Source organism: Budorcas taxicolor, chromosome 3 (assembly GCF_023091745.1).
Source record: "Budorcas taxicolor isolate Tak-1 chromosome 3, Takin1.1, whole genome shotgun sequence".
Lineage (NCBI taxonomy): Eukaryota > Metazoa > Chordata > Mammalia > Artiodactyla > Bovidae > Budorcas > Budorcas taxicolor.
This window is the reverse complement of record NC_068912.1, coordinates 117,062,125-117,134,213: the sequence shown is the minus strand read 5'-3', so window position 1 is coordinate 117,134,213 and position 72,089 is coordinate 117,062,125. Positions and strand designations below refer to the sequence as shown.

The 72,089-nt window shown below is 46.9% G+C and overlaps 1 protein-coding gene across 1 annotated transcript; it reads right to left on the bottom strand.

Annotated features, from left to right (window-relative positions):
* Window positions 1–35,776: 35,776 nt before the first annotated feature.
* COPS8 (COP9 signalosome subunit 8) lies at window positions 35,777–48,871 on the bottom strand. The gene is made up of 8 exons (XM_052636690.1): window positions 48,713–48,871; window positions 46,951–47,021; window positions 45,825–45,873; window positions 44,547–44,679; window positions 40,985–41,092; window positions 38,603–38,665; window positions 37,604–37,651; window positions 35,777–36,922 (listed from the first exon to the last, which is right to left on the bottom strand). The coding sequence occupies exons 1-8, from the start codon at window positions 48,788–48,790 to the stop codon at window positions 36,843–36,845; spliced, it is 630 nt and encodes a 209-aa protein (XP_052492650.1). The 5' UTR covers window positions 48,791–48,871; the 3' UTR covers window positions 35,777–36,842.
* Window positions 48,872–72,089: the final 23,218 nt, after the last annotated feature.

Below are 72,089 nucleotides of genomic sequence, written 5' to 3'. Positions count from 1 at the left end.
GACAGGGAGGCTGGCATGCTAGGGTTGCAAAGAGTCAGACACAACTGGGCAAGCAACAACAACAACAGCTTCCATAACCAGAGCCCCATGTGCCAATTCCCTGTTACGTACATTAATCTCATCCAGAAAAATCCTCACGGACATACCCAGAAATAATATTTAACTAGACATCTGGGCAACCTGTTGCTCAAACTGACGCATAAGATTAACCAACACATTATATTCCCCACCTTTGTTCCCCTGTAGTTACTATCTTGTCTTTCTGCTCTGTTTACAAGTAAACTTGCCCAAATCGTCGTCACTCACCATCCTGATTTTCTCATAACTGTACATCTATACATCAATATATCCTACTCGTTTTGTTTCTGAGAGAACCCAGCATAGAACAAGTGTGCGTAAAGGATTGTTTGTACTGGCGGTGGTTTTCTTTGGTAGTGATGGTGATCTTGGGGGTGCTTTTAAAGATGAGAGTGGCGTGAAATGATTAAAAGAAGACAATGAAAAGACATGCTAACGATACAGCAAAGGATGAAAATCAATATGAAGTGATGCTGAGAATGGAGAGGTTGGATGGGCCCCAAAGAGGCTGCCCACAGTCAGAACAGGGGCCTCCCCCAGCGTACCGGGAAAGGAGGAGGGCGGGGTAAAAGAAGGCAAGTGGGAATGACAACACAGGTGAGAGCGCTCCGTGTGTTCACTTCTACTTTCTCCAGAAAGGAGGCAAAGTGGTGTGTCGAGAGTTAGGGATTGTCTGGGGCCAGAAACGTGAGACGAGTTAAAACCATAAATCAGAGAGAGGGAGATTCCGTCCACACGTTCCTGGAGCCTGGGTTTCCACCTCCCTCAAAGCCGTAGATCACAGGCAAATATGCTATTAATCCCCATGGCCAGGTTTTTATTAAGTGCAAGGAATTTGCACTGTGATATAAATTTTATAAATTCTTGAATTGTTCTTTGCTGTATCTGCTTGTCACGCTGCCTCAGGAGCCCAGCCAAGGTTTTGTTCTTGTGAACATTTCCAGACAGTCTTTATCAAGCTAGGAGTTTGGCAAGGCAGGTCCACCTCTGTTCACACATGGGGCAGACAAGATTGGTTTCTGACTGCCAGCAGTTTTTGACAAAAGAGGGATGTGAGCTGCGCTCTCGATTTCTAATATGAAGAGCAGTAACGCGCCAGTCTATGTGTCCCAAAGTCACGTCAATATTCTTGCATATTTGTTTCATTGCACACACCCTTTCTCAGTGTGGTTGGGGCCCTTCCACAGAGAGGTGGGCTCTAGTTTCTCCCCTCAGATCTGGGCAGGGACTTGTGACCATCCTGAGTGGTGCCGTCTGACAGATTCTGACGATACATGACTTCCTATGCTGAGTCATAGGAAATATGAAGTCATAGGCTTCCCAAGTGGCTCAGTGGCAAAGAATCTGTCTGCCAGTGCAGGAGACACAAGAGACATGGATTCCAGCCATGGGTGGGGAAGATCCCCTGCAGTAGGAAATGGCAACCCACTCCAGCATTCTCGCCTCGGAAACCCCATGGACAGAGGAGCCTGGTGGGCTACAGTCCATGCATCACAAAGAGTGGGACATGGCTGAGCAACTGAGCACGCACCGTAACTCATAAGAAAAGAGACAGATACCACATCGTCCTGTCTCCCCACCCTTCTACTTCTCCTCCTCCTTCCCACCCCACTCTTTCTCCCCTCCTTTTCTCTCTCTCTCTCTCAGTGTCAGGATGTTCGTCTCTGAACTCCAGACACCATTATATGAGGAAGCCCAAGCCACACAGAGACCAACACGGAGAAAGGTGAGCCCTCTCTCAACAGCCAGCACCAAATTGCTAACCGCACAAAGGAGCCGCCTTGGAAGTGAGTCCTCCAGCCCCAGTCCAGCCTTCAGTGACTGTAATCCTAGCTGACACCTGCCTTTGCAACCTCACAGGAGAGCAAAGCTGCTCCTGGATTCCTGATCCACAGGAAACCACGTGAGAACATAGTTTATCCTTGTTTTCAGACACTGAGTGTTGGGGGCTTTATTTTGCAGCGTCAGATGATTATAGCAAACAACTTGAATAAAGTCAACAAGTCTTGCTTGACCATATACCTCTGTCAGAGTTCTTAGCACCCAGAATGCAGTCCAGGGGAAAGAGTTTAGGGTACATGCTTTATAAATACAGCCACACAGCATGCAAGTGTGCTAAGTCACTTCAGTCATCTCCAACTCTTTGAGCCTATGGACTGTAGCCCACCAGACCCCTCTGTCCCTGGGATTCCCCAGGTGAGAATACTGGAATGGGCTGCCATGCCCTCCTCCAGGGGATCTTCCCAACCCAGGGATGGAACCTGTGCCTCTTAAGTCTCCTGGATTAGCAGGCAGGTTCTTCACCACTAGCGCCATCTGAGAAGCCCACTGCCACACAGAGTCCTCACCAAATCCCAATGTGTCAAGTGCTGAGATCAGACCTGTTTTACAGATGAGGAAACTGAGGCCCCAAAGTCACAAAGCTGGCAACCGGGAGGCCCAGGATAAGAACCTCTGCCTCTGGGATGACCGTCACAGTCTCCAAAGACATTCCTTCCCTTTGCCTCAGCCTCCTTAGGTCCACCGGGCCCATCTCTGCTCACAGGTAAAGGATGGCAGTGCCACCAACTAAGGGGAGACCAGCCCGTGATTCAGGCCAAGTGGCCCCCAGCTAATACCTCCAGCTCCCGGTCCACTAACTGCCCTGCTGCTGGTCCTCCTGCCGAGATTGTTACTCTGACTTCAGGGCCTTTGTGTCTAAATACAGACCCAGTGGACGGTGGGAGGAAGAGGTCGGGCTCTGCTGGAGGCCGTGGTGCAGAGAAACATGATGTTACTCCTTGGTGTCGTCTGCTTCCGGCAGTGGAAGCTGCTCCCACCCGCTTCTCCCAGCTTCCTGCCGCCTTGCACCCTCCAGGCCCGGGGCGCTGCGCTTGAGGCTCTCTGGCGGCCTCTGCAGGGAGGCCCTCACTTTCTTCCCATGGAAGGTTTTCCAATATACGTGCAGTCACACCGATCCGTCCATTTTTCCATCCAGTCATCAACTTCATTCCTTAAAGACACGTCCTGAAGTTTCTCACCTGTGAATATCAACCGTCCTGGTTTCCCAGTGTTGATCCACCTCTCTGCACTCTTCTTACGCTTGTTCCAGTAGTTTCCATGGGAATTTTGGAGAGAGAAATCTGACTGAGGGGCCTGCCATCTTGAACCAGATATTGAAGATTTTCAGTAGTAAGGACACCGCTGCAGAGTGACTTAATCCAGGATGCAGAGCCGGATGTGGGCAGCCCTGAGCCAGAGGAGGAGAGAGGCTGGAGGGGGATACGCAGGCCCTTTGGACGTCACACCTTTTGCCCCTCGGTGGCTCTCTTAGGAGGACATGAAGACTTAGCTGCAGAAAGCCCAGCGTGTGCCTGAGGTTAGAAACGCTAGGTCTCCCAGTGACTTTTGCCTTTCCGCTCCCATTAGAAAGAGTGCACAGAAATGAGGACTAAGCATTCTCTATCCTGAAGGTGCACTTTTCCCACTGCCAGCTGAGGGCCCTGGCCATCAGCAGTTCCCTTAAACAAGGAGAAGGTGGCCCATGGGGACCTGAGTCAGGGGCTGTGGCCTTGGGGAGGGCTGTGGACCTGATGTTCCAGTTGGGAACGTTCAGCTCAGTCTCCCATCCACCTGAGTCCACTGGAACCTACGTGTCAGGAAAGCCACGGGTGGAACAGCATCTATGGAACAGCAAGGAGGCCTCCTGGGAACTGGCATGAAGTCGTGCGGCCACGGTCTGTCAAGTCCTAGTGCACGGAGGGCCAGAGCCCTGCCCTGGGAGACCCGATCTACCCGGATCCAGGACCAGAGGCTGCATCCCTGACCTGTTGGTCAGGCCCTCCTGTTCTAGACGTCTGCTGCTCGTCCCAGCCCTGGTCTCCTCAACCATACAAGGAGACCCCAGCACCACCCGGTCTGGCTCAAAGGGCCGTGGTGGGTCTGGCCTTGGTAGTTTTCTGGACAATGTGTGTTATGCTCCCCACAGGTCTTGCTAGGACCATTTTGGACAAATGGCTGGTTTGGAGGGCTTGAGGCTGAGTCCATGCTCCCTGGCCCTCCTCTCAGAGCTTGAATCTCATACCCAGGGAAGGACCTTCTGTTGGGAGCCCCCCTACATGGATCACAGCCTTGCCATGGTGAAGGGGCTTGTGTAACTCGGTGAAGCTACGAGCCATGCCGGGCACGGCCACTCAAGATGGATGAGTCACAGTGAAGGGTTCTGACAAAAGTCTGGTCCAGCGGAGGAGGGCATGGCAAACCACTTCACTATTCTTGCCGCAAGAATCCCACGAACAGTACGAAAAGGCAAAATGATGTGACACCGGAAGATGGGCCTCCCAGGTCCGAAGGTCTCTCATATGCTTCTGGGGAAGAGCAGAGGGCAGCTACTAGTAAATATCTCCAGAAACAACGAAGCAGCTGGGCCAGAGCAGAAATGCTGCTCAGCTGTGGATGCGCCTGGGGCGGAAGTGAGGAGGAACTGAAGAGCCTCTTGATGAGGGTGAAAGGGGAGAGCGAAAAAGCTGGCTTAAAACTCAACATTCAGAAACTAAGATCATGGCATCTGATCTCATCACCTCATGGCAAACAGAATGGGAAAAAGTGGAAACAGTGACAGATTTTATTTTCTTGGGCTCCAAAATCACTGTAGATGGTGACTGCAGACATGAAATTAAAAGATGTTTGATCGTTGGAAGGAAAGCTATGACAAGCCTAGACATCATATTGAAAAGCAGAGACATTAGTTTGTCAACAAAGGTCCATCAAGTCAAACTATGGTTTTCCCAGTAGTCATGTAAGGATGTGAGAGTTGGACTATAAAGAAAGCTGAGCACCGAAGAATTGATGCTTTTGAACTATGGTGTTGGAGAAGACCCTTGAGAGTCCCTTGGACTGCAAGGAGATTAAACCAGTCAATCCTAAAGGAAATCAGTCTTGAATACTCATTGGAAGGACTGATTCTGAAGCTCCAATACTTTGGCTACCTGATGCGAAGAGCCAACTCATTGGAAAAGACCCTGATTCTGGGAAAGATGGAAGGCAAAAGGAGAATCGGGTGGCAGAGGATGAGATGGTTAGATAGCATCACTAACTCAATGGACATGAATTGGAGAAAACTCCAAGAGACAGTGGAAGACAGAGGAGCCTGGAGTGCTGCAGTCCATGGGGTCATAAAGATTGGATACAACTTAGCTACTGAACAACAACAGCTCACCATACTCCAGGGATCACTCTTACAGTGTCTGACATGAATGTTTCTTTTCATTCTGATACAATATTATGAGGCAGGAACTAGCATCATTCTCCAATTTTATTCAGATAAACAGAGACAGTAATCTCAGGAAGGTTAAGGGTCACGCCCAAGGTCACTCATCCAGAGAGGATGAGCCGGCAGAGCTCATGTCCTAGCCTCCACACATACCTGCATAAGGAGGGAGGGGCTCTGGAGGGGTTTCTTTTTAAGGTCTGTGATGTGTTTCCCAAACACACAAATAAAGCAAACTGTCCTTTCTAGAGTCATAGGATTCTATGTCACTTTTTCTCTTCTTTAGTTTCCAAATATCCCATTAAATGTTTAAAATTTAATAGAGTTAATAGTAAAGACCTGGAGGCTTCCCTGGGGGCTCACTGATGGGGAATCTGCCTGCCAATGCAGGGTTCAATCCCTGGTCCAGAAAGATGCCACAAGCCATGGAACAACGAAGCCTGTGCCTCACAACTCTTGAGCCTGTGCTCCGGAGCCCGGGCGCTGCAGCTACTGAAGTCCCCGCACCCTAGAGCCCGTGCTCCGCAACAGGAGAAGTCACCGCAGTGCGAAGCCCGCATACCACAAAGACAGAGTAGCCCCTGCTACCCACAACCGGAAAAAAGCTCGCGCAGCACTCAAGAGCCGGCACGGCCAAAAGTGAATAAATAAAATTTAAAAAATCAGCAAAGGCCTCTGTGAGCCCCAGTTCATCTGTGCGTCCCCGGAGACTGCAGAGCAGATTTCTGCACACTTTGGTGATAGGTGTACCTTTGTGCTGGAGAATGAGAACTATGGTTCCTGGTCCCAGTGACTGTGCCTGTGCCTGTGTGAGTGTGTGAGTGTGTGTGCGTGAGTGCTTGAGTGTGTGTGCCTGCATGTGTACTGGGTGAGCGTAGGAGCTGGATTTGGGGTTATTTTGGAAAGACTTTCCAGATGATTCTGCTAGTCACATCCATTTTGCTTGAGAATGATTCGTTTAACTTTATTTTTAACATTAGAATTAACCTTCAATGTCACTATAACTAATTCTACTAGCTGAACCCATCCACTTGTTTTTACCACAAATGAAAAACCTTATGTTTCATTTTCCCCACCCTGTTATCAAAGTCAGTTGTGCTCATTCAGGAATATTTAAAAGATACAAAGGAAGCAGAAAGAAAAAAAAATACAAGAAGTACCATCACCACTATTTATACTTTGGTATAAATGTCCTCTTGGTCTTTAAAACACACATTAATAATAACATGTCTGTGTTCAGTAAACAAATAATTAACCCAGTATCTTTCTTTTCAAACTTACTATGTCATAATCCTTTCCATTTTACTAATGTATTGGGAAATCTGCTTAAAGCCTTTTTAGTAGTCTATCAAGAGCATTTGCAATAATTTTTTCACCTATCCTATGACTGGATATTTCAGGGATTTTCCTCCCTCAAGTTTATTATTATAAAAATGCTGAAATGAATCTATGCCTATTTTTTTAATTGGTTTGGTTTCAAGAGAATAAATTATTGACTAAAAGAATATGAATATTTTTCAATCTTAAAGTGTGTTGCAAAATTTATTTCAAAAAATTTCGAAATGATTTATTTTCTCTCCTACTGGGGAAAATAGTGCATTAAAGTGCCTGTTTACACACCCACTCTCTGGCTTTGGGTGATCTGAGGCACAGAGGAAAAATCCAACAACTTGCTCTTTTAAAAACAACTTCACATACAAGATGCCCACTGTGGATCAAAATGCCCATTCACATGTTTCAACAGGGAATCTCCCTCCCAAGCCACAGGTTTATACTATTTGAATCAGGTGAACTGAAGCAAATCTGAGAATAAGAAAAAAAAAAAAAAAAGCTAGGTTGAGCTGCTATTTAAATGATCCTAAATTTTACTGATGAAAATAGTTTTCTCTCTGCATGACTCCTCCATTGCTTCACTCCCTAAAAGGTGTGGTTGAGAGACAGAACTGAACTTCAAGCACAAGTTCAGACGGACTACAGGGCTTTCAGACTCTGAACCTGAGGTCACCTGGGGACATCAGCCAGCCTGCCTGCCAGCCAGGCTGTAGGACAGAAGCTCCCATCCAGACAGAAGGGACCCCATCCAGATCCCTTAGGAACTGTCAGCTTTGTCAAATATTCTTCCCTCTTTACATGTGATGCACAAAGCAGGGTGGAAACGAGATAGAAGTAGTTAGAAGTATTGAGTGCCTCCTCCAACAGGAGGAGGTAAAACATAGCTTCAGTAAAGGGAATCAACACCATCTCAGTTCAGTTCAGTCACTCAGTCATGTCTGACTATTTGTGACCCCATGGACTGCAGCACACCAGGCTTCCCTTCCCATCGCAAACTCCCAGAGCTTGCTCAAACTCATGTCCACTGAGTCAGTGATGACATCCAACCATCTCAGCCTCTGTTGTCCTCTTCTCCTGCCTTCAGGTTTTTCTATAGGAAAAAACTCTTTGCAATAGGTGTCCAAAGGACTGGAGCTTCAGCCTCAGCATCAGTCCTTCCAGTGAATATTCAGGACTGATTTCCTTTAAGATTGACTTGTTGGATCTCATTGCAGTCCAAAGGACTCTCAAGAATCTTCTCCAACACCACAGTTTAAAAGCAGCAATTCTTTAGCACTCAGCTTTCCCTATGGTCCAACTCTCACATCCACACGTGACTACTGGAAAAACCATAGCTTTGACTAGATGGACCTTCGTCGGCAAAGTAATTTCTCTGTTTTTTAATATGCTGTCTAGGTTTGTCATAGTTTTTCTTCTGAGGAGCAAGTGTCTTTTAATTTTGTGGCTGCAGTCACCATCTGTGGTAATTTTGGAGCCCAAGAGAATGAAGTCTCACACTATTTCCATTGTTTCCCCATCTATCTGGCATGAAGTTATGGGACCAGATGCCATGATCTTAGTTTTCTGAATGTTGAGTTTTAAGCCACCTTTTCCACTCTCCTCTTTCACTTTAATTTTTTCAAGTGAGACATCATCTCCCCTAAAAAAAAAAAATCTGTGGCTGTGCTGGACCTTAGTTGTGACACCCTGGACCTTGAGTTGCCACACTCAGTGTCTTTTATTAACAGTTGCAGTATGCAGGATCTAGTTCCCTGACCGGCATTGAATCTGGGCCGCCTGCACTGAGTGTGTGGAGTTTTAACCACTGGACCACCAAGGAAGCCCTGAGACCATTTCCCTTTTTTTCAATAAACAGAATGTGAGAAGGGATCCAAAATGGAATACAGTGACAAACTCAAACGACAAATGAGAAAGCCGAGAAGAAAAGACATTGCAGCAGCAATGAACACGCCCTGTGCCCAGACTTTGGGTTTTAATCGTCCAGTTAAAGGAGCAGTGATTCTTGGAGAAACAGATGACACCTGAGCTGGCTCTGGGAAGGTACAAGATTAGTCAGGAACATTCTGTGGTGCCAGAAAGTAAGACAGTGATCCAAATACAACGGTTCAGCTCAGTTCAGTCGGTCAGCTGTGTCTGACTCTTTGTAGCCCCATGGACTGCAGCACGCCAGGCTTCCCTGTCCATCACCAACTCCCGAAGCTTGCTCAAACTCATGTCCATAGAGTCGGTGATGCCATCCAACCATCTCATTCTTTGTTGCCCCCTTCTCCTCCTGCCTTCAATCTTTTCCAGCATCAGGGTCTTTTCCAACAAGCCAGGTCTTCCCATCAGGTGGCCAAAGTATTGTAGTTTCTGCTTCAGCATCAGTCCTTCCAATGAATACTCAGGACTGACTTCCTTTAGGATGGACTGGTGGAGTTATTGCCAAGGCAGGCGTGAACTTGAAGGATCACCAGTGACTAAATCTGGGATAAACTGGACAATAAAAATTACATGATAGTCATGGATTAAAATCCTTAAATAAATTAAATACCCAAGAGTCCATACTATTACAAAGAACAGAACAAATGAAGTACAGTTCTTACGATGAAATTCCAATTAACACATGTAGAAAGAATGATGAAAATAGAAGGCCCTTATTCGAGTAACACATACTATTAATTGTTGTAGTCAAAAAGCATTCAAATGGAAAGCAAATTTGGTGAGTGTGAAGTGTGATGAGAAATGGGTGCTTACATAGTCACAGGGTAACTCCCCACCAGATACTTAATTCAAAGGGAGATATGCTAACAACAGTAAGCAATCTGGTAAAGACCACTTTAACCAAGTCAAAGTGACCATTAGTAGTAATGAGACATACGGCCCTCATGTACCACTGTTATAATGCACGGAGAAAGGCATAGCATTTCCTATGGGGCATCCTTGAGAAAAAAATACATAACATCAGTCTCATCATGAGAAAACATCAGGCTAATTCAAATAGAGATACAGTCTAAAAAATAATGGATGCCTAAAGTTCTTCACTCGCATTGAGGTCATAAAAGTCAGACTGAGCAAGTGTTGTTAGTGGCCAAGTGGTGTCTGACTCTCGAGACTCCATGGACTGTAGCCCACCAGGCTCCTCTGCCCATGGAATTTCCCAGGCAAGAACACTGGAGTGGGGTTGACATTTCCCTCTCCAGGGACTCTTCCTGACCCAGGGATCAAGCCCATATCTGCTGCATTGGCAGATGGATTCTTTACTGCTGAGCCACCTGAGAAGCTCAGTTAATAGGGCTATGTCAACATTAATTTCCTGGGGTTGGCACCTGTACTATAGCTTATGTCAGAATATTTGAAGAAACTGGAAGGACAGAGTATACTAGAATTTCTGTATTATTTTTGCAATTGTAAGTCTGAAATTCTTTCAAAAAAAGTAAAAAAAAAAAAGGCTAGCTTTTATAGGGTTTCAAAATTTTCATTGGGAATTTCATTTATAAATCACTTATTGAAATTTTAACAATACTTAAACCTTCATTTGCAGAAGGCAATGGCAACCCACTCCAGTACTCTTGCCTGGAAAATCCCATGGATGGAGGAGCCTGGTAGGCTGCAGTCCATGGGGTCGCGAAGAGTCGGACACGACTGAGCGACTTCGCTTTCACTTTCATGCATTGGAGAAGGAAATGGCAACCCACTCCAGTGTTCTTGCCTGGAGAATCCCAGGGATGGCGGAGCCTGGTGGGCTGCTGTCTATGGGGTCGCACAGAGTTGGACACGACTGACGCGACTTAGCAGCAGCAGCAGTGAACCTTCATTAGGTCATGTAACTTTATCTGTTTAAACAAACTAACAACATAGAGCTTATGGAAATAAAATGAGCTAGGGAAGGAACTATTTTATTTTTTAGATTTACAATATTGTGTTAATTCCAAGTGTGCAGCAAAGTGAGTCAGTTATAGGCATACTCACTTTCAGATTCAGGAACTGTATCTTAGTGTTCAGCAATAGAGCCAATAGCTAATAGGCATCAAAAAAAAAAGAAAAGAAAAACTCAACATGTTGACTATCAAGAGGTTAAGTTGAACTGATTATAGAAATCCTTGATATGCTGTGTTGTGCTAAGCCATTTCAGTCGTGTCCAACTCTTTGGGACCCTATGGACTGTAGCCTACAAGGCTCCTCTGTCCATGGGGTTCTCCTGGCAGGAATACTGGAGTGGGTTGCCATGGCCTCCTCGAGTGGATCTTCCTGACCCAGGGACTGAACCTGGATCTCTCAATTCTCCTGCACTGCAGGCAGACTCTTTACTACTAGTGCCACCTGGGAAGCCCCCTTGTCATGCTGCTGCTGCTGCTAAGTCACTTCAGTCACGTTCAACTCTGTGTGACCCCATAGATGGCAGCCCACCCGGCTCCCCCGTCCCTGGGATTCTCCAGGCAAGAACGCTGGAGTGGGTGGGCATTTCCTTCTCCAATGCATGAAAGTGAAAAGTGAAAGGGAAGTCACTCAGTCGTGTCTGACTCTTCGCGACCCCATGGACTGCAGCCTACCAGGCTCCTCCATCCATGGGATTTTCCAAGCAAGAGTACTGGAGTGGGGTGCCATCGCCTTCTCCGCTTGACATGCTACCTTGATTTAAAAAGAACTCCAACTAGCATTGATAGGAATACATTAGCAGAGACTAATTGAGAATCTCCCCAAAGCATATATTTAGTCAAGGCATTTTCAGAGACATACCTTGGATTTCCTGCAGCTGAATTAAGAAGCAGGTCAATTAGCTATTCCAATGGAAGGCCAGCTTCAGTTTCATGGGTAATTAAGCCAGAGCGAGCAGATCACTCAAGTAAGATGTAAATTGTTGATCATTTCAGAATGAGCTAATTAAGGGAACCCTCCAGTTGACTATGGGTTTTATCAGAAACTGAAGGAATACTCAAGTCAGGATTTTAATCACATTTAATCCCTAGCTCTCTGAATTTAAATCCTGCCTGCATTTAAAACTACAGATGATTTCCATCACAAAGCTTCCACTAAATCTTCTCATTCAGGGTGGACATTCTAACCTTCTGTAATTTTTATATCTTTTACCAAATCCCCACAAAGATGATCTAACAGAATAACAGGGAAAATTCTCCCTGATTACTGGGAACTAGGAAAAGGTAACCATCCAAATCCCTAAATTCAATCCATGGGATTACAAAGAGTCGGACACAACTTAGCAACTGAACAAAAACAACCAGAAAAAAATAACGTAAGGGAAAAGGTGAACCATCCCACCATTTACGTGTTCCAGAGGGGGCTGGGGATTATGGTGGTTGGGTGATAGGGACTGAATTTCAGCCCTGCTGAAGCCTGATCTGGGGCAACCTCAGCCTATAATACCTGCCTAGAGAGAGGTGGCGGAGAAGGCAATGACAACCTACTCCAGTACTCTTGCCTGGAAAATCCCATGGACAGAGGAGCCTGGAAGGCTGCAGTCCATGGAGGCGCTGAGGGTTGGACACAGCTGAGTGACTTCCCTTTCACGTTTCACTTTCATGCATTGGAGAAGGAAATGGCAACCCACTCCAGTGTTCTTGCCTGGAGAATCCCAGGGACAGTGAAGCCTGGTGAGCTGCCGTCTATGGGGTCGCACAGAGTCAGACTCGACTGAAGTGACTTAGCAGCAAGGAGGTGGGGGGTGGGGGCAGCTCCCTGCACAGAGCAGAAAATTCTGCTGCATCCACTCCTGCTGACCTTTGTCAGCTGGCAGTGGGAGTTAAAGACTCAGTCCTCCAGCCAGCGGATGGCCCCCTGGGAGGGAGAGTGTCCCCACCAGAAGACTTGCCAGGTTTGCGCCACCTCCCATTACCTGCACTTTCTACCTTTCATATTAAACTACATTACATCTACTGAAAAGAGAGACCAAGAATTCTGAAATTTTCCATTTTTTTTTAAACCTGGAATAGGTTTCTATCTGTCAGGATAAAATAAATAAATAAAAAGGCATTGAAAACTCACTAGTTTCTGCAGATGAAAAGATGAAACCAGTTGGCCTATTCAGGGAAACTGAGTCTCCATGAAAGAGAGGCGTTTTAAGAAATGAGAAAGATTAAAAAAAAAAAAAAAGCCAAAGCTAAGAAATTTGAAATATATATTGTAAATGAGATACGAGGAAGTATTTTTTTCTTCATGATCAATTTACTGGTGCAACTGGAGAAAAAGAGCATTTTCAAAGTAGTATATAACCAGCTAAACTACCAATAAAGAATAAACGCAAAATGAAGACTTGGTGACATTCAAGAAATCAGAATATCATCTTCCATATGTCCCAAAATGTGCTTCAGAATTTGTTGTTTTTCAATTGCTAACTCATGTCTGACTGTCTGTGACCCCATGGATAGCAGCACGTCAAGCTTCCCTGTCAATCACTATCTCCTGGAATTTGCTCAAATTCGTGTTCATTGAGTTAGTGATGCCATCCAACCATCTCATCCTCTGTTACCCTCTTCTCCTCCTGCCTTCAATCTTTCCCAGCATCAGGGTCCTTTCCAATGAGTCAGCTCTTCACATCACGTGGCCAAAGTACTGCTTCAGCATCAGTCTTTCCAATGAGTATTCAGGGCTTATTTCCTTTAGGATTGACTGGTTTGACCTCCTTACTATCCAAGAGCTACTCAAGGAGTCTTCTCCAGCACCATAGTTCAAAAACATCAATTCTTCAGCACTTAGCCTTTTTGATGGTCCAACTGTCACATCCAGTACTACATGGCTACAGGAAAAACCTTAACTTTGACTATATGGACCTTTGTTGGAAAAGCATTTTGGAATAAAATCCAACAAAATCAAAGAGGGATCTGAGGGGGAAAAATTCAAGAATCAATGGGAATAAACCAGAAGTACAATGAAAAGAAACTCCAGGTACTAACATAAAGGTTCGATAAAGGACAGAAATGGTATGGACCTAACAGAAGCAGAAGATATTAAGAAGAGGTGGCAAGAATACACAGAACTGTACAAAAAAGATCTTCATGACTCAGATAATCATGATGATGTGATCACTAATCTAGAGCCAGACATCCTGGAATGTGAAGTCAAGTGGGCCTTAGAAAGCATCACTATGAACAAAGCTAATGGAGGTGATGGAATTCCAGTTGAGCTGTTTCAAATCCTGGAAGATGATGCTGTGAAAGTGCTGCCCTCAATATGCCAGCAAATTTGGAAAACTCAGCAGTGGCCACAGGACTGGAAAAGGTCAGTTTTCATTCCAATTCCAAAGAAAGGCAATGCCAAAGAAGGCTCAAACTACTGCACAATTGCACTCATCTCACAGGCTAGTAAAGTAATGCTCCAAATTCTCCAAGCCAGGCTTCAGCAATACGTGAACCGTGAACTCCCTGATGTTCAAGCTGGTTTTAGAAAAGGCAGAGGAACCAGAGATCAAATTGCCAACATCTGCTGGATCATGGAAAAAGCAAGAGAGTTCCAGAAAAACATCTATTTCTGCTTTATTGACTATGCCAAAGACTTTGACTGTGTGGATCACAATCAACTATGGAAAATTCTGAAAGAGATGGGAATACCAGACCACCTGACCTGCCTCTTGAGAAATCTGTATGCAGGTCAGGAAGCAACAGTTAGAACTGGACATGGAACAACAGACTGGTTCCAAATAGGAAAAGGAGTACGTCAAGGCTGTATATTGTCACCCTACTTATTTAACTTATATGCAGAGTACATCATGAGAAACGCTGGGCTGGAAGAAACACAAGGTGGAATCAAGATTGACGGGAGAAATATCAATAACCTCAGATATGCAGATGACACCACCCTTATGGCAGAAAGTGAAGAGGAGCTAAAAAGCCTCTTGATGAAAGTGAAAGAGAAGAGTGAAAAAGTTGGCTTAAAGCTCAACATTCAGAAAACGAAGATCATGGTATCTGGTCCCATCACTTCATGGGAAATAGATGGGGAAACAGTAGAAACAGTGTCAGACTTTATTTTTTGGGGCTCCAAAATCACTGCAGATGGTGACCGCAGCCATGAAATTAAAAGACGCTTACTCCTTGGAAGAAAAGTTTTGACCAACCTAGATAGCATATTCAAAAGCAGAGACATTACTTTGCTGACTAAGGTCCGTCTAGTCAAGGCTATGGTTTTTCCAGTGGTTATGTATGGATGTGAGAGTTGAACTGTGAAGAAGGCTGAGCAACAAAGAATTGATGCTTTTGAACTGTGGTGTTGGAGAAGACTCTTGAGAGTCCCTTGGACTGTGAGGAGATCCAACCAGTCCATTCTGAAGGAGATCAACCCTGGGATTTCCTTGGAAGGAATGATGCTAAAGCTGAAGCTCCAGTACTTTGGCCACCTGATGTGAAGAGTTGACTCATTGGAAAAGACCCTGATGCTGGGAAGGATTGGGGGTAGCAGGAGAAGGGGACGACCGAGGATGAGATGGCTGGATGGCATCATGGACTCGATGGACATGAATCTGAGTGAACTCCGGGAGATGGTGATGGACAGGGAGGCCTGGCGTGCTGCAGTCCATGGGGTCGCAAAGAGTCGGACACGACTGAGCGACTGAACTGAACTGACTGAATGACATATGGAGGGTGAAAATGCAACCCATACCATAAGAAGGTATATATGCATTCAGTCCGTTCAGTTCAGTCATTCAGTTGTGTCCGACACTTTGAGACCCCATGAACTGCAGCACGCCAGGCCTCCCTGTCCATCACCAACTCCCAGAGTTCACTCAAACTCACGTCCATCGAATCGGTGATGCCATCCAGCCATCTCACCCTCTGTCGTCCCCTTCTCCTCCTGCCCCCAATCCCTCCCAGCATCAGAGTCTTTTCCAATGAGTCAACTCGTCGCATCAGGTGGCCAAAGTACTGGAGCTTCAGCTTTAGCATCATTCCCTCCAAAGAACACCCAGGACTGATCTCCTTTAGAATGGACTGGTTGGATCTCCTCACAGTCCAAGGGACTCTCTAGAGTCTTCTCCAACACCACAGTTCAAAAGCATCAATTCTTTGGTGCTCAGCTTTCTTCACAGTCCAACTCACATCCATACATGACCCCTGGAAAAACCATAGCCTTGACTAGATGAACTTTTGTTGGCAAAGCAATGTCTCTGCTTTTGAATATGCTGTCTAGGTTGGTCATAACTTTCCTTCCAAGGAGTGTCTTTTAATTTCATGGCTGCAATCACCATCTGCAGATTTTGGAGCCCAAAAAAAGAAAGTCTTACACTGTTTCCATTGTTTCCCCATCTATTTCCCATGAAGTGATAGGACCAGATGCCATGATCTTCGTTTTCCGAATGTTGAGCTTTAAGCCAACTTTTTCATTCTCCTCTTTCACTTTCATCATATATCTAAAAAGGGCTCATCCTTGGAACTTATGTGAAGCTCTTAAAGTCAGTAATAAATAAGAAAACCAATCCAACAGTAAGATGGGCAAAAAATTTGGCAAAAATGATATCCAATGACCATAAATATATGAAAAGATACTGAACTTCATTGGTCCTTTGCCCAAATCAAAAACACTGTGAAATTTCTTTACACTGTGAAGAATAAATCAAATAATTTTTTTAAAACACATAATACTAAGTACTAATGAGGGTGTAAAAGAACTATCACTTTCATGCACAGCTCATGGGAGTGTAAATTGGTTAAAAAAAAAAAGCAAAACAAAAAAAAAAAAACACAAAAAAAACCCACTTTGAAAAGCTCCAAGAGTTAAACAGAAACCCTTGTATCAAGAATTTGGAATTCCAGATCTTGGCTCTCCTTGCTGTTTACCAGGAGTGTGTGCATTGGGAACTCCTCAATTGGGAACCAAGAAGCCTGGTGTAGGGAAACCAGCAAGAAGCTGATGGCACACTCAGGCTGGGGAGTGTAAGAGAGCTTAATAAGTGGATGATGAACAAGCAGGACCCTGACTGCCAGGCTGCCACCCGTGGGCTAAGCCTTTAGCTGAAGTCCAATTCCCCTCCTCCAGCAATATATCTCATCACGCCCAGGGAATCCAGCCTGTCCATTGCAATCTCAGCTTTAGACTCTGCGGCATTCCAGATCCCGCTCTCACTAGGTGGCGCTGTAATGGTCCACCGGAATGGAGGCTGCCATCATTTTGGGCTCCGCATGCCAGTGGCCAGCAGGCAAAGGAAGGAATTACTCTAGAACTGACACCTTGAGCCACAGTGTTCTTTGTGGTGGGGCTGTCCTGTGCATTGTGGTCAGCATTCCTGACCTCTGTGACCTCCATCACCAAAGGTGACAACCCAAAATGTCTCCAGACATTGCCTAATGAATCTTGGGGGCCAAAACTGCTCCTGGTTGAGAATCGCTGATTGGTGTTACCATCCTCAGCTGTGGGGACGTCCAGGTTTTGGACAATTAGTTGTGACAGTCACACAATTTCACTGGCTTTGTTCTGTGACCTCCTGCTCTGCTGAGAAGCGAATCCAGGCAAGGCTAGGATTCCAGGGCAAAGGCCTCAAAATGGCTTTCATGCCCAAGGCTACTTTCTCAGACAACCGAAGAGGTTTCTCCTGTAAGATACATAAAAGACAAGGTTTATGCTTTCTAATGCCTTTTAAAAATATTTGAGACCACTTGGTATTGAGAAAAGAGAATGGGCTAGAATCAGAGGGTGGGTAGAACCTGGGCTGAGTCATTGCCACCGTGTAGGGTTGAGCTTCTGGGGGTGGGGGGCAATTTCCTTAGACTGTAGATCAGTACCTGGCCCTACGAACTTCTCGGCAGGAGCGAACGGCCTCACTGTTGTAAAGCATCAGAAAAGCCTCACCTGACGCTTCTCTCCTGCTTGAGGTTGGGCTTCTATTAATAGTTACCCCTTTTCTCCTTTTAATATGCTGTTTCTCCTTCTCATCATAGTGGGTGAGAAACAGCTCAGGGGTGGCCAGCTGCCACATCAAGTCTTGCTCGTGCTTTTGAACCAGGAAGAACTGACAGCTCCACACACCTGAGACAGGGTGTGAGACCTTCACCAACTTCTCCCGAGTCGACATGGAATGACCCCCAAGGGTACGAATGGGTGTGGTGCGCTGAAAAAGCAGGCTTTGCGAAGCCTCAGGATCCACGCAGCCCAGGTTGGCCAATGATTGTCGTCTTGGCCCCACTTCTGTAGAGTTGACTTCAGTCAGGAGCCAACTGAAGAGCCTTGTTTCAGGGCCTGTTCGTGAGAAAGCTGTTTGGGAAAAGGCAAAGGGGAGTCAGAGAGCTAGAACATACAGGTAACACCTACACAGACACACACGCACACACACGCACACACGCGCACACACGCACACACGCGCACGCACACGCACACACGCGCACACACGCGCACGCACACGCACGCACACACACGCACACACACGCACACACGCGCACACATGCACACACACGCACACACACACGCACACACGCGCATGCACACGCACGCGCACGCACACACAGCACACACACGCACACACACGCACACACACGCGCACACGCACACACGCACACACACGCACACACGCGCACACACACACACGCACACGCGCACACACGCACACACGCGCACACGCGCACACACACGCACACACAGCACACACACGCACACACACGCACACACACGCGCACACGCACACACGCACCACACACACAGCACACACACGCACTCACACGCACACACACGCACACACACGCACACACACGCACACAGCACACACACGCACACACGCGCACACACGCACACACGCACACACATGCACACACAGCACACACGCACACAGCACACACACGCACACACACGCACACACGCACACACACGCACACACGCACACACGCACACACACGCACACACACGCACACACAGCACACACACGCACACACGCACACACACGCACACACAGCACACACGCACACACACGCACACACAGCACACACACGCACACACACGCACGCACACACACGCACACACAGCACACACGCACACACACGCACACACGCAGCACACACACGCACACACACGCACACACAGCACACACACGCACACACACGCACACACGCACACAGCACACACGCGCACACACGCACACACACACACGCGCACATGCGCACACGCGTGCACACGCGCGCACACGCGCACACGCACACACGCACCACGCACACACGCGCACACACGCACACGCACACACGCAGCACACACACGCACACACACGCACACACAGCACACACACGCACACAGCACACACACGCACACACACGCACTCGTGCACACGCGCACACACACGCACACACACCCACACAGCACACACGCACACACACGCACACACAGCACACACACGCACACACACGCACACACACGCACACACAGCACACACGCACACACACAGCACACACGCACACACACGCACACACACGCACACACAGCACACACACGCACACACACGCACACATACGCACACACGCACACACACGCACACACACGCACACACACGCACACACACGCACACAGTCTCACGTACACTCAGGTTTCTCATACAGACATATACACTTACACGTGGGTGTACACCAAACACTCAAGTTTCTCACACACACTTTGCACTTACACATAGGTGTACACACATGCTCACACACATACAGCTTCTCACATACACACACGCTTCCTCATGCTCACACAAGGCTAACACACATTCACACACTCACTGACCCACACAGAGACTCTCTCTCATGCTGTTGGGCCGCACGCCACAGGCCTGCAGGCCTGTCACTGCCCAGCTGCCAGACTGAAGAAAGAGCCCAGAGACAGCGACAAGGACCTCGAGTGTCTGCTGGACGGGGGTCCTTACATGCCTGGAGCTGAGCCCCTGGAGCGACTCCCCAGCGAGGGCAGCACAGGCAGCGACAGGCAGGACCTGGCAGCGGTCTTCACCCCTCGGGGCTGGGGGAGAAGGAGGCTGACTTCCATAGACAGAATTGATGTCAGGTGGGCTCCTTGGCTGTCATGGAAACCAGCAGCTGGGTCACATCCCTCAGCTTAAGCATCATGGCAGTGGGGCAGGGAGCGGCGTTTCGCCCATAATGAACTAGCCGGTGGAGCCATCTGACCTAGGGGTTAGAATTAGCTGGGGCTGGGGGCAGGCTTGTTACCGCCTGTAGGGGCAGGTGGAGCAGGGGCTAGGTGGGAAGGGGCGTACAGAGAGCCAGAGAACAGCCAGCCTTAGTGGCCTGACCGCGCACACACTCACACACTCCCACGCAGCTCTCAGCCCATCAACACCCAGCTCCCTCTTCCCGCTGTGACTCAGGGCTCCCATGATGGGCTTGGCACTGGGCTCACTCCGTCCTCCAGCTGCCTCATCCCGTGATGAGTCACAAGCCTCATGTTTGTGTTGCCGCTTGGAGGAGCTGGGCTTCGGCCAGGTGTTCTTTTGGGCAGCGGGGGACGTGCGGGGGAGGAGGGTGGGAGAAAAGCAGGGTCACTCTGGACCAGGGAAGGAGAGACTAGTTGTGAGCGGAGGAGATGCCCGCTGGCACCCAGCCTGGGGGCTTCCAGGGGCCCCGCCCGCAGCGGGAGAAGAGGCCAGGGGCGGGGGGCCGCCTGCTCCCTACCCGAGGAGGAAGCAGCCTGCCTCCCGGAGGAGCCAGGTTAGATGCTGCGGGGAAATCTGACGTGGAAGGGCGTCTGCCCCCACCCACGCCCTCACCGGCTCCGCTGAGTGAACTCAGAGCAGCTTTAGAGACGTTTTGCTTTGAGCCGACGTGGCATTCAGAAAAATCCCAGCGAACAGGACGTTTTAGTAAATAAATGTGCTCTCCTGAGATTCAGGCGGGCCTTTATCTGAGAGATGTTGGTAAGGATCAGGAGGAGCTGAGGAACAATAACGCTGTCTTGTTTCTTCAGGGTAGTGGTTAATATTTTTTTTTAAGGCAAAAGGCAAAGAAGAATATTTTAGCCGCCAGAAATGCATGAACTTAGGAAACTGCTTCTCTAAGGAGCTTAGATCCCGTGACTCACAGAGGGCCACATGCGACTGAGACGCCCTTCCCAGCAGACCATCTGCGCCACGCGTGGAGGCCTTCTGAATGAACCTGGCTGGCGTTCCTCCCGAGCCTAATGAGCAGGGAGGCCTCCCACCTGGTTCAAGGTTCAAGGGGAGGGAGCCCCTGTAGAGGCCTCCTCGAGGGGTGCGGAAACGAGCTCCACAGCCCCGCTTTTCCTTCAGCAACTACAGGAAACAAAACCCAGATCGCTCAGAACAGGAGTGGGCTCAAAGCGGGCACTGAGGCTGCGGGCCCAGGCGCTCACCTGGGATGGCTCGGAGTGGCCCTCAGGTGGCTCTGAGGAGGGCTTGGAGTTGGGGTCTTCGTGGGACCCTGGGCTCAGATTTCATTCAGGGAGCACCTGAAGACCAGACTCAGGCCTGACTCAAGAGTGGGTGGGGTGCAGGGCACCCAGGGGTACTAGACCAGCCTCGGGTCCAGTACAGAGGATTGGCGGGGGCAGGGGGCAGGCCGAGGGTCGATCCTCCTGTCCAGGGGCTGGCCTGGGGCCAGGCGCTCCACGCCTGTGTCCCCTACAGATGCAGAGAGCAGTCACGCGCCCTGTTCCACAGCTGCATGCAGCTGCATGGCCTGCAGAAACCCTGCAGCCTTGTAGATGCTGGTTCAAAGCCCAGGTGGGCACAGGGCCCCCTTAGCAGTCCTTACAGAGAACCTGAGGTGGGGGCCTCCGCTGAACCCAGGAGGGAAGTCGTGTGGGCTGTCTGGGTGGAACCTTCGGGTCGGGCCTCCCCTGGTGCTGCCCCACGCCCTGTCCAGGGAGGGCGCCCATGTTGGGGGAGCTTGGGTGGGACCCACAGCAAAGGGTATGTGGGAAGAAAAGGAGGGAGATGGGTGAAGGGAGTTTTGGGGAACCATGTCTGCTATCCTTCCACTTTTAGTGGGTGATCTGAAGCTTGATGAGGGAGTTTTGAGGAATCATGTCTGCTATCCATCCTTCCACTTTTAGTGGGTGATCTGAAGCATGTGTGTATATACACACATAGCATATTGTGTCATGCACACATACGGGCTCCCCTGTGTATGCATGACACAATGCTAGGGCTCCCCAGGTGGCAGAGTGATAAAGAACCCGCCTGTTAATGCAGGAGATACTGGAGACCTGGGTTCAACCCATGGGTCGGGAAGATCCCCTGGAGGAGGGCGTGGCAACCCACTCCAGTACTCTTGCCTGGAGAATCCCATGGACAGAGAGCCTGGTGGGCTACAGTCCACAGGGCCGCAAAGAGTCAGACACGACTGAAGTGACTAAGCACGCACGCATATCGTCATATGCTTGAGTTTAAACGCATTTTAAATTTGGACGATGCCAGAGTGGTTCAAGGGTTACACTTCAGATTTTAAAGAAATAAAATCCTCTTCCTGGTAGAGGAATTTACTCAATTAGACAAAAATGCTGGTTCTTTTTCTTAAAATGTTGAGGAGACACATTTTTGAGCTTGGGCCTTTTAAAAAATTCTCACTTTTTGAAGCGCTGCAAATTCCTTTCCCTTAAGGATATTTAGTCTGTTAAAATTCACAATCCTATTATGCTGTTAGAAAACAGACTAAGCGCTTAGTGACCCTCCTAACTCTTGTCTAGACCAAACCAGACACAGAAAACGGCCACAAAATAATTGAGTCAGTCTAAACCGATGCTTGTTAACAATGGAAAAACCTTCGACTCTTTGTGTTTTTAATTACAGGATGGGTTCATAAATGCCAAAGCTTCTAAGTATATTTTGAAGTTAACTGAATGATTAAGTTCTCCAAGAAAGCTTCTACTCCCCTGTCAGCAAAGAGGCTGAAGGAGCTGAGGACCAAGGTCCTCAGTACTCAGTCCCGACCAGTACTGATGTCTGGGAACAGGCTTGGTTCTGTCGTTGGGGTCTGGTTTCTCTAATAAATGAAGGACTAGTGGGTCACAGAGAGAAAGGGGGAGACGACACTGTCCCAGGGGCCAGGTTGTGGTGACTTGGATGAACAAAACTAAGGTTGGTTGCAGCCAAGCTCCATAAAAAGTGGACAACGGGCGCAGGGGGGTGTGACTCCCTCAGAAATGCACGCAGCACGCCAGCTCTGTTTTGCTCGTGTCCTCAGTCGCTGAGTCATGTCCGACTCTTTTGCGACCCCATGGACCATAGCCCACTAGACTCCTCTGTCCCTGGGGATTCTCCAGGCAGGAACACTGGAGCAGGTTGCCATTTCCTCCTCCAGGGCATCTTCCTGATCCAGGGATTGAACCCACGTCTCCTGCCTTAGTAGGCGGATTCTTTACCTGGTACCAACTGGGAAGCCCCTATTTTGCAAGTGTCCCCAAAACAAACACGAACATCCAGCATCCTAACAGTCTGACTTAGATGGAAAAACAGAGTTCTCACTCCAGGCAGGCGCCCCTTTCTCTCCTGTGCTATGAGAGGGGACAGCTCTCTCTGGCACCTACCAGGCTGAGCAGGCTGAGCGAGGCCCCCGGCGTGACGGGCACCCAGCCCCAGGAGGACCCACATGGTGACTCTCCACTTTCACCAATGTCAGCTCTTGGGCTTCCCTGGTGGCGCAGTGGTAAAGAAGCTGCTCGCACTGCAGGAGACGTGGGGTTGATCCCTGGGCAGGGAAGATCCCCTGGAGAAGGAAAAGAACAGCCCACTCTAGTAATCTTGCCTGGGAAATCCCATGGACAGAGACTGGTGGGCTGCAGTCCATGGGGTTGCAAACAGTCAGACCTGACTTAGCGGCTGAGCATGACCTCTTCACTATGCATTGCCCTCTTCAAGATACTTTTCAAGCCCTTCCCCTAAACTCCCTTGGGATAGCCTATCTCCCTGTTGGACTCCTACCCTAAAACGTGACTCCCAAGGACAAGCATTTCCTGGCTGTGGCTTGTCAATGACCGGTCTCTCCAGGCAACTAACAACTGTGGGGCTTCTGTCCTTGTAAGCCCCCGACTTTTTCTTCCCTGGAACACTCTTTGGGAGTTACCCAAATCTGTTTCCCAAACCGCAATCGCAATCAAGCTCTCTGTTCTCTCACTACATACACCACGACGCAGAACACTGAGCACCAGGGTTGGCTGTGCTCGATGGCAGAGACACCTGAGGACCCCACACCCAAAAGCCCTCTCTCCACAGAGCAAGCCGCCCACACTGCCCAATGGCAGGTTTCCATTTAGTCCGTCTGAATGGGGGTTCCTAGGCGATGCCTGACTTGTGGTCCAGGGAACACACTTTGAGAACCAGGGCTTTAGGGACCCACCCCACCATGAATATGACTTTCCACAGCTGAGAATTTGATGCAACGTGGCGTTAACTTTCTGACGAGAGCAGGGTGCTCTTACACCTATGCTGCAGTTAAGGGTAGGGCACACCCTTGAACACGCAGGGCTGATGCTACCCGCCCCGGGGGTGCTGAGACCTGACCGGGACTGGAGCTGCAGCCACCGCCTCTGCAATTCCTCCTGGGGGTGAGGGCATGTCCTCCTTCAACCCCAAACTAGACTTCCCTGTGCTGACCCTGCAGGTGACCTTTTAGCAAACATCCAGGATTATTCAGTTAGGTTTTGTCTATTTTACTAAATTTTTTATTTTAAATTTATTTCATTTTAATCAAAATTTATAATATTTATTATTTTTTATTATTTAAATTTTAAATTTAGCTTACAATTGGATTTGGTCTTCTGAACTGATGAATTACAAGTATGTGACAACCGCTCCCCCCGACCCCAAGAATTATGCCTTGGCTAGGTCTTTTAATTTTTTCCCCTAATTATTAGGAATTTGCTTCCAAATACACCACAGATTTTCTATCTTGCCAAGTCTTAGTAAACTCGCCCATTCCACTCTTATGACAAAAGGACTGACATTTCATGGGTTGATCAAAAATGTTAAAAACTAAGAAAACACAACTCCTATTTGTCAAAAAAATCTAGTAATGGCACTGTCTCCTTTAGGAAAGATTTATTTCTCTACTGAGACTGGTTTTCAGACTGTGTTTCCATCACTGATCACTTAAATCAACAGAACCTCTACCGTGGTTTTAGCTTGTCTTTACATATAGTGAGTGACCTGGAATCCAAAGCCTGGATCCACAGGAATGGCCCTGCCCGCCAAGTGAATTACAACAGCGGTTTTCAAACGGAAAACTGAGGGACAGTGCAGGGTGAGAATCCAGCAGACGTCCGGCTCTGGCTAAACTGTGGGCTTCAGAGCGTGCAGTGTGGACCCTGCGTGTTTCCCTGGCTGGAGCCTGCAGCTGCCCTGGGAGGAGCGTGGCTGGATGTGAAGAAACGCTCCCCCCGCACAGGATCCCACTGGCAGCAGCAGCTCTGGGCACACAGGCATCAGATGGTATCTAAACGGGCACTGAGCAGAGATGGCGTGGGCCCTGGAAGACATGGCTGGAGACAGAAGCCTCCTGACCTTCTGAGATGTGTCCTTATTAAAGTGTTTAGGGCAAGACGAAAGCCCCCGAGGACATGCCCCGTATTTCCACCCATGTTCTTTGTGTTTTATGGGAATGTGGCCTCAGAAACCCATGTAGCAGTTTGCTGGAAATTTAGATTTTACAGAAGGCGTCCAGTAGGCTTCAGGCTGCCAGCTGGATGTGCAACTTCTTGGCCCTTTCTTCTTTGACATCACTCATCATCCAACCTCACAAACAACCTACTCCTGTTTTCAAGCTTCTATTTAACTAACGTGGGACGCCTGTGAATCAGTTTTTGTCACCATAAGCAGTATTATGCATAGGGCATCTGGCTGGCTGTCCTGCACTGGCTCCTCCTAGAATCTAGGCACAGGCATACGATGAGGAAGACGTTAAGTCAAAACTGATTTTTGGCGATTCCTCCCATCATGTGACTCACCAGCGGAAAATGGCTTGGTTCCTTTTATTCAGAGTGAAACCTTTGCCTGCAGCTCCACCCAGGAGCGATCCCGTGACTCACAACCAGGGTGTACACACAGGAGCAGTGAAGTCCACTCATTTCTTGAAGAAATGTCCGAAGAACTGGTTTCCCACCCTCTCAACTGATCCAGGGGAACATCACTGATCACTTAAATCAACAGAACATCCACCCTGGTTTTAGCTTGTTTTGACAGATTTAAACTGAATGATACCGACTTTTCCACTGAGTCCTGCAAACTTCTTTTCCTTAGAGGAGCAGCAAAATCAGAGGTGTTTATTACTTTGCTGAACCTTAACAAAATGATCGGATCACTCAAGACTATCAACTTCATGACAAAAGCAAGCCTCCATCATCCTCAAACTGCAGTGTTATCGTGGTTCTCATGAGGGGATAGACAGGCACAGCATTTGCTGAAAGGAGGCACAGCTGATCCTTGAACAACCTGGAGATAGGAGGTGTCAGCCCCCTGGGCAGCGGGAAATCCATGGATAACTTTTGATTTTCCTGAGCTAAAGACTCCTAGCCTGCCGTCTCCTGGAAGTCTCATTTAGGCACGGCTGCACTGGGTCTCCGGGCTGCTTGAGCTTTCTCCAGTTGCCGTGTGCGAGCCTCGCTGCAGCGGCTTCTTTGCTGCAGAGCCTGGGCCCCAGGACGCGTGGGCTTCAGGAGCTGTGGGGCACAGGCTCAGTAGCTGTGGCCCATGGGCTTAGTTGCCCTGCAGCCTGTGGAATCTTCCTGGACCAGGGATCAAACCTGTGTCCCCTACACTGGCAGGTGGATTCTTATCCACTGTGCATCAGGGAAGTCCTGGAAGCCTTACAGATAACACAGAATTAATACGTATTTTGTATGAATATGTTACACACGTATTTCCAATGAGAGAAGAAAATGTTATTAAGAAAATCATAAGGAAGACAAAATATATTTACAATATGGTTTTGTGTTTATCAATACCATATGCTTATGTCATGTTTACAAGATGCACTGTATGTCTGTCAGTATCTACATCAATACTGTCTAATATGACACAAAACACTGTAGGTGTTACACATATTACTAACACTAGACATCAAAAATGAACACATCATTATAAAATGTTTATAGCAGAGTATTACAGTCATAGTCATAATACAGCATTGGAAATATTACATTAAAAAAACCACTTTCTCTAATTAGGAGAGACATACTGTACACTGACGTCATTCTTTGAAAGCACAGACATAAAATAATAAGTAACCTATTATTACTTTTATATTAAATATCACTTACCTTATTCCTATATAAGGACAAACTATATATATATATGCATTCATAATTTTATTTTTATCAATATTTCAAGGCTATGTGATTCACCTGCAATAAAGAATTTTCCAATCTATTTATTGACAAAAGTCTGCCCATAAGTAGACTTGCGCAGTTCAAACACGTGTTGTTCAAGGGTCGATGTATTTACTCCAATTCGTGAGCTGCCAAGAGTCAATATATGGCTTTGTTTTTCTGCTTTTCAAAGCAGAGTTGACTGCACGCTGTTTTTAAAAGATCCCCCAACACACTGAGAGCTAGGAGACTCCGGGAAAACTGATAGTCTTTTCCAGAAGGTGTATCAGCCTTCTCTGCCATAATTTGGGTTGTGGGATGCTAGTGGGTGGGATTCTGTTCTTCCTTTTGCTACACCAAGAGGAAATGAGGTAAGAGGGAGACCAGGAAACTGTCCCTGACATAACCTGTGTGTGAATACTCCCTCCAAACATCCTGAACAAGCAGCTACTTTAACTTGGTGCCAAGGATACCTGGTGCACGGGACTCTCCTGGTCTCTGAAACAGTGCAGACCGCTGCTGTGTAGTATGCACGGACCACAGGTGGCTGGTGAGCACCCAGAAGGTTCAGAGTGAGCTGGGCTGCGAGTATAAAATCCACCCAGGATTTCAGAGACTTGGTATGGAAAAATAGAATGTAAATTAATATCTCATTAATATTCTTGATATTGATGACATGGTCGAACTGATAACATTTTGGATTGGGCTGAATAAAATGCTATAATTAATTTCATGCTTTCCTTCGTACTTTATTTTTTACAGTGGCTACTAGAAAATTTAATATTACGTATGGATGCAACTTCTATTTCTGTTGCATAGGGCTGGTCTAGACAGTTTTTAAGTTCTTCTTTGCTTAGTCGTATCTGACTCTTGGGATCCCATGGACTGCAGCCCGCCAGACTTCTCCATCCATAGGCTTTCCCAGGCAAGAATACTGGAGAGGGTTGCCATTTCCTTCTCTAGGGATCTTCCTTTCCTAAGGATTGAACCTGTCTCCTTCATTGTTAAGTATGTCCTTTCCCACTGGCAGGATTCTTTACCACTGAGCCATCAGGGAAGCCCCTGAATCAAAACTTGTGGGGCCCTACGTGGGAAACCTTAAAAAAAAAAAGGGGCTAGCTTTTGCGGTTGGAAGCCAAGATAGCCTCCGGCGGAAGAGACAGGGGCGTGGCCTATGTTAAAGTTTTTGATTGGCTCTCTTGACACGTGGACAGTGCGTGATTACCATAGACTCCTGTTAAGCTCATGACGACTTGACCTTATATGCATATTATAATTTGACCTTTAACCTGATTGGTGCAACTATGGCATATTATAATTTGACCTTTAACGTGATTGGTGCAACTATGGGAGGTCCCTCGCAGAACCCCCTCGCTTGCCTATATAAACCAAGAGTTTGTGGCACTAAAGCGGAAATGCTCAGGTGGAACCCCTGTTGCGTCTGATTGTCTCTCGCTTGCTGAGGGGCTGGGTTGGCGGACAGCAGGCTCACCTCTCCTTGGGACCCCTTGGCTTTGCTGAGGGAAGTTCCACTGCCTCTCTTTCTGCAGAGCACCCCCCGCAAAAACTAACCTTCTCTAACCATCTTCAATTTTACTTTTGGAAGCAGTAAACAAAATTTTTTCCATGTGAAAGTCCAATATCTGAAGAAATCATCACCCCACCTCATCTTCTCATGTCTTAGAGACCTTCTTCAAAAATATTCCTCCTACAAGTATTAAGGATTATGTATCCATTTGGAAAATGACTGCTGCTATCTTGCTGGGCAGTTTCTTTACTAAGCTGAGGCAGCTCTCCCTGGGCTCTCCCAGGGAATATATCTGACTTCACAGCACTGTGAAGCACCCGGGTCCTTATCAGTTGTGGATCGTGGGGCTCAGTCGCTCAATTGTGTCTGACACTTTGTGACCCTGTGGACTATAGCCTCCAGGATCCTCTGTCCATGGGATTTCCCAAGCAAGAATACTAGTTCAGATCAGTTCAGTTCAGTCACTCAGTCTGACTCTTTGCGACCCCACGGACTGCAGCATGCCAGGCTTCCCCGTGCATCACCAACTCCCAGAGCTTGCTCAAACTCAAGTCCAGTGAGTTGGTGATGCCATCCAACCATCTCATCCTCTGCTGTCCCCTTCTCCTCCTGCCTTCAATCATTCCCAGCATCACGGTCTTTTCTAAGGAGTCGGTTCTTCGCATCAGGTGTCGGAAGTTTTGGAGCTTTAGTTTCAGCATCAGTCCGTCCAATGAATATTCAGGACTGATTTCCTTTAGGATTGACTGGCTGGATCTCCTTGCAGTCCAAGGGACTTGCAAGAGTCTTCTCCAACACCACAGTTCAAAAGCATCAATACTAGAGTGGGTTGCCATTTCGTACTCCAGGGGATATTCCTGACCCAGGGATTAGAACCTGCTTCTCTCCTATCTCCTGCATTGGCAGGCAGGTTCTTTACCACTGTGCCATCTGTGAAGCTCCAATACTACACTTGATTTTAGCCAAAAGGCCAAGAAGGGGTTGTTCAGTTCAGTTCAGTTGCTCAGTTGTGTCTGACTCTTTGCGACCCCATGAATCGCAGCACGCCAGGCCTCCCTGTCCATCACCATCTCCTGGAGTTCACTTAGACTCACGTCCATCGAGTCAGTGATGCCATCCAGCCATCTCATCCTTGGTCGTCCCCTTCTCCTCCTGCCCCCAATCCCTCCCAGCATCAGAGTCTTTTCCAATGAGTCAGCTCTTCGCATCAGGTGGCCAAAGTACTGGAGCTTCAGCTTTAGCATCATTCCTTCCAAGGAAATCCCAGGGCTGATCTCCTTCAGAATGGACTGGTTGGATCTCCTTGCAGACCAAGGGACTCTCAAGAGTCTTCTCCAACACCACAGTTCAAAAGCATCAATTCTTCAGTGCTCAGCCTTCTTCACAGGCCAACTCTCACATCCATACATGACCACAGCAAAAACCATAGCCTTGACTAGACGGACCTTAATCGGCAAAGTAATGTCTCTGCTTTTGAATATACTATCTAGATTGGTCATAATTTTTCTTCCAAGGAGTAAGCGTCTTTTAATTTCACGGCTGCGGTCACCATCTGCAGTGATTTTGGAGCCCAAAAAATAAAGTCTGACACTGTTTCCACTGTTTTCCCATCTATTTCCCATGAAGTGATGGGACCGGATGCCATGATCTTTGTTTTCTGAATGTTCAGCTTTAAGCCAACTTTTTCGCTCTCCTCTTTCACTTTCATCAAGAGGCTTTTTAGCTCCTCTTCACTTTCTGCCATAAGGGTAGTGTCATCTGCATATCTGAGGTTATTGATATTTCTCCCGGCAATCTTGATTCCAGCTTGTTTCTTCCAGTCCAGCGTTTCTCATGAAGTACTCTGCATAGAAGTTAAATAAGCAGGGTGACAATATACAGCCTTGACGTACTCCTTTTCCTGTTTGAAGGGGTTGTTAGTGGCTCGTTATTCAGAGCTTAATCTGTAGAAACCAGAGACTGAAGGATGTTCTTACAACCTTAGGTGAAAAGCATAAACTCTGTAAATAGATCTCTTGGCATTACGGGGAGGGTATCTAATGATCCAATGATCCTCTGTTCTCATGCCCCTGTCTTCTTGCTGTTGAGGACACAGCTTCTCTGTTCACATGCCCCTGTCTTCTTGCTGTTGAGGACACAGCTTCTCTGTTCACATGCCCCTGTCTTCTTGAGGACACAGCTTCCCGACGGTTATGGTTTGGCTCAGCAAATGCTCCACATTTTGGAGGGAAGCTGTCCTGAAGCTGGGGTCTGCTGAACCTTGAATGGGACATCACCATTCTGTTAGGCTGGGTGCTTTTATGCAAGGATTTAGGATCAATGGAACAGCTTAAAATCAATGGATCACGTGGAATGTTGTCTAGATGTTCTTGGGAGGTGATGAAGAAGAGGATGCCGTCAGTGTGGAAGGCAAACCACACCTGGACTAGATGCCACTTCCAATAAGGATGACACAGGTTGGAAAGGGCCAAGATAATCAACTTGCCACCAATGGGCTATTTGCTTTCTCTCAGGAATGGTGCTCTGTGGAGGGCTCAACATCGCTGTCTACTGATACTCGGTCAGCCTTGGTGACAGAGAACTTCTGAGAATTCAATGTTCACTATGAAAGTAGCTCTAATATTTATTATTGACAAGTACATATATATGTAAACTATGTTTTGTTGTTCACTTGCTAAGTTGTGTCCGACTCTTTACGATCCCATGGACTGCAGCACGCCAGGGTCCTCTGTCTTCCACTATCTCCCAGATTTTGCTCAAATTTAGGTCCATTGATTCGGTGATGCTATCTAGTCATCTCATCCTCTGAGGACTCCTTCTCCTCCCGCTCTCAATCTTTCCCAGCATCAGGGTCTTTTCAGGTGAGCTGGCTCTTTGCATCAAGTGGCCAAAGTATTGGAGTTTCAGCTTCATCATCAGTCCTTCTGATGAGTATTCACAGTGATTTCCTTTAAGATTGACTGGTTTGATCTCCTTGCAGTCCAAGGGACTCACAAGAGTCTTCTCTAGCACCGTAACTCAAAAGCATCAATTCTTTAGAGCTCAGCCTTCTCTATAGTCCAACTTTCACATCTGTACATGACTACTGGAAAAGCCACAGTTTTGACTATACGGAACTTTGTTGGTTAAAGTGGTCTCTGCTTTTTAATATGCTGTCCAGGCTTGTCACAGCTTTTCATTCAAGGAGCAAACATCTTTTAATTTCATGGCTGCAGTCACCGTCCACCACATACATATATGTATGTGTATATACACCATGTTTATAATTATTTTCTTAGTTTTTTTGAAAACAAGGATGTTCTCTTCTGTAACTACAGTAGGATCAACAAAATTAGGAAAACTAATGTTGAAACAAAATTATCTGAGATTTGGGACTTTAATATAAAGGGCCAGACAATACATATTTTAGCCTTCCCAGGACACAGGTTGTCTGTCACAACTACTCATTTTGCTGTTGTGTGAAAGCAGTCACAGGCTGTACACACGAGTGGGCGTGTGTGTGTGCCCATACAGCTTTATTTACAACAGCGGTCAGCAGCCTGGTCTCGGCTGCAGGCTGCAGTCTGCCAACTCCTGATGTAATCTGTAGCCTACTCAGACCCCATCCACTTTCCTGTAATGCGCGTTGTGATAGACTTTTGTTACAGTGCTGCATCTAGTTGCTGTGCCCCGTTAGTTTTTTTCCGACAGTTTTTCAAATGTTCTTGGTTTCGTGTCAGAAAGACACGTGAAAGTGGAGGTCCCCAGTTCCCTTTAGTGGAGGTGACTCAGGAGGCAATAACCTGAGGATGGGTGTCCCTGCTCTACGGTGGACAGAGCTGAGTGTCTCTCAGTGGATGGACCTGGGAGATATACTTATGTCCCTGTCTATCCACACATACACCCATCATCGACCATGCACTCATCCACCCAACCATCTACCATCCATCCACCCATCTACCCGTCCAACCATCTTAAAAGCCGGGAGCTTATTATGCACTATCTCTAGTTCAGTCCAGCACCTCAGGACTCTGTCTAATAATGCTTCCTCTTTTCTAGAACTGTAACTCCTCTAACAATAGAAAACCTGGATCCCATTATCTACATTTATTTGTTTAGTCCTAGAATACACAGAAAGTAGTTTTTAGAATGATTAGACTTTACTTTTGCAAGCAAGAAAATGACTAACTGGAATTCAATGTATGTTTCAAGTTCTTTTTGTCTTTAACCTCTGGACCTATCATCTAAATAGTATGACCAAAGTTTATTTGCATATCCCGTACCTTCAGGGAAGTTATTTGAAATACAAGAGTGGGTCACTCCTCCTCTACACGCTCCCCCCCCCCCCACATCATCATTTATTTCTTCTCTGAATGTGTGAAATGATAAAATAATTCCAGAAGTGAGAATTGTATAATAGAGAACTGACCCTAATTTCCCAATTTTTTCAGTCCTCTCCACCTCAGTCCTTCCCATACCCTGAAAGCAAACAATTCCATTATTTTCCTTTTTTCCTTTCTGGGTATTTCCCACTGATGAGCAAATGTATGTGTATTTTATTTCCTGGTCTCTCACACAAAATACTGCAGACTCTGGACATTTTTATGCACTTTGCTTCTTTAACGACATATCCTGAAAATCACTGCACCTCAGTGACTGTGATTATCCTTTATTAGAGATAGGTAGTACTCCTTCAAACGGAAATGCTATCATCTATGCACGTGTATGCAATCAGGGTGTTTCCAAACACTTTATAATCAGAAACAGTGTTGCAATAAATAACCCAGGGTGTGAGTGTGTGTATTTATATTGTGGGAGTTGAATCCTCAGGGTGAATTCCTGAGAATTAGTTGCAGGAAAAAAAGCTCATCAATGCATATGCAATCCTTAGCTATTGCCAAATCCCCCTCTGTAAAAACTTCCAACATGAATTCCCACCAGCAAAGTATGAGAACCAATTTTCCCAGTTTTGCACCAGAATGCAATGCTGTACTCTTAGTTTTTGCCAGCTGGATGGGTTAAGTGCAGTGTTCTACTTTGCATCTCTGTTATTATAAAGTTGAACATCTATCCATGTTTAAGAGCCACTTTTGTAATTTTGAGTTGTGTTCATATCTTTTGTCATTTTTTTCTTTAAATTCCCTCAATTTTTGTATTAAGACTACTACCAGCTCTTTATGTTGTAAATATTTTTTCTCAGTTGTCAGACATTGGGTTTATTTTTGGCCATGCAAATGTTTTATATTTAGTCAAACTGATTGTTCTTTTCTTTAATCCCAACTTTGAGCCAGAGGAATCTTTCCTTTGCCCAGGTGAGAGGAATTCATCCACTTTTTCTTCTAGGACTGGTGTGCTTTCATTGTTTGACATCAGGATCCTTGATCTATTCCAACTTTATTCTAATGGACTTTTGACTTTTCCAGTGGCTAACCAATCTTCCTAGAACCATTTAGTACAAATTCTACTTTTACCCCAGTGATCTGAGATGCCACCTTTGTCTGGTATTCATTTGGGTCTATTTCTCATCTCTCTGTTTGGTTCCACTGGGCGGTCTGCCACTCGCGCTCCAGTGCCTTGCTGTGTTGATGAGAGAGGCCCTGTACTGCTTAGATATCTGATAGCACCGTGCCCCCCACACCGTGACTGCAGAGGACTCTCAGTTGTCCATTTTGCTTGACTGGAGTTACTTAGATATTTAGAATTATTCCCACTGCCCGTTGGACTTAACAGCTGTAGTAGGAAAATGGCCTCCTAAAGCTGTCATACTCTAACTTCTGGGACCGTGGGGAAGAGAAATTAAGATAGCATATAAAATGAAGGTGACATGAGTTTGAGCAAGCTCCAGGAGTTGGTGATGGACAGGGAGGCCTGGTGTGCTGCGGTCCATGGGGTTGCAAAGGGTTGGACACGACTGAGTGACTGAACTTAACTGAATCATCCTATTTAAAACTAGATTATCCTGGATTTCCAGGTGGGACCAATGTAACCACAGGGACCCTTCAAAATGGAAGAGGTGGCAGGAAAGAGGACCTGAGGGGGCAGTGTGAAGGACTCAGCCCGACACTGCTGGCCATGAAGACGCAGGAAGAGGGCCATGAGCCGGGGGAGGCAGGTGGCCTCTGGGAGCTGCCATGGGCCAAGAGTCCCTGATGGCCTCCAAGGAACGCCGCCCTGCTGACAGCTGACGGTAGCCCAGGAGACCGGCTCCGGTTTCCGAGCTGTGGAACCGTAAGAGGATGAACCCTGTGGCGTTAAGCCATCAAGGGTATGGTAATTTGCTACCACAGCAATAGGAAACCGATGCAACCTTTTCCACAAAAAAATCCACCTCTATGTCTAACAAAGCTTCTGGGCTTCAGTCTCCTCTTTCCAATACTACTGAAGCTGCACCAGGCTTCTCAGTGTTTCATTGGTGTGCCTTTCCCCTTTTAAAATTTAACAACACAGAAGAGTGAAAGTTTTAAAAGTGCCTCTTTTAATAGCAGTTGAGATTTCTTTGACACTTAGAAAATGCCATTTCATCGTCCCCTGGCTCTACTGTTGCTCCCCACCCTCCCCTCATGCTTTTAATATTTTGTTCTCAGTTTTCCGCAGTTTTACTATGATGTCTCCGGGTGTGATTTTTTGTATTTATCCTGTGTGGGGTTTTCTGAGCTTCTTGAATCTGTGGCTTGATTTCTTTCATCAGTTTTGGAAAACTCCTGGCCAGTGCTTCAGGTATTGCCTCCCTTCTTCCTCCTCTCTTGTCTCTGGCGTGCAGTCACTGCCTGGCCTCGCCTCCCTTCTTCCTCCTCTCTTGTCTCTGGCGTGCAGTCACTGCCTGGCCTCGCCTCCCTTCTTCCTCCTCTCTCGTCTCTGGCGTGCAGTCACTGCCTGGCCTCGCCTCCCTTCTTCCTCCTCTCTCGTCTCTGGCGTGCAGTCACTGCCTGGCCTCGCCTCCCTTCTTCCTCCTCTCTCGTCTCTGGCGTGCAGTCACTGCCTGGCCTCGCCTCCCTTCTTCCTCCTCTCTCGTCTCTGGCGTGCAGTCACTGCCTGGCCTCGCCTCCCTCCTTCCTCCTCTCTTGTCTCTGGCGTGCAGTCACTGCCTGGTCCCTCTCTGCCCTGCAGCTGTGCGCCAAGCACTCTTTCCGGTAGGCTGCCTTTTCTCTAAGTGCCTCAGTCTGAATGGTTTCTGTCACCCTCCAGCTGCAGTTTTACCAACAGTTTACTCTAGTTTATACTAAAGGCACCTCGCTACTCCTAGTCTTTCATGATCACTGAAGCCCAGAACAGCAAAACCTTAATTTAAAAGGTATTTAAAGTAACCATTAACATTTAACATGAACATGTAAATGTTAACAGTAGCTGAAATAGCCAGTAAAGTATAGTTTAAATGAGTGAAAACATGAGTCATGTCACCACCACTATATAGGTCATTTCTATTTAATTAAGAAATTTGTATTTTAATAGAGACAATGGCAAACTAGAACGCATCCGCAGGAAGACAGGATAGTGAAACCTCTAGAAACTACCTTCCGTAAAACAGCTGAAGAATTCAATTAAATATTTATTGAACAAATGCAGAATAAATGAACTAGGGGGTGAATTTAACCTGAAGATACAATACACAACTTCAAATGTTCAGAGGGCTGTCACACAAAAAAATGAAAGACTTGTTCAGTATTTCTCCCACGGGCAGAACTTGACCCAAGGGATAAACATAAGCAACCGATAGGCTGCAGACCAGTTGTACAAAGTGTATCACGTAATAGCTTCTTTCCCCAACAATGCATTCCACACTGACGTCTCCCTTCTTCTGAAAGCAAATATTACTACTTCATACTTCTCCCAAATGTCTTAAATAAGTCTCACTTTCGTGGCAAGCCCTCCACCACCAGCAATGGATGTACTCACACTCTCAGAAAAAAATCTAAAGCAAACTGGTTTACCAGGGAAATGGTCTTGTTCCTCAGCTCGGTCTCAGCATTTTGTATTTGTGATTCTCAGGTGGGCAGAGGAAAAGAGCATGGTCTCCAAAGAGGGTGTGAATTACTATCCCCAGCAATGCAGACACTGCCTCTGGGGTGTCCTCCTCACACCCCAATGCACCATGGCAACTACCAACCTATGGTGCAGGTGGGAGGGAACACGCTGTGCACTGCAGCAGAAAGAACACTTGACAACCACTGTTCTACAAGAAGCAGGAGGGCTGTATTTTACAAGTCACTAGGAAATATAAACTGCATAATACTGATGGACTCCAAATTGTCAAACATTAAAAAATGAGAAATGTTTCAACAACCACTCAGCATGTTTTAAGGACAAAATATATATACTTGATATTATATATGTATTTTATCACATACTCAGTAAAGTATGATGAGGTGATTTATCCATCCAATAAAATTGAAAATAAAAATTTTACATTTCTCTACTTGTCAGTATTCAGGCTTCTGAAGGTGGATCTTGAACTCAGAATGGTCAGTTTTCGAGGAAAGCCACATAATCGGTGAGTCTGGCTAACTGTTGCTCGTTGGGGATGGGTGGAACAGGGGCAGGCTCTGCACGTTAGAGAGAAAGACACTCAGTCAGACACCGGGGTCACAAAGCCGTGGTCCTGCCAATGACACCCTCCAATGCCTTTTACTTATCAAGAAGGAAACTTTCTTAGATTTACCTTGATCTTGGACATTTTAAAAAAACAAGCCAAGAAGCCTCAACTTCTATGAGTAGTTTTCCCAAACTGGGAATAAAGGCATGTTTGGTTCTGTTGTTACTGAAGTTTCCATGTGAAGGTTAGAAACACTTTAACAGGCAACACCTCTCCCAAGAGAACACAGCTCTTCTTAGAAAGACCCCTCCGCATATGACATTAATTTAATAATCACCCAGTACTTACCACACAGAATATTAAATTTTCAGTGAACAGAAAACCCACAGAGGATCCCTTTTCAAAAAGCTTAGTTCTCACACGTCGGCCTGGAGCCAAGTCTGAGTCAGGGCTGGCGAGGGGCTCCATCAGGCCTGCCTGACATGACACCAGGGAGGGGCCCGCTGCCTCGAGGGAAGCTATAGAGGGGACCCCCCACCGTGCATCCTTGTGACTAGATGGAGTACTATAAATACCACGTTAGGATTTAACCTCTTTGTCTACAACATGAGAGCTAACAAAAAGAAATAATACAAAAACAAAACAGAAAAGTAACGAAATACTTTTTAAATGGACACATGAACATACATACCTGATAAGGGAATAAACCTGTTAAAGGAGACATCCAGGGCCCCTGCAACTGAGCAAAACACGCAGCCCGGTTACAGAAGCCTCGTCCAAAGCCTTCACACAGAACAGGGCATTTCTAATGCAGTGGCATCCCAGTCACTCACTTCTCAGAGAAACAGCAATCACGCTCTACCTGATCACACCGGTCTCTTTACTCCAGCAGCGTTCTCTCACCACCTAGATCGGCTGGGCCCTCGTCTGACCCCTCTTCTGCACCCTCAAAGGGCCGAGCACACGGTAGCTTGTGTACTTCCCTACCGTGGAGTCAACAACATCTGAACAACAGGAATTCAGAGCAGGTGGAACTCTGGGAGGGAGCCGATCTGAGTGTTTATGCAGATGGGCATGGAGCCCAGCTCTAAAGCCACGGCAGAAAAGGACATTCCTGGTAAGCAGCAAGGAAAGTGGCTCATTTCAGAGAGGAAGGCTCAGGGACTAGGAATTCAGATGGAGACAATGAGGACAGGCCAAATTCTTAAGGCCTGGATAGGCCAGATAACTTAATTTTGTGAAAGTTAAAGCCACTCAAAGTCTTGTTTAGGAGAAGAGTCTACATGTTTACAGCATGAGGAGAAAAGAGGAATTTCTGAGTATCTTAAGTATCATTTTAAAAGGCAGCAGTTTAGGTATTAGAAATAAGCAGTGAGAAATGGCCCAATAAATAAAAGGATGAGAGATTATTAATGCTTAGTAAAAATTAAGTTGTAATCAGGATTATGGAAACATATACATACGGGTTTTTAATGAACAAAATACATTTTAAAAAATTAAAGTAAAACCAGATAATCTTTAAGATCCTTTCTACCGTAAGGGTCCATCACCCTCTATCTGTATTAAACATGAGTTACTTTCATGCTGTTGGCATGGTAGAATTTTGTATCAAATTATTCATAGGCAACACCTGAAAACCTGCAGTGGTCTCAGAGTTCAGGCTGCACGGTGGACGAGCAGCTCCACCTACCTGGCTTCTTGGGCATGACCATCCTTGTGGTAGAGTCGGCTTGCCAGCCTTGTTCAAGGATACCTAAATCATGTATTTAACACAGAAATGTATTTTAAAAACAAGAAACTCTACTTACAAGATCCACAATATATCATTGATGTTACCTGTATGGGAGGTCCAACATGGGTAGATGAACCTGTAACGTGTATTTTCAATACAGAGGTATCCTAGAGACAGCATTCTCATGGGAACTTATTTGGGAAATACCTTTCTGAAACATCCATGAAAGCCTCATTTTATTCTATCAGGCTGACATAATCACTAAAAAGTGATCAGTTTTCTATAATATATGTATTATGGTATTAACCAGATCGAACTATTAAAAAGAGACATAAGGAAGACGTCTACAGTACTCTTTCTAATCCTGACATCAGGAATAACAAAGATGACGCTGAGGATAAAAACAGCACAGAGACACCACACAGAGGCCGGTCAGCAGGTACTGCGCTGGGCGCTCCTACAGGGGTCACGTTATACAACCACCCAATAGCTCTGTGAAGCTCATCGTAACTGCACAGATGCGGAAAATGAAGCTCAGAGAATCCCAGGAACGTGTCTTAGGTTGCACAGCTAGCATGGAGAAGTGGACCAGGATCACAGACAGACAGTTGTTAAGTATGGACTTTGGGATATATTATTTATTATGGATTAATTTAAATATATTTTAATCTATAATCAATAAATTATGGATTAATTTCAAAAGAAGAGTCAAAATACATGTCTGTATGCGTAAGTAACAGTATGATTTACTCCAAGGACATTCATTAACCAGCCATTTATGCATCTGTAACTGTGGTAGGCCTCAGAAATTCATGATATGTGGTGCTTAATGGAGACGTTTCGACTGGAGAACCCAAAATGTCCAACACCATAAAACAGTGCTGCAAGATACCTGCAGTATTAATATTCCAGAGCAACCTGTCCAGGGAGGGTAGACTGGTTAGGACCTGAGAAATGAAAATGCAGAAGCACATCTGGAAACCAGTGGGTGAGAGTGGGGTGCAGACACCTCTAGGTTACTGGTAAGAAATGGTGAAGAAAAACTGGGCTGAAAGGCATACGAGGAGGAGATTGCCTTCATCAAGGAAGGGTGAAACAAGGGTTTCTACAGGTCCAGATCCATTAAAACTTACTTTCTTAAAACAACAAACAAACCCCACCTCCATGTTGATTTTCAAAGGAAAATATATAAAGACGTTAACGGAGTTTAAGCTTAGAATTTTGAATATAATGTTACCTACCCAGCGTATTTAAGAGCATATGACGTGCACACCCTGAATTTTCCTCCATGTCGCACACATTCTCTACCACCTGTAAAAGCTATGATGTAACCGGGGGCTCAGAGGTGGGAATGTCACCAAACACTTGAGTCGACACCTCCATCCGCTGCCTCTTTCCTCCAATGACCTACTGTTCTCACCACCTTCCTTTCCCCTCCCTCCACTGGTCAACAGCAGCTCTAATTTTTCCTTCCTGGACATCAACTTGGAGGGCTCAGCACTGTTTAGTAGAGTAGAAGTTGATCAAAGGTATTAGAGATAAAAGTAGAAAATATTCAGGGGTCAGACCCCGGGTGCCGTGATAAGAAGTAACTACCCAAACAGTGAGGAGGTTTAGTAAGGAAAGAGTTATTAATACTAACACATGCAACAAGGGTTTATCTCAAAGATAAAGTCAAATTTTAATCTCATAGAAATCGCAATGCATTCCTTCACAAAGCTCCTGTTTAAGACATCTTTATTGGTGCCTATCTTTGGTAAAAAGCACTTTAAAGGTAAACACAAACCCAGTATTTCTTATTCACATTCAGAAGTCCAAAAAATTCTATGAATCAAAAAATTTTCTTTAACTCATGTGTTGGCAAACCTGATGCAGACCCCAAAGTCTATGTACAGCCTCCTCTCACGCCAACTGCGGGGACACACGTGCTCTGCGGGAACCACGGGTGGGCTTGGTCACCAGGTGCTGGCTGCCTGGGGCTGTGTGGTGTACGCCTCCTATCACCTTTCTAAAGAACTCACACAACCTAAATTCCGAAACGTGTCCTGTCCCAATGGCTTCAGATAAGGGCTTGTGGACCTATGGTTTACGTTCCATTTTCTTTGAAAGCAGAAAGTAAAAGTGAAGTCACTCAGTCGTGTCCAACTCTTTGCGACCCCATGGACACCAGGCTCCTCCATCCATGGGATTTTCTAGGCAAGAGTACTGGAGTGGGTTGCCATTTCCTTCTCCAGGGAACTTCCCGACCCAGGGATGGAACTCAGGTCTCCCACATTGTAGACAGACACTTTCTATCTGAGCCACCAGGAAGTCTGAAAGCAGAAAGTAGGCCTCAAATACCTTTCACAGCCTCCTCCACAGGAAGTCCAACAAAGGCTGCAAAATCGTCGGCGATGATTGAGGTGTAGGCTTGGGAGACCAGGGCGAAGGCTCGTCTCCGGGTTGCATCTGTCGTGGGAGTGAAGGTTTGGCAGACAGTGAACCAAAAGAGCTGCCAGTTTTGAAACACACAATTAAACTACATCACAGCTCTTCTCCAAATTTGGTAAGAAAAACCAGATCAACCTAAAGATTTCTGCATTTACAGGCACAGCTATAGGCACCTAAGATGTAAGAAGGGCTCAAATATTGCTCAATCAACACTAAATCATTCAATTGTGTCCAACTCTGTTCGGCCCCATGGACCATAGCCCACCAGGCTCCTCTGTCCATGGGATTCTCCAGGCAAGAATACTGGAGTGGGTTGCCATGCCCTCCTCCAGGGGATCTTCCAGACCCAGAGATGAAACCTGTGTCCCCTGCAGCTCCTGCACTGGCAGGTGGGTTCTTCACCACTGAGCCACCAAAGAAAGAACGTGACAGTGAGAGCAGCTCAGTCGTGTCCGACTCTGCGACCCCACAGACTATACAGTCCATGGATACTGGAGAGAATACTGCAGAGTGTGGCCTTTCCCTTCTCCAGGGGAGCTTTCTAATCCAGAGATCGAACCCAGGTCTCCCACATTGCAGGTGGATTCTTTACCAGCTGAGCCATAAGGGAAGCTGAACATCCAACTGAGCCATAAGAGAAGCTGAACCACCAAGGAACATGCATTTCTTACACTTTCTCTGAATGAAAAACATCTCAGGTTAAAAAAACAAACTCAGGTGACAATAAAAATTACAAAGATGGAAAAAAAAATTACTACAGACAGGACTCCAACTCTAAGAAAACTTCATCTGTATTTGGGATGTATATTTCAAAATTTCTCTTTATCCCACTTATAAACATTGGCCTGACTAGAACAGAAATTACCTTCTCCCAGGATCAGTGGTCCTTTCTCAGCAGGGTTTCTGACACAGGACCACACCTGGGAGCTGCTAAACAAACCTGATAACCAGAGCCCCCTTCCTAACTTTCAAGTCTGCTCTGAACTCTTGACTTGACATCATTCAAGTGCAAATCCCAAAGTGGAGCCCTGAGCCCCACAGGAAGGGGTTGTAAACAACTCCAGCAACAACTTCCCTAGAGACCACACATGGGCTCCCCCAGGCTTAAATTTCCACATTAAGTAATTCAGGAATGAAGCACGTGACTTCGACATGCTTAGGAATTATGGAGTTTACCTTCCACATTTAATAGGCAAGTGTACACATACAAGAAAGCCCTGAACATAAGAAAACCCACCCCCACTCCTGGGACCCTGTTACAGCCACACCAACCCCCGCAGACACCCTCTGCTTCAAAGCGGCCCACTGGTTCTGCTTGCACCGCTCACCGTTGTGCTTCTCAGGCACTTTGTAGGGCGCTGTGCTTACATCTCTATGTGGTCTGAACCACCCTCCTCTCCTCTCTTCCTGGGTCTATTTATAAACCCTCCGCGCTGGGCACTGGAGCTCACTGCCATCTGCGCCCTTCTCTGACCTCACAGCATCACTTACTTACTTAACAGGCAATCTTTTACCACCCTCAGTGTGCACTGCACCCCTCCCCACCCCGTCATCCCGACTTCTCTACAGGAGGGCTTTCACATCCTTTTATACCCCAAGGGGCCCAGCACCGCTAAGGAAGGGTGTGCTGCACACAGGCTTGTGGAAGGTCTCACGGGAACCCAAGTGAGCCCGACCCCAGCCTTTGGGCTCTCCTCTTCCTTAGACATCGCTGAGAGTCAACCCTGTTGCTTCCTTTCTCCCTGAGCCTAACTGCCTCCCAGCTTTCACGGAGCCATTATTTTACTTCTCTTCCAATTCCTTCCTTCATTCCTACCCACTTTCAGCAAATGACCTTAAAGTAGACTTCTAACACAGCTAAGAGATAAAGAAGCTTTTATCTATTGAAAGCTACAGACATTCAACAGAGAAGAACCCAGAGCAACAATGAAAGAGGAAAATACAAGTGTACAGCAAAAGCTACATTCATTTGATAAGCCTCCCATATTTTAGAAACATTTACTTTCAAGTTCAAGTACTCTGGTCAGATTTTCAGAGTTGAAAAAGGGACCAGAACAAGAAAAGACTGTGAATGAAAGAGAAAATAGTGGAGAGAAGAGAAACATCCCGGGGAAGGCAGAGCGGAAGGACAAGGCAGCAGGCGTAAAGGCCACGCGAACCACAGCATCAGTCAGGGGCTGAGACCCTCAGGCTGCTTTTAACCCCTCAGCACAAATGAACCTGACATCTGCATCCTGACCAGGCACCAGTCACCTCAGCAATGAGATGTGCAGCCTCAGGAAGGCATGCATCAGAATGACAAGCAGGAAGGTGGATAAGCTGAGCTGGCACCTAGTGTCGCTGGCAGTTCTTCATGGGACAAAGTCTCAGGGAGACCTTGAGAGATCGCTTATTCTGTTGCTCAACTAGCATGTTAGCGTGCCTATGATCTACCAGGAACTGCCGATGCCAGTGCTAGAGACAGAGCGGAAGGTGAGGCAGCTGCCCTTTGCAACCCACCTCTGCCCTTAAACCCCACGGAGGCTGGCCACCCAGACCTTGGCACCTGGGCTCGCGTACTGGGTGAACGTGGGTCCGCGGGGCAGGGAATGTACTTCCTCAACCCCCTCCCTGTCTTGCTCTGGATCTGAATTTCTCAGGGCGTATACAATGACGCCAAGGTTGTTTTCTGTGCGAATATCCGAAGTCACCCCTACTGCGCCAGGGCGGCCTGTTCTCCTATTTGTCACGCACACTGTTCTGCTTTACCAGGCCAAGAATGAGGTACACTTCAGAGGCAATCTTTGCCTTCTGCTCCCCTGAAAAGTTGACATCCCTTGCCAGAGTGATGAGCAGTATTCAAGAATTCCTGCTCACTGACCCTCCAGAGCAGGAAAGTAGATAATGAAGGCAGGAATCAACCAGAGACACAAGGCAACAATATGAAGTAACAGTGTAACGCATAAAAGAGCGAAAGCAGACACTGGGGGTGGGAGAATGGAGAGAGAGAGGCAGGGGAGAGTTCTGGCACGCTATGCTGCATTAGACTGGTAATTAAAAAAAAAAGGGGGGGAGTTAAAAAAAGTTTATCTATGTCCTAAATTGATTAGTCATAAATCCAGAAGTGGAAGAAAGTCCATGACAGGCTGAGGTTCACAGAGTCCATAGGAGTCTCTACTTTCAAATATGTGGGGTTTAAGTCTTATTCCCTTGAACTTACTGGAATATTACAAAATTTCATTTAAGTAGCAAAAATCATCTCTTACTTACTGATAAGCAACTTCAGTCTAGAGTTAAATTAAGAGGCAGCAAGGCCCTCAACTGCTGATACAAACTCAAGTGACATGAAATCAAAGCACAATTTTAGCAAATTTAAAAAAGAATTCTGAAAACTTCCCCAATTCACCCAGCAGAGAATATCTATTTTTCAAACACACTGAGTTACTCCAACACTTAAAGTCTAGTCTAATTTCTTATCCACAGAGGACACTACCTCTGAGAGCCTCCATGATTGGCTGGACGGCCTCAGACCACTGATGAGCGTTGATGGTGCTGTAGATCCCGGGGAAGTCCCTCTGCCAGATCCGCTGGCCAACTGACCAGATCCCCCCAAGTTCAGAGTTTGCCTGCAAGAAAGATTACTGCCTTTGAGGACACTCATTCTGCACATATACCAACAACTGAAGCTTAAAACATAATGCAGCATTTAACAGCTGTAACTGCTTCGGCCCAATCACTTTCAAAAAGGTTTTTAAATGCTGTGATTACTACTATAGAATTTATTGGCATGTCTTATACGGATTTTTATTAAAAAATTAAGGCACAAGAAAGTAGTCCAAAAATATTTCACATCATTTAGGAATTAGTTATATGAAACACTTTTTTTAAACAGATGTTTTATTTATATTTCATATATATAATATATAGACCTAACATTATATATACATGTACATAAAATACACATACCTAAGGGCAAAAGTAATAGCAAAATGGCTAATAATATAGACTCTCAATCTAAGATGTCATAAAATGTGGCAGAAGGATAGCATTTCCAGTAATAACACTGAAGCTATGCATATAATTTATATCTTTAAGTCAATGGCACTGGAGGAACATTCCAAACTTACTTAATAGAATGTGGAGGAAAAACAGTATAAATACTAATCTGGTCTGCTGCTGAATATCAATAATGAATAAAGGGATTTAGGTAAATTCTTGTTAATGTTTTGTGAATGTACAAGAAACTCACTTCACATTTATGTGAGACACAGTGGATCATCAGAAATCATAAATTTACTTCTTTCCATCTTGGAAGAAACTATCAAGTGAGTTCATCTACTCTCTCATGAAAAACAAGAAATCTAAAATCCTAGTTACCAAAAAAAAATCTTAATGCTCTGAATAACTATTATTGTTAGGGTGTTCTTGTAAATTATATTACTTGCAAAATAAATAACATTTAGAAAACTGCACAAATCAGTTGAAAAGAAAATAATAAAACAACTCAAACTTCTATCTAAACTAACTCAGTTGTTTGTCAGGTAAAGTGACACTTATAAAGTATGTTAGGAAACCTGATCAGAAAGAGTTGAGCACAGATTTGTACTCCACCCAAGGGAAATTAAGATTAGCGGAATCTAGATCTATTCTTTAAATTTGAAGGCAGTTTAATAACTTTTGTGAATCACATGAGAAAGAAAACAGAAACTTTGCTTTTTAAGTGAATGGCATCACTATATTGAAGCAGTAAGATATTCTGAGGAATACTTACAGATTTTATAGCAGGTGGTATTCTTTTCCAAAGATATCTTGCATTGTTCCTAATTTACATCCCCCCCAAGAAAGAACAAGCAATTTTTAAAAATCACCTCAGTAACTATTTAGAATTTTAGATCCCATTGCAAACACACAGAAGTATACTTTAAAATTCTCTATATAATACAAAATGAAATTTAGTTTTACATGAATTTGTCCAGGGAAAGTAAGAGTGGTTTTCCAGATAAGACATGAAATATTTTTATCAAACTAACATCCTGCCGTTTTTAGTAAACTTTTTAATAATACAGATCTTAAATTGAGGCAACAATGTAAAGACTTAAATAGAACTGTCTAAACCATTCATATATAAAATAAACAAATTCATACACTTTCAAAGTCGTAGCATTCCTAACAATACGCATGGTACACAACGCTTTTCTCCTTATCATGACCCCTCCTCCTACGAGTGAGCATACAGGCACCAAAATTTCAAGGCAGCTTTTTCTTTTTTTAAAGAGTCTGGAAGCTTGAATGACGAGAAGCATATGACGAAAGCATTATAAAACAGGAAAGGTAATTTGTATGCTACATGAATAATGAAAACCTCAGTTTAGTTTAAAAGGTACAAAAGGAAAAGGTTTAGAAGAATTTAAAGCAAAATTTAACAGTAACCGTCAGTGGGATGCAGCACTGCAAGGGGCTCTTTTTGCACAATTATACTCTCCCACTTTCCTCCAATGAACATGAATTAGGGATAATTAGAAAACAAAGCCTTTCAAGAAGTGTTATACATTGACAACAAATTCCTTTTGGCTTTCTCAACTTTCCCTTTTAGTTTCTCTGTGTCTATTGATTACATGGGAAGGTTTTATAACCAGAGGAAAAAAAAGATCAATAGATTTAAAGGAATTTATTGACACTGCAGTTTCTCATAATAAATTGGAATGTTTCTTAGAAGGAATATATAAAACAGGTCTATTTTAAAGCAACTCAGCCTAATCATAATTTCTTAAGTCATGATTCAATATACGAAATAAGCAGCACAGCTCCTTGGACCTACGTTCCAGTGATACGACTTCAACGTAAGAATAGTTTCCTGAGGAAGATGCTTCTCTTAGCTTTAGGTAGAAGGTACTTACATGTCATTATGGAGCAGATACAAAGCTAGAAGCTGACCATACACTGGGGGTGTAGCAATTCCTCCTGGAGCCTATAAGGCCAAAAAAACCAGAGAGAAATAAACCTCATTTATTCTTTTATATTTTAGAAAGTATTTTCTTAACTCACCTAAAGTGAAGTTGCTCAGTCGTGCCCGTCTCTTTGTGACCCCATGGACAGTAGCCTGCACCAAGCTCCTCCATCCGTGGGATTTTCCAGGCAAGAGTACTGGAGTGGGTTGCCATTGCCTTCTCCAGGGAATCTTCCCGACCCAGGGATCGAACCCAGGTCTCCCACATTGTAGACAGACGCTTTACCGTAGAGTAAGCATATTTTATAGCAGTTGTTATTATGGATGGAGAAAGATGGATGGATTTAGCTCTTTGATCAGCTGCGATTCCTCTGTCTGGGCCTCTGTGTATTCACACACACAAGAATATTTAAACGCTATCCCTTTCCCAATTTTCAAATTCTTACTCTGTTGTACTACTATAAGAAATGTCTCCAACAGATTCCTAAAGCAATATGATTAATTCTGCCCACTATACCAAACACATTGAATATCTAAGTAAACACATAATAAAGAGACAAACATCAGCTGAGTTACAAAACAGCTGAGTTACAAAAACATTCTTCTCCTCACTCAATTTCAGTTCATTCAGGAGACATCTATCAAGTGTCTACCAGAGAGCTGCTGCTTCTGGCAGCTGTCTCCTTTGGTTAATTAACTTTTTATATCAACACTATAAATGCCATTAAGTGCCTTTCTACGAAAAAAACCTTGTTACTTTAGTAGTTGCATGATACAATGTCACCTGTTCTTCTAAAGACAAGGGGCTTCCCTGGTGGCTCAGGCTAGTAAAGAATCTGCTTGCAATGGGGGAGAACGACCCGGGTTCGATCCCTGGGTGGGGAAGATCCCCTAGAGGGGGGCATGACAACCCACTCCAGTATTCTTCCCCAGAGAATTCCATGGGCAGAGGAGCCTGTGGACTCCTGGGGTCGCAAAAGAGTCGGACACGACTGAGGGACACACACACAAGAGTTGGACAAGACTAACCGACACACAGGCAAAAGAGTAGGACACAACTGAGCCACACACACACAACACAAAAGACTCGGATATGACTGAGTGACACACGCAACACACACACACGAGTCGGACACGACTGAGCAACACACAAAGATATCACACACACTCGCGCACACACGAGTCGGACACGACTGAACCACACACACACACACACACAAAAGTCGGACGCGACTGAGAGACACACACACACCACACACACGCAAGAGTCGGACACGACTGGGCGACACACACACGACAAACAGCAAGCTTCCGTGCTTTCGTGAGGCTAAGGGCTTTCTGAATCAAGCAAAGGTTACAGCGGTCACACCTCCGTCTGTGCCCGTGCCTGCACTACAGTCTTAATAAGCCCCATTTCTGCACGTCTCCCCACAGCGCAGAGGAAAGGCGTTTAGTCCAGCACAGAAGCGTACGGAGGGTGTGAGGGGCAAAGACGCACAGTGGTTCCGGGCTCACTAGCTGAACACACACAGCGAAAGGCTCCGGCGAGTCTGGGGGGACCAGGGCCGGGCGCTCAGCCCAGCCCTCCGAGATTCTCACACCAGCTCCTGCGCCCTCCCGGCGCCGGCCCCGAGCCCCGCGGGCCCCAGGCCCCGTTACCCTGGAGACCGAGGCCGCCCGAGGCCTCGCGACCCCGCCAGGCGGCCGGCTACCTCGAGCTCCTGGTTCTCGCACTGATCCAGCAACTTTCTGAAACTAAAAGAACTTTCCGCCATCACCGCCACTGGCATTTTCCCAGTCGGTTCAACGTCGCGCCTCCTCAGCAGAACCGGGCCCCACTCTGTCCCTAGGGGCGTCGCGCCTGCGATGACGTAAAAGCCGAGGGCGCCGCCGAGCGCCCCTGCGCAAGCGCCTCGTTGGTTCCGCTGCGCCATCAGACGTCGCTGCGACGGGGGCGGGGTCGTCGCCGCTCTGACCGGCCCTCTCGGTGCCCTGGAGGACTGACCGGGCTTCTGGGAAGCTGCTGTCCCAGCACGTGGCAAAGGCTGGGCGGGAGGAGCTCCGTGAATAGTTGCGTACTTTTGCTATGGTTTTTCCAGTGGTCGTGTATGGATGTGAGAGTTGGACTGTAAAGAAAGCTGAGCGCCGAAGAATTGATGCTTTTCAACTGTGGTGTTGGAGAAGACTCTTGAGAGTCCCTTGAGCTGCAAGGAGATCCAACCAGTCCATCCTAAAAGGAAATCAGTTCTGAATATTCATTGGCAGGACTGATGCTGAAGCTGAAACTCCAATACTTTGGCCACCTGATGCAAAGAACTGAGTCACTGGAAAAGACCCTGGTGCTGGGAAAGATCAAAGGCAGGAGGAGAAGGGGACGACAGAGGATTGGTTGGTTGGGTGGCATCCCTGACTCCATGGACATGAGTCTGAGTAAACTCCGGGAGTTGGTGATGGACAGGGAAGCCTGGCATGCTGCAGTCCATGGGGTCGCAGAGTCGGACACGACTGAGCTGAACTGAACTGAAGACTTTTCAAAGTCTTTACTTTGAGACCTTGCAAATTTAAAGGTTCAAAACTAGCTTTGGTTCCACCTACACCTGCTCCTTCAGCAGCCCTCCCACAGCAGGGAAGGCGCTGTAGTTCTCCCCGCAGGGCTCCCCTCCTGCAGGCCCCCACGTTTTTGCCTACAGGTGGAGCTTCTCTGGCTTGGAACTTCGAACACTAACGTGCAATATTCTGTAGACTTCCAGTCGCGCTGCCCTCCCCACACGGCCACTGCAGCCGAAATGAGATTTTCAGAAACACGATCAGATCTTGTTATTCTTCTGAAAATGATACAAATAACAGCAAATCCCTAAACTCCAGTGTTTGATGTTGCTTGTGTCGGCTTTAAAAATAGCCACAACTTAAAAAGTTGAAAGTTGTGTTTTCAAGTAGCCCTAAGAGAACAGCTCTAAAGAGCAGGGCAGGGAGGAGTCAGGTTACACAGAAGTCTTACAACAAAGGGTAGGTGGTCTGAACATCAAAAGATGCAGTTCAATTCAGTTCAGTCATGTTTGACTCTTTTCCACCCCATGGACTGCAGCACGCCAGGCTTCCCTGTCCATCGGCAACTCCTAGAGCCTGCTCAAACTCATGTCCATTGAGTCAGTGATGCCATCCAACCATTGCATCCTCTCTCACCTCCTTCTCCTCCTGCCCTCAATCTTTCCCAGCATCAGGGTCTTTTCAAATGAGTCAGTTCTTCGCATCAGGTGGCCAAAGTATTGGAGCTTCAGTTTCAGCATCAGTCCTTCCAATGAATATTCAGGACTGATTTCCTTTAGGATTGACTGGTTTTGTCTCCCTGCAGTCCAAGGCACTCTCAAGAGTCTTCTCCAACACCACAGTTCAAAAGTATCAATTCTTTGGTGCTCTCCTTTCTTTATGGTCCAAGTCTCATATCCATACATGACTACTAGAAAAACCATGGCTTTAGATAGATGGTCATTTGTCAGTAACGTCTCTGCTGTTTAATATGCTGTCTGGGTTGGTCGTAGCTTTTCTTCCAAGGAGCAAGCATCTTTTAATTTCATGGCTATAATCACCACCTGCAGTGATTTTGGAGCCCAAGGAAATAAAGTCTCCCACTATTTCCACTGTTTTCCCATCTATTTCCATGAAGTGATGAGGCTGCATGTCATGATCTTAGTTTTTTGAGTGCTGGGTTTCAAGTCAACTTTTTCACTCTCCTCTTTCACTTTCGTCAAGAGGCTCTTCAGTTCCTCTTTGCTTTCTGCCAAAAGGGTGCTATCACCTGCATATCTGAGGTTATTGATATTTCTCCCAGCAATCGATTCCAGCTTGTGCTTCATCCAGCCTGGCATTTTGAATGATGTACTCTGAAAGTAAGTTAAATAAGCAAAGTGACAATATACAACCTTGACATACTCCTTTCTCAATTTGGAACCAATCCATCGTTCCATATCCAGTTCTAACTGTTCATTCTTGACCTTCATACATATTTCCCAGGAGGCAGGTAAGGTGGTCTGGTATTCCCATCTCTTGAAGAATTTTCCACAGTTTGTTGTGATCCACACAGTCAAAAGCTTTGGTGTAGTCAATAAAGCAGAAGTAGATGTTTTTCTAGAGTTCTCTTGTTTTTTCTAAGATCCAACAGATGTTGGCAATTTGATCTCCGGTTCCTCTGCCTTTTCTAAATCCAACTTGAACATCTAGAAGTTCATGGTTCATGTACTGTTGAAGCCTCACTTGAAGAATTTTGAGCATTACTTTGTTGGTGAGTGAGATAAGTGTAATTGTGCACTAGTCTGAACATTCTTTGGCATTGCCCTCCTTTGGGATTGGAATGAAAACTGACCTTTTCCAGTCCTATGGCCACTGCTGAGTTTCCCAAGTTTGCTGGCCTATTGAGTGCAGCACTTTCACAGCATCATCTTTTAGGACTCGAAATAGCTCAGCTGGAATTGCATCACCTCTACTAGCTTTGTTCATAGTGATGCTTTCTAAGGCCCACTTGACTTTGAATTCCAAGCTGTCTGACACTAGGTGAGTGATCACACCATCGTGGTTATCTGGGTCATGAAGATCTTTTTTGTACAGTTCTTCTGTGTATTCTTGGCACCTCTTCTTAACATCTTCTGCTTCTTTTAGGTCCATATCGTTTCTGTCCTTTATTGTGCCCACCTTTGCATGAAATATTCCCTTGGTGTCTCTAATTTTCTTGATGAGATCTCTAGACTTTTCTGTTCCGTTGTTTTCCTCTATTTCTTTGCATGGATCACTGAGGAAGGCTTTCTTATCATTGTTTAGAGAGAGCCAGATGTCTTGAGGCAAGGAACTTTGTGCTGTTCTGTGTACAGGATGATGACGAGTCTGGGCCTGCTGAAGTCATTCCTTCACATGCACCTGAGCTCTCTGGGCCCGTATTCCTGTGTGTTTCACCTTCTGAGTTCCTCAGTGCTCACTGTAGGGAGTGGCTGCAATCTGTTGGCTGCTGGATGGGCAGGTATTGTTCTCCTTCCTGGGTGCCCTCAGGGCTCAGAAATTCACATTTGGAGGGCTGGAATCCCTGAAGGCTGACATCCTTGTTGACTGATATGGCAGGAAGTACTCCATTTCTCACCTGGCAGGGTTTCAAAATTTAATTCCTGGATGCCTTCTGACTTGCTTTGACCATCTTTGTCCTCCTTAGTTTTCTGCACAGTACTTATCACTGTGCGAGCTCAGGCCTGTATGACTCTGTACAACCCCATGGACTGCAGCCCACCAGGCTCCACAGTCCAAGGGATTCTCCAGGCAAGAATACTGGAGTGGGTTGCCATTTCCTCCTCCAGAGGATCTTCCTGGACTAGGGAGTGAACCCATGTCTTTTGCATCCCCTGCATTGGCAGGTGAATTCTTTACCGCTGAGCCAAGGAAGCCCTACTTGTTGCTAGTGAAGTTACATTGCGCCTTATTCAGTTACATCTCTGTTTTGCTGCCCTCGGCTAAACCACCAGGGAAGCGGCTTCCATTTGTCTTTTGCTGCAGTGTTGGCTACACTATTTGTGGTCCCAGAGCAAACTGGTCCCTTGTTACAGAAACAGGGGAAAGTACCATTCAAACCAATAGAATCTTTATAAAACTTTTCGCTTTATTCACCATGTCTTAAATTTTCAGAGCATTTTAAAACCTGCTAAGTAAAGAAAAAGTAACATTTTAAATTATTAGGATGAATTTTACCATCCAGTTTTATAGTATATGAAGCCAGCTGTATTTTACTTAATTGTTTATTGAAGTATAGTTGATCTACAATGTTGTGTTAGTTTCCGGTGTGTGGCAAAGTGATTCAGTTGTATATATGTGTCTGCGTGTTCCTCGTCATTATCGTTTTCCATTTTTCCATATTCATTTCCATTATGGTCTGTTACTTAACATTGTTGTTGTTCAGTCCCTAAGCTGTGTACAACTCTTTGTGACTCCATGAACCACAGCACACCAGGCTTCCCTGTCCATCACCAGCTCCTGGAGCTTACTCAAACTCATGTCCATTGCCTTGGTGCTGCTACCCAACCACCTCATCCTGTCGCCCACTTCCCCTCCTGCCTTCAGTCTTTCCCAGCATCAGGGACTTTTCCAACGTGTCAGCTCTTCCCATCAGGTGGCCAAAGGATTGGAGCTTCAGCTTCAGCATCAGTCCTCCCAGTGACTATTCAGGGTTGATTTCCTTTAGGATGGACTGGCTGGATCGCCTTGCTGTCCAGTCACTCTCAAGAGTTTTATCCAGCAGCACAATAAAAAACCACCAATTCTTCAGTGCTCAGTCTTCTTTATGGTCCAACTCTCACATCCATACATGACCACTGGAAAAACCATAGCTTTGACTAGATTGACCTTTGTTGGCAAAGTGATATCTCTACTTTTTATTACAGGATATTGACAATAATCCCTGTGCTATACAGTAGGATCTTGTTGTTTATCCAATGTATATATAATAGTTTGCACCTGCTAATCAAAATTCCCAATCCATCCATTGCAAAGTCAGCTTTAAATGCAAATAAAACTGCATTAGACTCATTTGTGGAATCACAGAAATAAAAAGTCACATTTTGTATTTGGTGGCTCGTATATGTATACGTATTTTGTCCTTATCAGAACCGTGGACATGCTTCACAAAACAAGCTTCACAGATTTTACTGCAGTTTGTTTTTTTTCAGAAGCCCTACTAGTACTCCCCCTTTAGGCTTACTGATGTGTAAGGAAGGACTGAAAGCGGAAGGGGCCTGGGTTGCCTCACCTCTCCACTCACTGTTCTGTTACCGTTTTCAGTGGCATCGTACGAGGAAGTAACGCGAGTAAGAAAGGATATGATCCAGGCCCTTGTTGTCCGTGTTTCTTAGGATGGCACTCTCTACACTATACGTGTGAAGCCAGTTCAGGTTCTAAGGGAAAAGGTGGCCTTCCGGGGCTGTCAGCACCCAGAGTGCTCAACTGTAGACACAACACACTTGCCTTGTGCTTACATTGGGTCTTGCTGAATTCCCACCACTGAGGGTCCACTGGAAATTCCATATCCGTAGACTTATTTTGGAGTGGTGGAGAACAAACACATCGAAATATATTTCTGTGCTCATGTTTCCATTGTCCCTGTGAATCTCATTTACCAAACACAAGCTGGAAGATAGAATTCTAAGGATTCCAAGACAGTGATGGCTTCACTGATTACTTTTGCAGAATCAACACTGTTTCCACGTGGAAATGATTGTGTTTAGTAAGGAGAAGGTGATGGCACCAAACTCCAGTACTCCTGCCTGGAAAATCCCATGGACAGAGGAACCTGGTGGGCTGCAGTCCTTGGGGTTTCCAAGAGTCGGACACGGCTGAGCAACTTCACTTTCACTTTTCGCTTTTCGTGCATTGGAGAAGGAAATGGAAACCCACTCCAGTGTTCTTGCCTGGAGAATCCCAGGGATGGGGGAGCCTGGTGGGCTGCCGTCTATGGGGTCACACAGAGTCGGACATGACTGAAGTGACTTAGCAGCAGCAACAGCAGCAGTAAGGCTTTGGATGGAATAGAAAGATAAAAAATGACTACAAAAGCCCCTCACAGAATTGCCAACCTTGAATAGGAAAAAAGTACCAAATAGCTGGTGTAACTAGAGTTTCTTGAAGGAATAAAGCAACAAAATTTCATTAATCATGCAAAAAGAGAAGGAGGAGAGATGATTCTGAGGTCATTCGTTAAAGTTTGAGGAGCAGGATTTTCAATTTTCAACATGTGATAATGGCTCCCAGCCTATCTCTGGTTGAAAAAAAGAAGAGTCAGTGGGAAAATAGCTAGTTCAGAACTCCAACATCTCAGCCGGTTCCAGATATTCGATCACTTAAAGGAAAGAAACTACGATTTTAAAGCTTTGGCAGGGACTTTGTGTTGCTAAAAGACGAAGACAACACGTGATTTTTTGATGGACAGAAAATGGCAATGAAGCTTTGGCGATACTGTTACTGGTTAGAGGTGGGGTTTGGGGTGTCTTTCACAGGACCAAACTGTTGCTTAGCAGACATGTACAGGGATTTGGGAACTGGAGGCTGGGAGCTACAGAGGGGAGGGAGAGAGTCTTGGGAGAGGAAGAGAGAGCTGTGGGTATGGGGTGAATGGAATAACTTGGGCCTAAGATGAGACTTGATCTTCACCCAGAGAACTCTGAAGGGCAGTGAAGGGCTGACTGATTTCCAGGGCTGTGCTGGCTGGTACGCAGGTTCAAATTGTTCCTGATGATTCTGCACCATCATCTTTTTACCCTTAAACTTTGAATGATAGGAGGAATGAAAAGGGTATGGTAAAGGGCAGAGTGGTAATGACTGCAGTAATTCCAGGCGGAAGGACTCAGAAGAGATACAAAGACGTTGCAAAGGCAAGGCACTAGGGAAGGAACCAGCAGAAGGAAGCACCTCTCCCCGGGGATGCTGCCTCTAGGGATGCGGGAGGCTGTCCAGGAAGGATGGGTCAGCACGCTGAAGGGAAGTGTGGGCCCCCAAGGCTGGAGGATGCAGGTCTCACACTGTTCCCCCTGGCTTAGCCCCTTGTGCAAGCCGCCCCTTCTCTACCAAGTCTCCTCAGAGGAGACGCTCTGTCACTCACAGGGGGTTGGAAAGGTTAGGGTGGCTAATTCAGAATCTCAACGTTTCATCTGGTTCCTAAGGAATCCCCTAGAAAAAACTAGAATTGATAACTGGGTTCAGCAAGATTGCAGGATAGAAGATCAATATACAAAATCAGGTGTGTTTCTATACAGTACCCATGAACAAACTGAAACGAAGAAAACAACTTCGGGGCTTCCCTAGTGGCTCAGTGGTAAAGAATCTACCGACCAATGCAGGAGACATAGGTTAGGTCCCTGGTCTGGGAAGATCCCACAGATCCCACGTGCTGCGGGATAACTTAGCCCGTGTGCCACACCTATTGAAACCCGTGTTCTGCAATGAGAAGCTGCTGCAGTGAGAGGCCTGTGTACTGCAACTAGAGGATACCCCCACTCACCACAGGTCGAGAAAGCCCGAGCACAGCAACCAAAACCCAACACAGCCATAAATAAACAAACAAACAAACAAAAAATAGCATCAAAAGAAACAGTGGAAACAGTGACAGACTTTATTTTCTTGGGCTCTGAAATCACTGCAGATGGTGACTGCAGCCATGAAATTAAAAGACGCTTGCTCCTTGGAATAAAAGCTATGACCAACCTGGAGAGTGTATTAAAAAGCAGAGACATTACTTTGCCAACAAAGGTCCATCTAGTCAAAGCTATAGTTTTTCCAGTAGTCATGTATGGATGTGAGAGTTGGACCATAAAGAAGGCTGAATGCCAAAGAACTGATGCTTTTGAACTGTGGTTTTGGAGAAGACTCTTGGGAGTCCCTTGGACTGCAAGGAGATCAAACCAGTCATCCTAAAAGAAATTAGTTCTGAATATTCATTGGAAGGACTGATGCTGAAGCTGAAGCTCCAATACTTTGGCCACCTGATGGGAAGAGTTGACTCATTTGAAAAGGCCCTGATGCTGGGAAGGATTGAAGGCAAGAGGAGAAGGGGTGGCAGAGGATGAGATGGTTAGATTGCATCACTGACTCAGTGGATATGAACTTGAACAAACTCTGGGAGATGGTGAAGGACAGGGAAGCCTGACGTGCTGCAGTCCATGGGTCCACAAAGAGTGGAACACAGCTTAGCAACTGAACAACAACAACCACCAAAAATGTCTAATAAGTGAATTGTTTAACATGTCATGCTTAGTCAACTCGAGGGGGGTTTTGTAGCTATCAAACTCATAAACATCAAGTTTTTATAAAAGCAGTCTTTCTGAGATAATGTTAAGAAAAATATGGAAAATAATATGGTATATACCTCTTGGCTATTAGTATGTTCCAGACTAGATTTATGGATAAATATTGCAAAGTGAAAGTGAAGTCGCTCAGTCATGTCCGACTCTTTGTGACCCCGTGGACTGTAAGCTACCGTGCTCCTCCATCCATGGGATTTTCCAGGCAAGAGTACTCGAGTGGGTTGCCATTTCCTTCTCCAGAGGATCTTCCCAACCCAGGGATTGAACCCAGGTCTCTGACATTATAGGCAAACGCTTTACCATCTGAGCCACCAGGGAAGTCCAAATATTGCAATGGAACATAGAATTAAAAACTCTTGTAAAGTTAGGGAGATAAATGATGAGTGAAAAAATACTCTTAAAATTTTTAAAAATATTGAAAAATTGTTTTAATGGTGATTTCTTTTTGCTCCAAGTCTTAGCTTTAACAATCCAAACTTTAAAAAATAGGACATGTCTCTCTTTTTTTGTCTCTTTTTCCCCCTTTTGACTAACACTTGTATTCACAGGTGAATAATAAAAGAGAACATTTTTGCAAAACTTCTGAAAGATCCTGGAGCTAAGGGCAGATGAATGTTAGGGAAAGTTTGCAGGAATAAAGAAGAGTGGTAAAAAATGGTGGCAGTGGAAGCAAAGGCATTAAAAATAAAGCAGGGAAGAACTGCAGAGGGACGAGGGTAAGCCAGAGCCGTGATAGATGGGGAACTGGGTGGTCTCATAGGAAAACGTCATCACTGAAAGCCCCTTGTCACATTCACCGTTTATTTCCCGGGTGAAGATGTGTCTCTTGGCTGCCACATAAGATGGAATGTAGAGCAGCTCATTTTGCTTTGTGGTTTCTGGTTTTATTTTAATTCTGTCAACTCCGTGGGGCAGTGCCACACTCTCATATTGTGGGCATATCTGATGTAGAAGGTTCTCTGTAAATTTCTGTTGAATGAGCGCTGACTGTGTGCTCACGTTTCTTTCATTTATTTGCTGAGACCAGAACCTTGCCTGGCTTGCCCTTTCTCACTGTCCATCAGTCCTCTCTTTATTTCCTTCCACATCTCCATCTCGCAGCAAGGGCTTTCAGCTCTGGGAGCAATTTGGTGAAGAGGACCTTTCCCAAGACCAAGAGTGCAAGGATGTTGCTCTCACCTCCCCACCTGTGGGGATCTGCCCCCTGTTGTACCCAGACATCAGGACAGGGGCACAGCCAGAACTGCGCTTGTTTTCAGAGAGCCCAGGACAGAATGCCATGGAGACACCTCCCAGGGGCTCTCTGAAGTAGGGACCAGTACTCCTGCCTGGACACCTGCCTTCTGTCCTGCGACCCTTCCTCCTTGCTTACGCTGATGACTTCTGTCCTCTTCACACTCCCTGGGCTGCGGTGTGACCAGGAGTCCAGGCTCGCTCTGTTTGTAGCAGGCCAATAAATCTGAGAGACGAGGTGTTGAGGCAAGGAATGCAACTTTATTTGGAAAGCCAGCTGATGAAGAAGATGGCAGACTGATGTCTCAAAATAACCATCTTATGGGGTCTGGATGTCAGGTTATTTTACAGATCAGAGACGGGGGAGGTGAGAAGCCAAGCACAAAGGCCTTTCATCTTGCAAACATCTCCTAGAATGGCAAGCCTCAGGCAGGGGACGTGTTAATTTACTCCTGCCTGCCATCTACAGGTGGAGAGGGTCCTGAAAAAGGTTCTTTAGCTTCACAGTCAGGCAGAGGGGCAGGGTTCTCTGAGGCAAGCCGTCATGTGTGATCATAATAACAAAAGCGATGGAAACCGAATCTGAGAAACATGTCTTCCAGCATGGGGATGGGATTGGTTCTTCCCTGCAACAGGAGGACCACCTGGAACCCAATCCATTCCCACCTCGCCGGGACTCCACGCTCCATCTGAAGCTCTGGGTCCTGCCACTGCTGCAGCCATTGCTAATCAAGCACAGTCTTCTTTCCAGTGGAGCCTGGATGTGGTTTTAGCATCTCCCCTCAACAAGGACTACAGCCAGTCCCCACCAGTGGTCAGAGTTGGTGAGCAGCTTTGCATAACCGGGCTGAATAGCTGAGCAGCGGCCTTCATTTCAGCAAGGAGGAGCCAAGCTTCACAGGCGTGATCAGGCTCCATCTTGAGCACCTGCAGAGGCTGGAGCAAGACGGCGTCTCCCTCCGGCGCTTCTGCCTCTGTTCCTTCTTCTCTCCTGCCTCCTGCTCGCTCGTGCGCAGCTCTGTGCTCATTCACTTCAGCCACACCCGACCCTTTGCGACCTCATGGACTGTGGCCCGCCAAGTTCCTCTGTCCATGGGATTCTCCAGGCAAGGATACTGGAGTGGGCTGCCGTTTCCTCCTCCACCGGCTTGCTCTGCTGCTGCTGCTGCTAAGTCGCTTCGGTCGTGTCTGACTCTGTGCAAACCCATAGACGGCAGCCCATACCAGGCTCCCCCGTCCCTGGGATTCTCCAGGCAAGAACACTGGAGTGGGTTGTCATTTCCTTCTCCAATGCGTGAAAGTGAAGTCGCTCAGTCGTGTCCGACCCTCAGCGACCCCATGGACTGCAGCTTTCCAGGCTCCTTCATCCACGGGATTTTCCAGGCAAGAGTACTGGAGTGGGGTGCCATTGCCTTCTCTGGCTTGCTCAGGGCTCCCCAAGTCCCAGCACACCCCAAGCCTAACCCAGGACTCATAACCACAACATATACATGGTAATAAACCAAGTTCCCCTTGATCTCCCAGCTGAGAGGCTCAGTGTGGCCATGCATGGAAGTCACCAGAGTGACCCAGTGACCCTGCGCCCTGGGGACTGCACTAACCACCGGCCTAGAGTGTGAGGCTCCTGCTGCTAACTCTTCCCCAGCGCCCAACCCACCTCCTGTGTAATCAACACACTCTCTTGGAGAGGTAATTTATACTTTCCTAGAAACACAGCGCTTTCTGGAGTTGATTAAGACAGTCAGTCTTCAGCTGGGGAAAGAAATGTAGGAATTTTGGACACCAAGGAGAACCCATTGGGTATTTGGGGAACTTGAAGCTGAAACCGTCATTTGTTTCCCATGCAACTTAGAGCAGAAGGAGCCTTAGGGTCCTGGCACTGGCCTTGGGCGAGTCCCTCAGCCCCTCTCCTGTCGGAACTAGGTAACACCTGGGCAACCCTGCGAGGCCGCTTTTGAGCACTGAGTTAGGTGAGTCCCCGTCCCCCGCCTGGGAAAATACGAAGTGACTATTGCTAACCAGATGGAAGCAGCCATTTGGAAGGATGCTGACGCCGAAGCTGCAGCTCCAGTACTTTGGCCACCTGATGCAAAGAGCAGGCTCACTGGAAAAGACCTTGGTGCTGGGAAAGATGGAGGGCAGGAGGAGAAGGGGGCGGTGGAAGGTGGGATGGTTAGATGGCATCACTGACTCAATGAAAATGAATCTTGGCAAACTCCGGGAGATACTAGAGGACAGGGGAGGCTGACGTGCTGCAGTCCATGGGATCGCAAAGAGTCGGGCTTGACTTGAGACCGTACCACAAGCCACGTGGATGCTGAGTTGGAATATCCCATAATGTTATACACACAAGGTTTTTAGACACAGCTTCTTTAACGTTTGAGAGTGGAAAGCAGACGTTATACTCCAGTTCTGGAGGGATCATGGTCCTGGGGAAGTCATTTTCTGTGTCTCTCCTCCAAAGCAAAGGCAGGGGCACCCTGGAAACCTTCTAAGTGCCATCTCAGATTTTCCCACCAGGTGACGCTGTCGTACCGTGAGAATCTTCAATTTCCTTCTGCAGAAAGAATTTTTGCAGGACTTGGGTTGAAGAGTTTGATTCTTGTCCTTACCTCATCCTCGATTTTTCAGTTCAGGGCAGTTAATTCCTCCTCTTCCAAACGACTTTTTCAAGTGGAAACCTGAGGCTCTGTGCTTCCCAGGAGTCCTCCTCTGTATGCCTTGTGTTTGTCTCTAAACTGTCCGGCTTCTTCCGGCTGGCAGTCTCTTATAGGGCCGCACTGATGGTCCAAGCAAGTGGAGGATGGTCAGAGCCTGTGTGCGGGGCTTGGGCTAAAGGTCATGATCAGCCTCCCCAGGACAGCTGGGAAACCCTCTCCTCCTTCCCAGAAAGGAGGCCTGGGACCCCCAGAGGAATCTGCCTAGCTCCTTCACTCTGCTTTCTCGGAACCTTAGCCCGGTTTGCACCAGGCAAGTTCCTCCTAGGTTCTGGGGAGGCTGATGGGCCCAAAGAAAGGTCAGCGGGAATGAGGGTGAGGCTGTGCAAACATCATCATCGCATATCTTGGAGGCTGGGGATGATAGAGTCTGACAGAGCTTAAGTGAGAGTCACTCAGTCACGTCAGACCCTTTGCGACCCCATGGACCATACAGTGCATGGGATTCTCCAGGCCAGAACACTGGAGTGGGTAGCCATTCCCTTCTCCAGGGGATCTTCCCAACCCAGGGATTGAACCCAGGTCTCCCGCATTGCAGGTGGATTCTTTACCAGCTGAGCCACTCGGGAAGCTAAGATAGAGCTAAGCATGATTTTTAAACTGGATTCATCTGGATTTGAATGACCGTGTATTAAGCTGCCCTTTTTTGGCATCATCTCCTGCAATCTTTACAAACAACAAATGAAGAACCAAGGCTCAGAGAGGTTAGATAACTATCCCAAGGTCACACAGCTAGTAAGTATGAGAGGTTTGAACTCGGGGCTGCCCCACTCCGAAGGTCACCTTCTCAGCAGCATTGCACAGAGACTAGGGGAACCCCATGACACCAGCAGGTACTCTCTCCAGCTACGTGACTCCTGGGGGTCAGTGCCAGCGGCAGTCTGGGAACAAGTTTATTACAGCCGGGAGATCACAGCTGAGTTTCTGAGGCCATGTTGTGGATCCACGTCCCTCCTGATCCTCTCAGTTCCGTCCTGCCTCCATACTTGGCTGCGCTCCACCCACTTTCCCGCCAAGATGCCCTCACTCCACTGTGTCGAGTCAGTTCCTTTGCTCATTGCCTGCTCTTCGCCTGGCACCAGCCCAAAGGTGGTTGTGGCAGCAAGTACACTAGCCTCTGTCCCAGGCCACCCGTGTTCCCAAGAGACGTTTCTCCTGGGTCTGTGCTTTCTAGTGTTTCTAGAATTTACTGCTCCGCTCTGTATTAACTGCTTATAAAAGACAGAATCCCAGAAAGCAGCAGATGACACCATAGACGTTTATCATCTCACACTTCCTGTGGTTCGGGATCCTGGTGTGGTCCAGCTGGGCTTCCGCTCAGGGTCTCTCACAGGCTGTTGTTAAGGGCCTGACTCATCTCGAGGTCCAGGGGGATGGAGCCCTTCCGTGCCCTCACGTGGTCCTTGGTGGATTTGGTCCCTCTGGGCTGCTGGTTGGAGGATTGCTCAGCTTCCTGCCAGGTGGGCCAGTGAAAGACCAGCTGCCAGCCTCAGCTGGCCTCCTCAGAGTGGGAGGCAGTGCAGAAGATGACCCCCAGCACCTTTTTGTGACTGGATGTTGCCGCGATATCCCGTCACTTCACTGTCTTGTATTCTTTAGAATCAAGTCGTTAGGTGCAGCCCACACTTTGTGGAAAAGCTGTGAGTAACAGGCAAGGATGTGGCTCCTGGAAATGGAGGAGCGTTGGAGTCATCTTAGAGGCTGCCCACCGCAGTTTGCCTTCTGGCCCTCAAAGATTCACATCCCTTTCAGATGCAAAGTACGCTCACCTTCCCCTCAAGACCCCCAAAGTCCCATTCCATTTTTACATCAGCCCAAAGTCCATAATCTCACCCTCTGAATCAGATCTGGGTGTGAACAGGCCTCCAGGTGCGTTTAAATGCAGTTCGTCTTCATCTGTAGATGAAACTAAGAAGACACATCTCCTGTCCCCCGAGCACGGCAGGTGGGATGAGCACAGGACAGTCTCTGTAGATGCTCCTGCTCAAAAAAAGAAGGAAACTGGGGGCACACAGGAGGCGCTGGTCCACAGCAGCTCTGAAATGCAGTCGGGTAGATGGTGATCATTTCTGGAATAGTTCTCCATGTCTCTCTTGGGTTCCTGAATCTGAGTCATCCTTCTTTTATTCATGAAAAGTAAGATGCGTTTGCAACCAAATGGTTTTCTCCTTCTATTGCCTGCTGGCCTAACTCCTTCTCTCTTTAAGGCTATTGCTGTGCCTTTAGGCCCAGCTGGCAGTGCTTCTGCTGCTGTAATGGGGAAGGACACACACAGGGCAGGGGGTGGGGGGTGTTCCGTTGTTATGGCAATTTTTTTCTTTCTTAAGCTGGATAACCGGTACCTGGGTCATCACTGTATCACTCTTTAAACCTTTTGGTATGTCTTCAATATTTCATAATATTGTATAAAATATGGTATTAAAATGGTATATAAAATATGGTATAAAAAAGAGCATTTTTTGAAAGGAAAACTCGGGGTGTTGGTGTATGAATAGAAAGACGGATCAACAGAAGTCCAAAAATAACCCAAGTACATAGGGAAATTAAGTCTGTGATAGAGATTTCAAATGCTGGAACAATGACTGGCCTTTTAATAAATCATGCTGAAAAAAATCAAATAATCATTCTTCATCCTATACTCGACAATAAACTCCAAACGAATTGGAAATATAAATGTGAAAAATAAAATCATACACATTCTAAATTCTAGAAGGCAACATGAGTGAATTCCTCTATGGGGAAAAGTTTTTTCATCATGAATCAAAATCCAGATGTCCAAAAGAAAAGGTGAGTAAAATTGAACACATAAACATTATAAAAGAAACTCTGCATACCAAAATGCACCTTATGCGTTGCTAAACACACACACACACTCTGCTAGAAAGTACTCGTAATAAAGATCAGAAACACAGAGCCAGTTTCTGGAACACATAAAGAATCCTTAAAGGTGGGGCGGAGACAGGTGAAGATGGCCACGTTGACTGGCATCTCTTGTTTCATTCTCTGTGAATTCCTCCGTAAGAACAGCCAGCGCAACCAGACAGAGAAGCAGACAGCTTCAGGTAATACTTATAATAAAACTGGTGTCGGTGGTTTAGTCGCTCAGTTGTGTCCGACTCTTGCGACCCCATGGACTGTAGCCCCCCAGGCTCCTCTGTCCATGGGGCTTTCCAGGCAAGAACACTGGAGAGGACTGGCATTTCCTTCTCCATGGGATCTTCCCAACCCAGGAAATGAACCCAGGGTCTCCTGCATTGCAGGCAGATTCTTAACTGACTGAGCTATGAGGGAAGCCGTAATAAAACTGGGTCACAAGATATTCTTCAGAACTCAAAATACAAGCAAATGGGAACAAGCCGTTACCAACGTGAAAACTTGTGTGTTTCTGTGTCTGTGCAAGAAAAAGCCGAGCAAGTAAAGGAGCATCTGATGGACACAGGAAGAGGAAAATCCCAGGATAGCCATGGGTTTTCACAATAGAGCAGAGAAGCATGATTTAAACGTGGGGGGCGGGCATTGCTGACCACTGCAGCTCATGACTGTAGTGGTCCCTGCTGAAGGCGGGTGGGCCCCCTGGTGCCCATTGACTCTCAAAATGGACCTACCAGCGCTTCCTTCCAGAACAGCCTGTACCCAGGAGAAACGTCTGGGAGTGGAATGAACATTTTTCAGAAGAGGGGCAATTGAGAAACATGGAGAGGGTCTGCCTGTAACTGAAGAAGAAAAACGTAGTCAGGAAATTTCAGAAACCAAGCTTCCATATTAAAACAAAGACAAAAACATTTTACGTGAATAACAGAGAGAGGGAGAGAGCTCTGTGGATTAGAGAAGCTAGTGTGAGCCATGATTCCTTCTAACTGGCCATGAAAACTTCACCGCACACAGAAAAAGAAAAGCAGAAAAGAACTGAAGAAAAATCCTGGACAAGTTTGATCGGAAAAATCGAGGAGGAAAAAACCCCAGAGCTCCTTAGAAAAAATGGGCAAAGGTACGCGCTATCCAAAAATATGTGAGGCCAACACAGAAGGAAAATGCTCAGCTTTATGCAGAATGAAAACTAGAACATTCAGTGCTGGTTCCACGCAGGAGGTGGGCAAAGTCCCAAAGGCTGGGCAGCACGCTCCGCTGCTGGCTGGGGAGCTGCAAGGGTCCAGCAAGGGGTGACTTCAAGGCGCGGGATTCAACATGGTAAAGCCAAACCACATACACGCACTCACAGCACACACTCTCGGTACACACAGCACACACTCACAGCACACACAGCACACACAGCACACACTCACAGCACATACTCATGGTACACACACTCACAACACACACAGCACACACTCACAGCACACACTCACAGCACACACAGCACACACTCACGGCACATACTCATGGTACACACACTCACAACACACACAGCACACACTCATGGTACACACAGCACACACTCCCAGCACACACTCCCAGCACACACAGCACACACTCCCAGCACACACTCACAATACACACAGCACACACTCATGATACATACAGCACACACTCCCAGCACACACTCCCAGCACACACTCACAGCACACACAGCACACACTCACAGCACACACAGCACACACTCACAGCACACACAGCACACACTCACAGCACATACTCATGGTACACACACTCAAAACACACACAGCACACACTGACAGCACACACTCCCAGCACACACTCCCAGCACACACTCCCAGCACACAGCACACACTCCCAGCACACACTCTCGGTACACACACAGCATACACTCACAGCACACACTCACAGCACATATTCATGGTACACACACTCACAACACACACAGCACACACTCACAGCACACGCTCACAGCACACGCTCACAGCACTGGGTGAAGAGCTTCTCCCACATTTCTGTCCATCCGGAAAATAGGGTCTTTGCAGATGTAATCAAGCCAAGCTAAGATCCTGGAGTAGGGTGGGCCTTAAACCCAGTGTGGGCTCTCGTGCTCTTAGGAGAAGAGAAGAGGCACAGACGCAGGAAGAAGACCATGTGACGAGGAGGCGGAGATGGTCTGTGAACCAGGGATGGCCAGGGGCTGGCGGCAGCTCTGGAGGCTAGAAGAGGCGATGAAGGATTCTCCCCAGAGTCTTCCTAGAGAGCCTGGCCTTCCCAGCACCTTGACTTTGGATCTCTAGCCTCCAGAACCATAAGGAAATGGATTATCGTGCTTTAAAATCACATCTTCCTTCTCCTTTTGGCCGTGTCGGGGGGCTTTTTGGGATCTTAGTTCACCTACCAGGGACTGAACCTGTGCACTCGGTAGTGAAAGTGCAGAGTCCTAACCACTGAACCACCAGAAAATTCCCTAAAAAAGGACATTTTGTAGTACGAGGCAAGATTAATACTAGTAGGTATGAGGTAGCCTGAGGCAATGAATGCAAGTTTTTTCCCTTTGGCCAAATAATGCCTCTTCTAGGAATTTAACCTGAAGACACACCTCCAATGACACAGCAAGTAATATATGCACCATCTTATTTGTTAAGGCCTTGTTTGTAACTGAAAACCCTCTGAATGCAGAAATGCAGAAGGCTGGTTGGCTCAACCAAAGCATATTCTCAACAGAAGGGTTTTTAGAGGAATACAGCTATCAAAAGGAACGGAGGATATCTTTGTGAGCTGCAGTCATTGACTCCAAAGATAGTCCCATCCACCCATTATTCCCAGGATGAGCCTACAGCTAAGGGCCCCCAGAATCTGGGCTGACCCTGAATCTTCCTTTGCCCAGTACAATTCAGAAGCTAAATATGCCCATTCTCTAAGAGGACCAGTCTTCAAGAGGACTGGCAACTTCCACCTCCTCTCTCTTGCCTATCATACGAAAGACTGGGGGCAGACACAGAATATGCGTGGTGCACCAAAAGGTCATGATCAAAGACACGACATCACGGTTTCTTTGCCAAGTCTCATTTCCAGGGAAGGCGACGGGGCTTTCACCTCTTTCGGCTGGGGTGAGGGGATTTTTAAAACATCCACGCCCTGCATTCCCACTCTCTAGCACCCAAAGTGACCCTCCTCTCAGAAAGGCATCCACAGGTAGGGAAAGGCCTGGTCTCTGTAAGAACTGATGTCTTCATTGTGGGTTTTAATGTGTTTTTTTAAAGTCATTTATGTATTTATTTTGGCTGTGCCGGGTCCTCGTTGCTGTGTGCGCCATCTCTGGTTGGGATGGGTAAGGGCTGCTCTCCGCGCACTGCCTGGCTTCTTACCGCGGTGACTTCTCTTGTTGCAGAGCATGGGCTCCAGACCTCTGAGACCGCCAGGCTCAGTAGCTGTGGTGCCCGGGCTCAGTTGTTCCCAGGCATGTGTGATCTTCCCAGACCAGGAATCGAACCCATGTCCCCTGTGTTGGTAGGTGGATTCTTAGCTACCAGACCACCAGGGAAGTCCTTTCACTATGGGGCTTTAAAGGTAATATTTTAGAGGACACTTCAGACTTTGGGCGCTTTAGTTAGAATGCATTCCTTTTCAAGGCTGGTCACTGCTAACGAGATAGTTCCTCTGACCTGCTCACCGGGGGCCTGGGTCTTCTGGCACCACCATCAGTTGTGGTCCTGTCCTGGAAGCTCTGATGGGCCCCACTCCGTGCAACCTGTGCAGCTTAGCTGCTGACGTTTCTTTCTCCTTCCCAGAAGTCTCTGGCAACTTTCCATGTGGTTTGACCTGTTTGAAGGGTTCAACCCTCGTTGACATCACTGGGGCAGCTATAAACCGTTGCCCGTTTGCCCAAAGGAAGACCAAAATGTATTTTTTTTTTTTTACAAACAGACTAGTTTCCTTTTAGAGCTACTGGATCTGAATTAGCTGGTGAGTGTTGAAATCCTCAGAAGAATTCAGTGGGAAATGGCTCCTGATATTCAATAGCACATCCTGCGGTCCCCAGGCACGTGCCAGCTTACGGGAACTTTTAATGTACTCCCTAACTGGGGGGATTAAGCGGGGTGAATTCTCTGAATTTCAGGGTGATGGATAACCTAGCTCTGGCAAAACAGATAGCCTTCAGCAGCATATGATGCTGCTATTAAATATGATAATGGAGAAAAGCAAAGTTATTCACAGAAAGTGGGAGGGCCAAAGAGATGTTATGCAAATGATTATGGGGCTACAATGTTGCTGTTTGGTTGAACAAGTATCTAGTTACAGGATTTACATGTGAAGTGTTCCCGCCCTAGAGCCTGCAAACACCCAAAGGGATGTCAGTAGCTGGTTGTGTAATACAGAATCTGCTTGGCCTTTATCTTTGTTTCCCAGGAGGTAATCTCTAAACCTTTGGAATTTCCTGAGTGGTGGGAGGGTCTTTGTTATTCATGGTGGGCCTCTTAGACCACACCTGCTAGTTGATGCCAAAGAGTGACTGATTCATGGGGGACTCCAGATATTTTATGTTTATGAGATGACTCAGAATGCAGGCTGACCAGGCCAGAAAGGCCTTCGATGTGATTAGAGAGTTGGAGCTTTGATCCGCGTGCTGTTAGCCCAAATCTGGGGGGACAGGGAGGGGCAGGATGTGGGGGTCAGTCACGCAGGTGGTGATTCCATCAGTCACGCCTCTGTAATGAAATTCCCGTGATAAACTTGGGATATGGAGGCTTGGGGGAGCTGCCTGGGCTGGGAGCACTGTGTGGACTGTCACACATCAGCGACAGGAGGGTACCATGTCCCTGAGGATACGGAAGCTTCGCATTTGGAACACTCCCACGCCGAGCTCGGTCCTATGGGTCTCTTCCTTGGGCTGGTTCTGAGTTATTTCCTTTTGCTATAATAAAACCGTCCTTGTAAGTGCAGCGTTTTTCTGTCATTTTAGCGAATTATCGATCCTGTGGGTGTCCATAGGGACCCCCACATTTGTGGCCAACTGGTCTGAGCTGGGAGGTAGCCCTGGGGACCCCTGAACTTACAGGTGGAGTCTGAGTCTTAACTGGCTTGATGGTGGAAGACTGTGCCCTTTAGTTGGTTTGGCAAGGCCTGGCAGGTGGGGATGAGTAACTGTTGTTGAACCGCTAAGTTGTGTCCGACTCTGGTGACCCCATGGGCTGTACGCCCCCAGGCTCCTCTGTCCATGGGATTTCCAGGCAAGAATACCAGAGTGCGTGAAGAACGGCCGGCTGAACAATGCGCAGTACAGAGGCTGGGGAGGTCTGGCCGGCAAGGGCTGGGAGTGAGACCCCAAAGGCAGGAGGCTTGAATTGTGTAGGGCACCGAGGCCGCCCCGACGCTTCGCGCTGGTCAGGCTGTAGCCACTGGCTGGGCCCTGGGCCTCGTCCATCATCAGACTTGGCACCTGGCGCGTCCTGTTTCCCCCGTTTGAAGATGAGGATTCCGAGGCCCTGATAAGACTCTTCAGTCGCACGCTTGTCCTCGATGGAGCTGGAGCTTTACTGTATTTCTTTATTATGATTAAATACATCAAAGACAATTTCACAGAAATAATACACAGTTTGCTGTTTCAAAGTGTGCAAGTCCCTGGCATTAAATACACGGGGCTTCCCTGGTGGCCCAGCAGTAAAGAACCCCCTGCAATGCAGGATAAATGGGTTTGATCCCAGGGTAGGCAAGATCCCCTGGAGAGGGAAGTGGCAACCTGCTCCAGTATTCTTGTCCATGGGAAATCCCGTGGACAGAGGAGCCTGGCGAGCTATAGTCCATGGGGCAGCAAAAGAGTAGGACACCACTTAGCAACTGAACGACAAGAAGTACATGCATCATGTTGTGTGACGGGAATCACTATTTCCACAATCTTTTCATCACCCCGTATAGAAATACAAACTCTCTACCCGTTCACCTATAACTCCCCACCGCCTTCCCCCTAGACTCCGGTTACCTCCGATTTATTTTCTATAGCAAAAGAGGCTCTGGGAGGCAATGCCTTGCACCAAACAAGTCAATTCCGCTTGCACCCCACCCCCATCCTGGGCGGAGGGGAGAGGAGGGACTTCAAAGCTTTGACTAGAAGCTCCCAAATAAGAGGCAAGATAGAGGGAAAGGGATTCATTTTCTCACACCGTTTATAATCGTATTTGTACTTTTCTGTGTCAGGTCAGACTTTTTGTGCGGGAAATCCCAACTGAACTGAGTCAACCTAAAAGGAGTTGGTGGGCACGAGGCAGGGAGAAGCCGAGTCTGGGTGTTTCAGGCAGGTTTTCTGAGTGGGGCTTATGCAGCCAAAGGACCTGGCTTCCCCCCTCCCATGGTGACTCAGTTTCCTCTGAGCTGGCCCCCTCGTGGGCAGGCCTTGCTTTCAGGATGGCGGTAGCCCCAGCCTCAGGTTCAAGGGCAGCAGGAACTCATACCACTGGGTCTGGGGCCACACAGGCCGGTCACCGCGGAGAGGCTGTGAGGCTCTGATTGGCTTAGGCCCAGGTCACGTGACGGACTCTGCCCACAGCCTGTTAGGGCTCAAAGGCCGGCTGTGCGGCTGTGCGTGGGGTCCTGGCTGAAATCTGAAAGGAGCCACTGGTTGGAGAGAGTGAATGTTAGGGGTCAGAACCGATAGAAACTGACCAGCTGTCACTGAGCCCAGGCTCAGGGTTGTTGAGTGGCTCAGTGAGTCAGCCTGGGTAAAGGGCTTAGAACTAGCTGCTTGCTTCTCAGCAGACATCAGCTTGTGCTGCTATTTGCCAGGCAGCACTCTCAGCTCGTAACTCACACGGTTTTCATTTTATCCTTAACACCGCCTCACGAAGCGGGTCTTACTTTCCTCATTTGACAAACGAGGATGCCAAGACTCAGAAAGGTTAGGCAGCATGACTGAGGTCACAGAGCCAGTGAGAGATGGAGCCAAGATTTGAACCCTGGAAGTCCCGTTCCGGAGCTTACTTGCTTGTAGAGGGGATTCAAGAGAGAAGCCCGTTCTTTGCATGTGGACCATCTATGATAGTACAAATTGGGTTCTCTCAGAAGCCAGTTTTCAACCCGCTGTTAATTTGGAAACCCTTTAAAACTACATTAATGCTTGTAAGATACTATTCTAAAATGCCTGAGGTTTAGCAATACCTCCCTATTACTATGGGCTTCCCTGGTGGCTCAGTGGTTAAAAAAAAATCCACCTGCCAGTGCAGGAGATGTGGGTTCAGTCCCTAAGTCGGGAAGATCCCCTGGAGGAGGGAATGGCGACCCACTCCAGTATTCTTGCCTGGGAAATCCCGTGGACAGAGGAGCCTGGTGGGCTACAGTCCATGGGGTCACTTGGAGACTAAAGGATAGCAACCCTATTACTACTGTAGCCAGAAAGAGTTAACGTAGCTTTCAAACCTTTGTAGCTTAACAACGAGGAGTTACACTCCCAGAAAGTATAAATCAATGAGTAATGGGAATCTGGATTAATTCCCAAAATAAAGCTGTTATCCTAAGGATTTATGAAGAAGGCATAAAAGACATTTAGCAGAATCTCCGGAGGCAGATATGAGACATGAAAATCAAACTCTGCAGTGCTTTAAATGTTATTTATCACATCTCTCTCCCCTTTGTGGTCCAGCGCCTGGCACTCAAGCCTGTGATTGTGTTGTTCTAAGTGGGAAGAATCACAAGTGGCTGCCTTCACGTGGAGGTGGGAGGACAGGGAAGATCAACGAGGAAGAGATGATTCACAGACGTGGACACACAGCGCAGGGGGTGACAGGCAGTCCGGCTCAGGTTCTGTGCTTATGACTTTGTATGGGAGCTCCTCATCGTTTCCATGAAAACAACCCAGGGGAAGCAGGGACATTAAACCACGTGTTCCTCTCTGCCCTCTAGGGATGGGAATGCCTCTGTGGCCAGAGGGCTCCGGACGCAGAAGCAGCTGTCAGCTGAGTGGCTGGCCACCACACACGGCACCTGGGAGGACAGGAGGCTTTGCCCCCTTCTATAAGGAGAGCAGCCTGGCTGTGGGCAGACGGAGGCCTGCACACCAGGGTCCTCCCGGGTATGTCCTGATCTCTCTCCCAGAGACCACCCGCAGCCATGGAGAAGGGGTGCTGACCCCCACGGCCCCGTGAGCAGAGGTGCAAGCAAGGAGGGCCTGTGTGAGTTTCCTAGAGACCAGAGATGCCCGCACACCAGTGATGGAGGGGTCCTTGCTGGGTTGCTGGGGCTGCCTCCATTGGAGAGGAGCTACAAGCTAGTAGAATTGGCAAGGTCTTACCCAACAGGTTATGATGTCTGGGGAAATTCACGAGAAGTGCATTTTTAACCTTCCGAGCCTCAGTCTCCTCATCTGTAAAATGGGGGAAATAATCACTGTGCCACAGAGTTGTTGGGGCATGGGAAGAACCCTAAGTGAGGAGCCAAGTGTCAGATAT

What these genes read in the sequence shown, in the direction of transcription:
- COPS8 (XM_052636690.1), bottom strand. Translation starts at nt 48,790, where the DNA reads ATGCCAGTGGCGGTGATGGCGGAAAGTTCTTTTAGTTTCAGAAAGTTG. An exon ending in TACCACCTGCTATAAAATCT is followed by an intron (nt 44,680 to 45,824) that starts GTAAGTATTCCT and finishes TCTTTCTTGCAG; the next exon opens with GCAAACTCTGAACTTGGGGG. An exon ending in AATCATGGAGGCTCTCAGAG is followed by an intron (nt 41,093 to 44,546) that starts GTAGTGTCCTCT and finishes CTCCCACGACAG; the next exon opens with ATGCAACCCGGAGACGAGCC.